This window comes from Arachis stenosperma, chromosome 9, assembly GCF_014773155.1.
Source record: "Arachis stenosperma cultivar V10309 chromosome 9, arast.V10309.gnm1.PFL2, whole genome shotgun sequence".
Lineage (NCBI taxonomy): Eukaryota > Viridiplantae > Streptophyta > Magnoliopsida > Fabales > Fabaceae > Arachis > Arachis stenosperma.
Window position 1 is genome coordinate 141074366 of NC_080385.1, and position 72089 is coordinate 141146454.

Below are 72089 nucleotides of genomic sequence, written 5' to 3' on the forward strand. Positions count from 1 at the left end.
TGTGCGCGACTGCGCAGCGTGTGTCGCGCATTAGGGTTATCCCTATTTTTGAATCGGCGCGCGCGTGTACCTTGCGCGTCCGCGTCCCTCGAGGAAACTTGGGATCTACGCGTGCGCGTACAGCGCGCTTAAGCGTGGATGAGCAAAATGGGAAGGGACGCGTGATGAGCGGATAATTTGTATACTTTTTGGCATTGTTTTTAGTAGGTTTTTAGTATCTTTTAGTTAGTTTTTAGTATATTTTTATTAGTTTTTAATTAAAATTCACTTTTCTGGACTTTACTATGAGTTTGTGTGTTTTTCTGTGATTTCAGGTATTTTCTGACTGAAATTGAAGGTTCTGAGCAAAAATCTGATTCAGAGACCAAAAAGGACTGCAGATGCTGTTGGATTCTGACCTCCCTGCACTCGAAGTGGATTTTCTGGAGCTACAGAAGCCCAATTGGCGCGCTCTCAACGGCATTGGAAAGTAGACATCCAGGGCTTTCCAGCAATATATAATAGTCCATACTTTGTCCAAGATTTGATGGCCCAAACCCGCGTTGCAATCCGGCCTCAGAAATTCCAGCGTTAAACGCCGGAACTGGATTAAAAGTTGGAGTTAAACGCCCAAACTGGCACCAAAGCTGGCGTTTAACTCCAGAAAAGGTCTCTACACGAATTTCCTTGATTGCTCAGCCCAAGCACACACCAAGTGGGCCCGGAAGTGGATTTTTCTGTCATTTACTCATTTCTGTAAACCTTAGGATACTAGTTTACTACTTATAGGACCTTTTGACTTTGTAATCAGTACCGAATACTACTCTAAGACATTGTACACGTTTCTTCCACAGTATGAGTCTCTAAACCCCATGGTTGGGGGTGAGGAGCTCTGCTGTGTCTTGATGGATTAATGCAATTACTACTGTTTCTTATTCAATCATGCTTGCTTCCATTCTAAGATAACACTTGTTCTTAATCCGGATGAATGTGATGATCCGTGACAATCATCATCATTCTCAACCATGAACACGTGCCTGACAAGCACCTCTGTTCTATCTTAGATTGAGTAGTTATCTCTTGGATTCTTCGGAGTCTTCGTGGTATAGGCAGGACCTGATGGCAGCATTCAAGAGAATCCGGAAGGTCTAAACCTTGTCTGTGGTATTCTGAGTAGGATTCAATGATTGAATGACTGTGACGTGCTTCAAACCTGTAATCTACTGGGCGTTAGTGACAGACGCAAAAGAGTGATTCTATTCCGGTAGAGGAGGGAACCAAACCGGTGATTGGCGGCACTGTGACAGAGTGCTCTGCATTAGCTTTCACTGCGCGGATGGGAGGTAGCTGCTGACAACAGTGAGACCCTACACGAGCTTGCCATGGAAGGAGACATGCGTGACTGATGAAGGAGACAGTGGGAAAGCAGAGATCCGGAAGATGGAGCATCTCCAAACCTCAACCCATTCTCCATTACTGCAGTACAAGTAACCATTACATGTTCTTTTGCTTCTTACAATCAATCCTGATAATTTCTGATATCCTGACTAAGATTTACAAGATAACCATAGCTTGATTCAAGCCGACAATCTCCGTGGGATCGACCCTTGCTCACGCAAGGTATTACTTGGACGACCCAGTGCACTTGCTGGTTAGTTGTGCGGGATTGCAAAAAGTGTTATTGCAATTTCGTGCACCAAGTTTTTGGCGCCGTTGCCGGGGATTGTTCGAGTTTGGACAACTAACGGTTTATTTTGTTGCTTAGATTAGGACTGTTTTCTTTTTGGTGGTTTAGAGTCTTTTAGTTGAGTCTAGTTCATATTCTAAGTTTGGTGTCAATTGCATGCTTTTTGTTTTTCTTTTAAATTTTCGAAATTTTCTTGTTCTTAGTCCCTTTTTGATTCTTAAAAGTTCTAAGTTTGGTGTCCTCTTTGTGTTTTTCTCTTTAAAATTTTCGAAAATATTAGTGTTTGATTTTCTAAAATTTTAAGTTTGGTGTCTTTTTGTGTTTTTCTCTTTCCTCTTTTTAAAAATCAAATCTTTTTCATAAAAATTTTTCAATCATATCTTCTTAATTGCTGTCTTCAAAATCTTTTTCTTTACTAATTGATTCAGTTCTCAACTTGCTCTGATCTTATTTTATTTTTTATTTTCGAAATTTTATTTTATTTCCCTTTTAATTTTCGAAATTTTTATTTTAAATTTCTTTTTATTTTAATTTTTTTCGGTTATTTCAAAATAAAAATAAAAATAAACAAAATTCATCTCTTTGCAATTATTCTCATTTCCCTTTTGTCTATTATGGACTCAAGTGGAATTAACCAGTCCAAAAGGACTCTGGGGTCCTATGCCAACCCCAGTACAGCTGCATATGGGAGTAGCATCTGTATACCTCCCATCAAAGCAAGCAGCTTTGAGCTAAACCCTCAACTCATTATCATAGTGCAGCAAAATTGCCAGTATTCCGGTCTTCCAGAGGAAGAACCTACTGAGTTTCTGGCACAGTTCTTACAAATTGCTGACACAATACATGATAAAGAGGTAGATCAGGATGTCTACAGACTGTTACTGTTTCCATTTGCTGTAAAAGATCAAGCAAAAAGGTGGTTAAATAACCAACCTACAGCAAGCATAAAGACATGGAAACAGTTATCAGAAAAATTCCTGAATCATTTTTACCCTCCAAAAAGGATGACACAGCTAAGGCTGGACATCCAAGGCTTTAAACAAGAGGATAATGAATCTCTTTATGATGCCTGGGAGAGGTATAGAGGTATGCTAAGAAAATGTCCCTCTGAAATGTTTTCAGAGTGGGTACAGTTAGACATTTTCTACTATGGGCTTACAGAAAAAGCTCAGATGTCTTTAGACCACTCAGCTGGTGGATCTATACACATGAGAAAGACAATTGAAGAAGCTCAAGAGCTTATAGACACTGTTGCTAGAAACCAATACTTGTATTCTAGCAATGAGTTCGTTCCAAAGGAGGAGGTCATGGCATTAGTCACTGATCCTAATCCTCAGGAACAGATGAATGAGCTCAATCAACAATTGCTCCTGATGACAGAACAGTTAGCAGAATTCAAAGAAATGCTCCATGATACTAAGGTTGCTAACAAGAGCATAGAACTGCAGTTGAATCAAGCAAAACAGCAAATATCTAAACAAATAACAGAAGAATGTCAAGCAGTTCAACTGAGGAGTGGGAAAACACTGAAAGCCACTGCTCAAAAGAGCAAGAAGTCAATTAAGGAACAGTTGACAGAGGATGACCAAGCCACTGTTCAAAATCCCTCTGAGGACATTGAGAGCCCAGAGAGGAATATTGGCGTTCAAACGCCAGAAAGGGAAGGGAACTTGGCGTTAAACGCCCATTCCTTGCCCAGTTCTGGCGTTCAAACGCCAGAAAAGGGGGAAAAGCTGGCGTTTAACGCCCAAATTCCTCCCAATCCTGGCGTTCAAACGCCCAAGGAGAATCAGGCACCTGAGGGTCCTGATGATTACTCCCCTAACAAGGCTTCTTCAACCATTTCTGTAAGGAATAAACCTGCAGCATCTAAGGTTGAAGAATATCAAGCCAAGATGCCTTATCCTCAGAAACTCCGCAAAGCGGAACAGGATAAGCAATTTGCCCGCTTTGCAGACTATTTAAGGACTCTTGAAATAAAGATTCCTTTTGCAGAGGCACTTGAGCAAATACCTTCTTATGCTAAGTTCATGAAAGAGATCTTAAGTCATAAGAAGGATTGGAGAGAAACTGAAAAAGTGTTTCTCACTGAAGAATGCAGTGCAGTCATTCTAAAAAGCTTACCAGAAAAGCTTCAAGATCCTGGAAGCTTTCTGATACCATGCACATTGGAAGGCACTTACACCAGGGTGGCCTTATGTGATCTTGGAGCAAGTATTAATTTAATACCTGCATCCACTATCAGAAAGCTTGGGTTGATTGGAGAAGTCAAACCAACCAGGATATGCCTCCAACTTGCTGATGGTTCCATTAAACACCCATCAGGCATAATAGAGGACATGATTGTCAAGGTTGGACCATTTGCCTTTCCAACTGACTTTGTGGTGCTGGAAATGGAGGAGCACAAGAGTGCAACTCTCATTCTAGGAAGACCTTTCCTAGCAACTGGACGAACTCTCATTGATGTACAAAAGGGAGAAGTAACCTTGAGAGTCAATGAGGATGAGTTCAAGTTGAATGCTGTAAAAGCAATGCAGCATCCAGACACACCAGAGGACTGCATGGGCGCTGACATTATTGACTCTCTGGTAGAAGAGATCAATATGGCTGAAAGCCTAGAATCAGAGCTTGAGGACATCTTTAAAGATGCTCAAACTGATCAGGAAGCGCCAGAGGAGGCAATGGAATTTTCGAAAATTCCTCAGGAGGAAGATAAGCCTCCTAAGCCTGAACTCAAACCATTACCATCATCCCTGAAATATGCATTTCTGGGAGAGGGTGACACTTTTCCAGTGATTATAAGCTCTGCCTTAAATCCACAGGAAGAGGAAGCACTAATTAAAGTGCTAAGGACACACAAGACAGCTCTTGGGTGGTCCATAAGTGATCTTAAGGGCATTAGCCCAGCCAGATGCATGCACAAGATCCTATTGGAGGATAATGCCAAACCAGTGGTTCAACCACAAAGGAGGCTAAATCCTGCCATGAAGGAGGTGGTGCAGAAAGAGGTCACTAAATTACTGGAGGCTGGGATTATTTATCCTATTTCTGATAGCCCCTGGGTGAGCCCTGTCCAAGTTGTTCCCAAAAAGGGAGGCATGACAGTGGTTCATAATGAAAAAAATGAACTGGTTCCTACAAGGACAGTCACAGGGTGGCGCATGTGTATTGACTACAGAAGACTCAATACAGCCACCAGAAAGGATCATTTTCCTTTACCATTCATAGACCAAATGCTAGAAAGACTAGCTGGTCATGATTACTACTGCTTTTTGGATGGCTATTCAGGCTACAACCAAATTGCAGTAGACCCTCAGGACCAAGAGAAAACAGCATTCACCTGCCCTTCAGGCGTGTTTGCCTACAGGAGAATGCCTTTTGGTCTGTGCAATGCACCTGCAACCTTTCAGAGGTGCATGCTCTCTATCTTCTCAGATATGGTAGAGAAATTTCTGGAAGTCTTCATGGATGACTTTTCAGTATATGGAGACTCATTTGGCTCCTGTCTTAACCACTTATCACTTGTCCTGAAAAGATGCCAAGAGACTAACCTGGTTTTAAACTGGGAGAAATGTCACTTTATGGTGACTGAAGGAATTGTCCTTGGGCACAAAATTTCAAGCAGGGGAATAGAGGTGGATAAGGCAAAGGTAGAGGTAATTGAAAAATTACCACCACCTGCCAATGTTAAGGCAATCAGAAGCTTTCTGGGGCATGCAGGATTCTACAGAAGGTTTATTAAGGATTTTTCGAAAATTGCTAAACCTCTGAGTAACCTGTTAGCTGCTGACACACCATTTGTGTTTGATACACAGTGTCTGCAGGCATTTGAGACCCTGAAAGCTAAGTTGGTCACAGCACCAGTAATCTCTGCACCAGATTGGGCATTACCATTTGAACTAATGTGTGATGCCAGTGATCATGCCATTGGTGCAGTGTTGGGGCAGAGGCATAATAAACTTCTGCATGTCATTTATTATGCTAGTCGTGTTTTAAATGATGCACAGAAGAATTACACAACCACAGAAAAAGAATTACTTGCAGTGGTTTATGCCATTGACAAGTTTAGATCCTACCTAGTAGGATCCAAAGTGATTGTGTACACTGACCATGCTGCTCTTAAATACTTACTCACAAAGCAGGATTCAAAACCCAGGCTTATCAGATGGGTGTTGCTTCTGCAGGAGTTTGATATAGAAATAAGAGACAGAAAAGGGACAGAGAATCAGGTAGCTGATCATCTGTCCAGAATAGAGCCAGTAGTTGGGGCGTCCCTCCCTTCTACTGAGATCTCTGAGACTTTCCCAGATGAGCAACTCTTTGCCATCCAGGAAGCTCCATGGTTTGCAGACATTGCAAATTATAAAGCTGTAAGGTTCATACCCAAGGAGTACAGTCATGTGCAGAGAAAGAAACTAATTTCAGACGCCAAGTACTACCTTTGGGATGAACCATATCTCTTTAAGAGATGTGCTGACGGAGTGATCCGCAGGTGTGTACCCAGAGAGGAAGCACGAAAGATCCTATGGCACTGCCATGGATCACAGTATGGAGGACACTTTGGAAGTGAGCGAACAGCCACTAAAGTTCTCCAGTGCGGCTTCTACTGGCCTACTCTCTATAAAGATTCCCGAGAGTTTGTGCGTAACTGTGACAGTTGCCAAAGAGCTGGTAACCTGCCTCACGGATATGCCATGCCTCAACAAGGGATATTAGAGATAGAGCTGTTTGATGTATGGGGAATTGACTTCCTGGGGCCATTCCCACCATCATACTCAAACACTTACATTCTGGTGGCAGTGGACTATGTGTCCAAGTGGGTAGAAGCAATTGCTACACCCACTAATGATACCAAGACTGTGCTGAAATTCCTCCAGAAAAACATTTTCAGCAGGTTTGGCGTCCCCAGAGTGCTAATCAGTGATGGAGGCACTCATTTCATCAATAAACAGCTATACTCTGCTATGGTTAGATATGGAATCAGCCATAAAGTGGCAACTCCGTATCATCCACAGACAAATGGGCAAGCTGAAGTCTCTAACAGAGAGCTAAAAAGAATCCTGGAACGGACTGTGATGTCCCGAAGAAAGGATTGGGCAAGGAGCTTGGATGATGCTCTGTGGGCATACAGAACAGCATTCAAGACTCCTATAGGCACCTCTCCATACCAATTGGTGTATGGGAAGGCCTGCCATTTGCCTGTGGAACTGGAACATAAAGCCTACTGGGCAACCAGATTCCTAAACATGGATGCACAGTTAGCTGGTGAGAAAAGACTGCTCCAGCTAAATGAGCTAGAGGAGTTCAGACTCAATGCCTTTGAAAATGCTAAAATCTATAAGGAAAAGGCAAAGAAATGGCATGACAAGAGATTGTCAAACAGAGTCTTTGAGCCAGGACAAAAAGTTCTGCTCTTCAACTCTAGGCTCAGACTGTTTCCAGGAAAACTCAAATCCCGTTGGAGGGGTCCATATGTGATTACAAAAGTGTCACCATATGGATATGTTGAGCTTCAGGATATTGATTCTGACAGTAAGTTCATTGTTAATGGACAGAGGATCAAGCACTATCTTGAAGGAAATTTTGAGCAGGAATGCTCAACACTGAGACTTGAGTGATTCTCAGTGAAAGTCCAGCTAAAGACAGTAAAGAAGCGCTTGCTGGGAGGCAACCCAGTCATTAGGAAGGTGTATGAATTGTTCTTACAGAGGCAAGTATCAAAAATGAAGGAATTCACAGAGTTACAGAAGGATTCAGCTCAAAAAGCAGAGAAAATGAGCTTACTGGCGAAAAAAACGCCAGTAAGGGGCATTTTGGGCGTTAAACGCCAGAATGGGCACCATTCTGGGCGTTTAACGCCAGGAATGGTACCTTTCTGGGCGTTAAACGCCAGAATGGGCACCATTCTGGGCGTTTAACGCCAGGTGTGCAGCATCACTGGGCGTTCAGAAAAACGCCCAGTGAGGAAGGTTTTCTGGCGTTTAACGCCAGCCAGGGTACCTGGCTGGGCGTTAAACGCCCAAAAAGGGTAACAATTGGGCGTTAAACGCCAGAATGGGTGCCATTCTGGGCGTTTAACGCCAGCTTGGTGGGGGGACCACTTTTTCGTTTTCAACTCAATTTTTTTCAAACTTTCCTTTTCTTACCCAATCTTTTCTACATAAATACACTTCAACCTTTCATCATTCACTTTCAAATCTTCACAAATCAAAACCATTCTTCAAATCTATTTCAAAATAATCTCAAATCTTCTTCAAAAACTCACCCTTTTTCTCAATTTTTTTTAAATCTTTTCAAATTTCCTTTCAAATCTCTCTTTTATTTTCGAAAATTCTCTCCCCCCACTCTATAAAGGAACGTCCCTCACCCTTCCTTCCTCACACCATTCGAATTTCCTCTCTCTCTCTCTTCTCTTCTTTCTTTTCTTTTTGCTTGAGGACAAGCAAAACCTCTAAGTTTGGTGTGCTTTTCCGTGATCACTAAGCCAAGATCATGGCTCCTAAGGGAAAACAAACCAACTCAAGAGGAAAGAAAGAGACTAATCCAAAGAATACTTGGAATGAAGAGAAGTTCTTAACCAAAGAACATGAAGACCATTATCACAAAATAATGGGTTTGAGATCAGTGATCCCGGAAGTTAAATTCGATCTGAAAGAAGATGAATATCCGGAGATCCAAGAGCAAATTCGAAACAGGGGTTGGGAAGTTCTGACCAATCCTGAGACAAAGGTTGGAAGGAACATGGTTCAGGAATTCTACTCAAATCTGTGGCTGACAGATAAGCAAAGAATGACTGGAACCGCTTACCATACCCACAAAACCATGGTCAGAGGGAAAGTTATGTACTTCCATCTGGACCAAATAAGAGAAATCTTCAAACTACCTCAACTACAAGATGATCCTGACTCCTTCAAAAGGAGGATGGTGAGAGTAGATAAAGGGCTGGATCAAATCCTAGAGGACATATGCCTCCCTGGGACTAAGTGGATAACCAATTCAAAGGGTGTCCCAAACCAACTCAAGAGGGGAGATCTCAAGCCAATTGCAAGAGGTTGGCTAGACTTTATTGGGCGTTCCATATTGCCCACTAGCAACCGTTCTGAGGTCACCATCAAGAGAGCAGTGATGATTCATTGCATCATGCTTGGAAAAGAAGTGGAGGTTCATCATGTGATTGCTTGTGAGATCTACACAATAGCAAATAAGAACTCCACTGAGGCCAAACTAGCTTACCCAAGCTTGATTTCCAAGCTCTGTAAAGAGGCTGGAGTGAAGATGGGGGTGGATGAGTTCATACCCATTGAACACCCAATCACCAAGAAGTCAATGGAAGGACAAGTGCAAGACAACTCCATCAAGAGGAGGGCGCAGGAATTCCTCCCTGAATTCCCAAGAATTGACTACTGGTCCAGCCTAGAAGCATCTATTAACAAGCTGCAAGAGACTATGGAGCAACTGAAGGAAGAACAGCAGAATCAGAACTGCATGCTCTGCAAATTGCTGAAGGAACAAGAGAAGCAGGGGCGTGAGATTCAAGAGATGAAACGCCAAAAGCTCTCCTCTCAAGCTGAGGGAGCATCCACTTCTCAAAATCAAGGTTGTTGAGTCCTAACTCTGTGAACACCTCTATCATTAGAAGCCTCTGTTTTTCGTTTTTCTTATTTTGTTTTCCATTCTTATTTTTATTTTATATCTATATTTGAGTCTTGTTCTTAGTTAATAATGAATAAAATTTGAGTTTATGCCTTAAAGTTATGAATGTCCTATGAATCCCTCACCTCTCTTAAAAGAAAAATGCTTTAATCACAAAAGAACAAGAAGTACAGGGTTTCAAAATTTATCTCTGAAACTAGTTGAATTAGTTTGATGTGGTGACAATACTTTTTGTTTTCTGAATGAATGCTTGAACAGTGCATATGTCTCTTGAATTTGTTGTTTTAAGAATGTTAAATTTGTTGGCTCTTGAAAGAATGAGGAGAAAGAGAACTGTTATTGAGGATCTGAAAAATCATCAATTTGATTCTTGAAGCAAGAATAAAGCAGAAAAAAAAAAAAAAATTTTTCGAAAAGAAAAGAAAAAAAAAAGAAAGAAAGAAAGAAAAAAAAAGGAATAAAGTGGTGATCCAAAGCAATAAGAGTGTGCTTAAGAACCCTGGACACCTCTAATTGGGGACTTTAGCAAAGCTGAGTCACAATCCAAAAAGGTTCACCCAATTATGTGTCTGTGGCATGTATGTATCCGGTGGTAATACTGGAAGACAGAGTGCTTTGGGCCACAGCCAAGACTCATACACTGGCTATGTTCAAGAATCAATATACCTAACTAGGAGAATCAATAACATTATCTGAGTTCTGAGTTCTTATAGATGCTAATCATTCTGAACTTCAAAGGATAGAGTGAGGTGCCAAAACTGTTCGGAGACAAAAAGCTACTAGTCCCGCTCATCTAATTGGAGCTATGTTTCTTTGATATTTTGGAGTCTATAGTATATTCTCTTCTTTTTATCCTATTTTGATTTTCAGTTGCTTGGGGACAAGCAACAATTTAAGTTTGGTGTTGTGATGAGCGGATAATTTGTATACTTTTTGGCATTGTTTTTAGTAGGTTTTTAGTATCTTTTAGTTAGTTTTTAGTATATTTTTATTAGTTTTTAATTAAAATTCACTTTTCTGGACTTTACTATGAGTTTGTGTGTTTTTCTGTGATTTCAGGTATTTTCTGACTGAAATTGAAGGTTCTGAGCAAAAATCTGATTCAGAGACCAAAAAGGACTGCAGATGCTGTTGGATTCTGACCTCCCTGCACTCGAAGTGGATTTTCTGGAGCTACAGAAGCCCAATTGGCGCGCTCTCAACGGCATTGGAAAGTAGACATCCAGGGCTTTCCAGCAATATATAATAGTCCATACTTTGTCCAAGATTTGATGGCCCAAACCCGCGTTGCAATCCGGCCTCAGAAATTCCAGCGTTAAACGCCGGAACTGGATTAAAAGTTGGAGTTAAACGCCCAAACTGGCACCAAAGCTGGCGTTTAACTCCAGAAAAGGTCTCTACACGAATTTCCTTGATTGCTCAGCCCAAGCACACACCAAGTGGGCCCGGAAGTGGATTTTTCTGTCATTTACTCATTTCTGTAAACCTTAGGATACTAGTTTACTACTTATAGGACCTTTTGACTTTGTAATCAGTACCGAATACTACTCTAAGACATTGTACACGTTTCTTCCACAGTATGAGTCTCTAAACCCCATGGTTGGGGGTGAGGAGCTCTGCTGTGTCTTGATGGATTAATGCAATTACTACTGTTTCTTATTCAATCATGCTTGCTTCCATTCTAAGATAACACTTGTTCTTAATCCGGATGAATGTGATGATCCGTGACAATCATCATCATTCTCAACCATGAACACGTGCCTGACAAGCACCTCTGTTCTATCTTAGATTGAGTAGTTATCTCTTGGATTCTTCGGAGTCTTCGTGGTATAGGCAGGACCTGATGGCAGCATTCAAGAGAATCCGGAAGGTCTAAACCTTGTCTGTGGTATTCTGAGTAGGATTCAATGATTGAATGACTGTGACGTGCTTCAAACCTGTAATCTACTGGGCGTTAGTGACAGACGCAAAAGAGTGATTCTATTCCGGTAGAGGAGGGAACCAAACCGGTGATTGGCGGCACTGTGACAGAGTGCTCTGCATTAGCTTTCACTGCGCGGATGGGAGGTAGCTGCTGACAACAGTGAGACCCTACACGAGCTTGCCATGGAAGGAGACATGCGTGACTGATGAAGGAGACAGTGGGAAAGCAGAGATCCGGAAGATGGAGCATCTCCAAACCTCAACCCATTCTCCATTACTGCAGTACAAGTAACCATTACATGTTCTTTTGCTTCTTACAATCAATCCTGATAATTTCTGATATCCTGACTAAGATTTACAAGATAACCATAGCTTGATTCAAGCCGACAATCTCCGTGGGATCGACCCTTGCTCACGCAAGGTATTACTTGGACGACCCAGTGCACTTGCTGGTTAGTTGTGCGGGATTGCAAAAAGTGTTATTGCAATTTCGTGCACCAACGCGTGCGCGGACAGGGCGCGCACGCGTACATGGGGTTGGGCTAGGGGTTTAGAGTTGGCCCAACTCAGGCCTAACTCTCTGGAGAATGGCCTGGGAGTCGCGCTATCAGATCGGCGCGCACGCGGCATGTACGCGTCCGCGCGCAGTGAGAATATTTGGAGATCCACGCGTGAGCGTGCAGTGCGCTCTAGCGTGGGATGGCAGAATAGGTAAGAGCGCGTGCGCGTACAGTGCGCGCACGCGTACAAGAGATTGGGCCTGAGGCTTAGAATGGGCTTGAGGCACGCCCAACTCTCGGGTCCGTGGCTTAGTTTGGTGGCAGCACGCAAGGGCGCGCGCGCGGCAAGTGCGCGTCCGCGTAAGTTGATGGTATATGACAAGATGGCACGTACGCGGCAAGTGCGCGTCCGCGCGAAGCAAGTTGGGCCAGGGACTTAAGGTTGGCCCAGAACTGGCTCAACTCTCTGTGGATTGGCTCAATCATTTGCAGCAGCGAATCGGCGCGGGCGCGGCAAGTGCGCGTCCGCGTGAACGTCCATGTGCTTAAAGACGGCGCGCACGCACGTTGTGCGCGTCCGCGTGGGTCGTGTTGAGCTCAGGGCATAATGTTTGCCCAAGGGAGGCCCAACTCTCGGCTGAGTGGCTCATGGTGCGCGTACATGGTGCACGCGCGTCCACCCCTTCTTTTCTCTCTCTTTTTTTTTTTTTCAGAAAACAAATTGCTGGGTGTTCCCCTCAGTGTTCACAACTCTTATTCACTCAATGGTGCGCGAAATTGTGAACAATACTTTTTCACAACTCAAATAATCCCCGGTAATGGCTCCAAGAACTTGGTGCGCCTAATACCATGGCATTACACAACTTCGCACAACTAACCAGCAAGTGTACTGGGTCGTCCAAGTAATAAAACCTTACGTGAGTAAGGGTCGATCCCACGGAGATTGTTAGTATTGAAGCAAGCTATGGTCATCTTGTAAATCTTAGTCAGGCAGACTCAAATGTATATGATGATGATAAACGAAAATAACAGAAAAGGTAAAGATAGAGATACTTATGTATATCATTGGTGTATGAGCTTCAGACAAGTGTATGAAGATGCCTTCCCTTCCGTCTCTCTGCTTTCCTACAGTCTTCATCCAATCCTTCTTACTCCTTTCCATGGCAAACTTGTGTAGGGTCTCACTGTTGTCAGCAGCTACCTCCCATCCGCGCAGTGAAAGCTAATGCAGAGCACTCTGTCACAGTGCCGCCAATCACCGGTTTGGTTCCCTCCCCTACCGGAATAGAATCACTCTTTTGCGTCTGTCACTAACGCCCAGTAGGTTACAGGTTTGAAGCACGTCACAGTCATTCAGTCATTGAATCCTACTCAGAACACCACAGACAAGGTTGGACCTTCCGGATTCTCTTGAATGCCGCCATCAGTTCTTGCCTATACCACGAAGACTCTGATCTCATGGAATGGCTGGCTCGTTTGTCAGACGAGCACTCGGTTGTCAGGCGATCAACCATGCGTCATGCAATCAGAAATCCAAGAGATATTCACTAAAGCCTTGAATGCTTGTAGAACAAGAATGGTTGTCAGTCATCTTGTTCATAGGTTGAAGAACAAGTGATATCTTAGATAAAGAACAAGCGGAGTTGAATGGAAGAACAATAGTAATTGCATTAATACTCGAGGTACAGCAGAGCTCCACACCCTTAATCTATGGTGTGTAGAAACTCCACCGTTGAAAATACATAAGAACAAAGGTTAGGCATGGCCGAATGGCCAGCCTCCCAAAGGTCTAAGATAGCATAAAACAAAGATAGCTACTCAGATGTCGTCTCCAGAAAATCCACTTCGAGTGCAGGGAGGTCAGAATCCAACAGCATCTGCAGTCCTTTTTGGTCTCTGAATCAGATTTTTGCTCAAGTCCCTCAATTTCAGCCAGAAAATACCTGAAATCACAGAAAAACACACAAACTCATAGTAAAGTCCAGAAAAGTGAATTTTAAATAAAAACTAATAAAAATATACTAAAATCTAACTAAAAGATATCAAAAACATACTAAAAACAATGCCAAAAAGTATACAAATTATCCGCTCATCACAACACCAAACTTAAATTGTTGCTTGTCCTCAAGCAACTGAAAATCAAATAAGATAAAAAGAAGAGAATATGCAATGAATTCCAAAAACATCTGTGAAGATCAGTATTAATTAGATGAGCGGGGCTTTTAGCTTTTTGCTTCTGAACAGTTTTGGCATCTCAATCTCTCCTTTGAAATCCAGAATGGTTGGCTTCTTTAGGAACTCAGAGTCCAGATAGTGTTAATGATTCTCCTAGTGAAGTATGATGATTCTTGAACATAGCTATTTATTGAGTCTTGGCTGTGGCCCAAAGCACTCTGTCTTCCAGTATTACCACCGGATACATACATGCCACAGACACATAATTGGGTGAACCTTTTCAGATTGTGACTCAGCTTTGCTAAAGTCCCCAATTAGAGGTGTCCAGGGTTCTTAAGCACACTCTTATTTACCTTGGATCACAACTCTTATTCTTTCTTTTTCTTTCTTTTTTTTTCGATTTTTTTTTTTTTTTTTCGAAATTTTTTTTTTTTTTGAATAGCTTTTTCTTGCTTCAAGAATCATTTTATTGATTTTTCAGATCCTCAGTAACATGTCTCCTTTTTCATCATTCTTTCAAGAGCCAACATTCATGAACCACAAATTCAAGATACATATGCACTGTTTACACATACATTCAGAGAACAAAAACATTGCCACCACATCAAAATAATTAAACTATTATAAAATTCAAAATTCATGCAATTCTTCCTTTTTCAATTAAGCACATTTTTATTCAAGAAAGGTGATGGATTCATAGGACATTCATAACTTTAAGGCATAGACACTAAGACACTAATGATCATAAGACACAAACATGGATAACATAAAGCATAGAATTCGAAAAACAGAGAGATAAAGAACAAGGAAATCAAGGAATGGGTCCACCTTAGTGATGGCGGCTCTTCCTTGCTTTTGAAGGTCCTATGGAGTGCTTGAGCTCCTCAATGTCTCTTCCTTGTCTTTGCTGTTCCTCCCTCATGATTCTTTGATCTTCTCTAATCTCATGAAGGATGATGGAGTGTTCTTGGTGCTCCACCCTTAGTTGTCCCATGTTGGAACTCAACTCTCCTAGGGAGGTGTTTAGTTGCTCCCAATAGTGGTGTGGAGGAAAGTGCATCCCTTGAGGTATCTCAGGGATCTCATGGTGAGAAGGCTCTCTTGTGTACTCCATCCTTTGTTTAGTGATGGGCTTGTCCTCATCAATGGGGGTGTCTCCCTCTATGTCAACTCCAACTGAATAACAGAGGTGACAAATGAGGTGAGAAAAGGCTAATCTTGCCAAAGTGGAGGTCTTGTCCGCCACCTTGTAGAGTTCTTGGGCTATAACCTCATGAACTTCTATTTCTTCTCCAATCATGATACTATGGATCATGATGGCCCGGTCTATGGTAACTTCGGACCGGTTGCTAGTGGGAATGATTGAGCGTTGTATGAACTCTAACCATCCTCTAGCCACGGGTTTGAGGTCATGCCTTCTCAATTGGACCGGCTTGCCTCTTGAGTCTTGCCTCCATTGTGCGCCCTCTTCACATATGACTGTGAGGACTTGGTCCAACCTTTGATCAAAGTTGACCCTTCAAGTGTAAGGATGCTCATCTCCTTGCATCATGGGCAAGTTGAACGCCATCCTCACACTTTCCGGACTGAAATCCAAGTATTTCCCCCGAACCATAGTAAGATAATTCTTTGGATTCGGGTTCACACTTTGGTCATGGTTCTTGGTGATCCATGCATTGGCATAGAACTCTTGAACCATCAAGATTCCGACTTGTTGAATGGGGTTGGTAAGTACTTCCCAACCTCTTCTTCGGATCTCATGGCGGATCTCCGGATATTCACCCTTTTTGAGTGAAAAAGGGACTTCGGGGATCACCTTCTTCAAGGCCACAACTTCATAGAAGTGGTCTTGATGCACCTTTGAGAGGAATCTATCCATCTCCCATGACTCGGAGGTGGAAGCCTTTGCCTTCCCTTTCCTCTTTTTAGAGGTTTCTCCGGCCTTTGGTGCCATAATGGTTATGGAAAAACGAAAAAGCAACGCTTTTACCACACCAAACTTAAAATGTTTGCTCGTCCTCGAGCAAAAGAAGAAAGAAGGGAGTAGAAGAAGAAGAAATGAGGAAGAGGGAGATGGAGGTGTATTCGGCCAAAGGGGGAAGAAGTGGTGTTTAGGTTGTGTGGAAATGAAGGGTGTAAAGAGGGGTTTATATAGGAGAGAGGGGGATGAAGGTTCGGTCATTTGAGGGTGGGTTTGGGAGGGAAAGTGGTTTGAATTTGAAGTGTGAGGTTGGTGGGGTTTTATGAAGGATGGATGTGAGTGGTGAAGAGAAAGATGGGATTTGATAGGTGAGGGGTTTTTGGGGAAGAGGTGTTGAGGTGATGGGGGAAGAAGAGAGAGTGATTGTAGGGTCCTGTGGGGTCCACAGATCCTGTAGTAGGGTCCTGTGGGGTCCACAGATCCTGTAGTGTCAAGGAAAAGGCATCCCTGCACCAATTGGCACCAAAATCCACGTTTTGGGCCAATCCTGGCGTTAAACGCCGGGCTGATGCCCATTCCTGGCGTTTAACGCCAGGTTTTATACCTTTACTGGCGTTTAACGCCAGTTTGGTGCCCCTTTCTGGCGTTAAACACCCAGAAAGGTGCCAGACTGGGCGTTAAACGCCCATCTGCTAGGCTGACTGGCGTTTGAACGCCAGCAGCATCTTCCTCCAGGGTGTGCTGTTTTTCTTCCTGTTTTTCATTCTGTTTTTGCTTTTTCATTATTTTATGACTTCTTATGATCATCAACCTACAAAAAAGATAAAATAACAAAAGAAAATAATTAATTATAAACCATTGGGTTGCCTCCCAACAAGCGCTTCTTTACTGTCACTAGCTTGACAGAGGTCTCTCATGGAGCCTCAGAAATGCTCAGAACCGTGTTGAAACCTCCCAACACCAAACTTAGAGTTTGAATGTGGGGTTTCAACACCAAACTTAGAGTTTGATTGTGGCCTCCCAACACCAAACTTAGAGTTTGACTGTGGGGGCTCTGTTTGGCTCTGTTTTGAGAGAAGCTCTTCATGCTTCTTCTCCATGATGATAGAGGGATATCCTTGGGCCTTAAACACCATGGATTCTTCATTCACTTGAATGATCAACTCTCCTCCATCAACATCAATCACAGCCTTTGCTGTGGCTAGGAATGGTCTGCCAAGGATGATGGATTCATCCATGCACTTCCCAGTCTCTAGGACTATGAAATCAGTAGGGATGTAATGGTCTTCAACCTTAACCAGAACATACTCTACAAGTCCATGGGCTTGTTTTCTTGAGTTGTCTGCCATCTCTAGTGAGATTTTTGCAGCTTGCACCTCAAAGATCCCTAATTTCTCCATTACAGAGAGGGGCATGAGGTTCACACTTGACCCTAAGTCACACAAGGCCTTCTTGAAGGTCATGGTGCCTATGATACAAGGTATAGAAAACTTCCCAGGATCCTGCCTCTTTTGAGGCAGTTTCTGCCTAGACAAGTTATCCAGTTCTTTGGTGAGCAAGGGAGGTTCATCTTCCCAAGTCTCATTTCCAAATAGCTTGTCATTTAGCTTCATGATTGCTCCAAGGTATTTAGCAACTTGCTCTTCAGTGACATACTCATCCTCTTCAGAGGAAGAATACTCATCAGAGCTCATGAAAGGCAGTAGTAAGTCCAAGGGAATCTCTATGGTCTCAGTTTGAGCCTCAGATTCCCAAGGTTCCTCATTGGGGAACTCACTGGAGGCCAGTGCACGCCCATTGAGGTCTTCCTTAGTGGCGTTCACTGCCTCTTCTTCCTCCCAGAATTCGGCCATATTGATGGCTTTGCACTCTCCTTTTGGATTTTCTTCAGTGTTACTTGGGAGAGTGCTTGGAGGAAGTTCAGTAATTTTCTTGCTCAGCTGACCCACTTGTCCTTCCAAGTTTCTAATGGAGGATCTTGTTTCATTCATGAAACTTTGAGTGGTCTTTATTAGATCAGAGACCATGGTTGCTAAGTCAGAATTATTCTGCTTAGAACTCTCTGTCTGTTGCTGAGAAGATGATGGAAAAGGCTTGCTATTGCTAAGCCTGTTTCTTCCACCATTATTATTGAAACCTTGTTGAGGTCTCTCTTGATTCTTCCATGAGAGGTTTGGGTGATTTCTCCATGAAGAATTATAGGTATTACCATAGGGTTCTCCTAGGTAATTCACCTCTTCCATGGAAGGGTTCTCAGGATCATAGGCTTCTTCCTCAGATGAAGCATCCTTAGTACTGTTTGGTGCATTTTGCATTCCAGACAGACTTTGAGAAATCAAATTGACTTGTTGAGTCAATATTTTGTTCTGAGCCAATATGGCATTCAGAGCATCAATCTCAAGAACTCCTTTCTTCTGACCAGTCCCATTGTTCACAGGATTCCTCTCAGAAGTGTACATGAATTGGTTATTTGCAACCATTTCAATCAGTTCTTGAGCTTCTGCAGGCGTCTTCTTCAAATGAAGAGATCCTCCTGCAGAGCTATCCAAAGACATCTTGGATAGTTCAGAGAGACCATCATAGAAAATACCTATGATGCTCCATTCAGAAAGCATGTCTGAAGGACATCTCCTGATTAATTGTTTGTATCTTTCCCAAGCTTCATAGAGGGATTCTCCATCCTTTTGTCTAAAGGTTTGGACTTCCACTCTAAGCTTACTCCATCTTTGTGGTGGGAAGAATTTTGCCAAGAAGGCATTGACTAGCTTTTCCCAAGAGTCCAGGCTTTCTTTAGGTTGAGAGTCCAACCATATTCTAGCTCTGTCTCTCACAGCAAAAGGGAATAGCATCAGTCTATAGACCTCAGGGTTAACCCCATTAGTCTTGACTGTGTCACAGATTTGCAAGAACTCAGCTAAAAACTGATGAGGATCTTCCATTGGAAGTCCATGAAACTTGCAATTCTGTTGCATTAGAGAAACTAATTGAGGCTTAAGCTCAAAGTTGTTTGCTCCAATGGCAGGGATTGAGATGCTTCTCCCATAGAAATCAGGAGTAGGTGCAGTAAAGTCACCAAGCACCTTCCTTGCATTGTTGGCATTGTTGTTGTTTTCGGCTGCCATGTCTTCTCCCTTGAAGAATTCGGTCAAGCCCTCTAAAGAGAGTTGTGCTTTGGCTTCTCTTAGCTTTCTCTTCAAGGTCCTTTCAGGTTCAGGATCAGTTTCAACAAGAATGCCTTTGTCTCTGCTTCTGCTCATAAGAAATAGAAAAAGAAGAAGAGAATGTGGAATCCTCTATGTCACAGTATAGAGATTCCTTGAAATGTCAGAGGAAAAGAGAAATAGTAAGAAGAAGGAGAAGGAGAATTCGAATTTTAATAGATAAAATTCGAATTGTGCATTTAGAAGGAGTAGTACTCCATAAATAGAAGGATGTGGGAAGGAGGGAAGAGAATTTTCGAAAATTCAATTAAAAAATTTGAAAACATTTTGAAAAATGTTAATTGATTTTCGAAAATCAAAGTGGAAAAGAGATAAAGTGATTTTTGAAAAAGATTTTGAAATTAGAAATTAAAAAGATTTGATTGAGAACTATTTTGAAAAAGATGTGGTTAAAAAGATTTAATTGAAAAGTTATGGGTTTAAAAAGATGTGATTGAGAAGATATGATTTGAAAACATTTTTAAAAGATATGATTTGAAAACAATTTGAAAAGATATGATTTTGAAAATTGATGACTTGCCTAACAAGAAAAGATATGATTGAAACATTTAAACCTCTCTCAGCAGAAAAGGCAACAATCTTGTGATGTTCAATCAAATCATTAATTGTTGGTAAGTATCTTTTTAAAAGGAAAGAAATTGAATTTGAAAACATTTGATTGAAAAGATTTGATTTGAAAAAGATTTGATTTGAAAAACTAAGAAAAATTGATTTTGAAAACAAAATCTTCCCCCTGGCACCATCCTGGCGTTAAACGCCCAGAATGGTATACATTCTGGCGTTTAACGCCCAAAATGCACCCCTTTTGGGCGTTAAACGCCCAACCAGGTGCCCTGGCTGGCGTTTAAACGCCAGTCTGTCTTCTTCACTGGGCATTTTTGAATGCTCAGCTTTTTCTGTATAATTCCTCTGCAGTTGGTTCTGAATCTTCAATTCCTTGTATCATTGACTTGAAAAGACTCAAATTAAAAATATTTTTGGATTTTTCTATTAATCAAAATGCAACAAGAATCAATTAACAATGCATGCAAGACACCAAACTTAGCAGTTTGTGCACTACTGACACTAACAATATGAGAATGCATATGAGACACACAAAATACTTCAAGTCAATAGAATTCAAAGATCAAAACAAGAAATATATGCATGAATTCGAAAATTATAACAAAAACATGCATTTGACACTAAACTTAAGATGAGACTCTAGACTCAAACAAGAAACATAAAATCTTTTTGGTCTTTTTATGGTTTTATAAAATTTTTTTTGTGTTTTTCGAAAATTAAGTGGAAAAAGGCATCAAAATTCTTAATGAGAATTCCAGGAATCAGTGCAATGCTAGTCTAAGACTCCGGTCCAGGAATTAGACATGGCTTCACAGCCAGCCAAGCTTCCAAGGAAAGCTTCGGTCCAAAACACTAGACATGACCAAAGGTCAGCCAAATCTTAGCAAATCACTGCTCCAAGAGCAAGATTGATACGAAATCAACAAGCTCTTGTGGTGATAAGTTGAAACCTCGGTCCAATCAGATTAGACATGGCTTCTCAGCCAGCCAGATTTCAACAAATCATCATGAAACTCTAGAATTCACCTTCAAGAATTTCGAAAAAAAAACACCTAATCTAAGCAACAAGATGAACCGTCAGTTGTCCAGCCTAAACAATCCCGGGCAATAACACCAAGAACTTGATGTTGTTGCCGGATCTTGGCATCTGATGTTACCACAAGCTTGCTCAAAACATGAACAATCCCCGGCAACGGCGCCAAAAACTTGGTGCGCGAAATTGTGAACAATACTTTTTCACAACTCAAATAATCCCCGGTAATGGCTCCAAGAACTTGGTGCGCCTAATACCATGGCATTACACAACTTCGCACAACTAACCAGCAAGTGTACTGGGTCGTCCAAGTAATAAAACCTTACGTGAGTAAGGGTCGATCCCACGGAGATTGTTAGTATTGAAGCAAGCTATGGTCATCTTGTAAATCTTAGTCAGGCAGACTCAAATGTATATGATGATGATAAACGAAAATAACAGAAAAGGTAAAGATAGAGATACTTATGTATATCATTGGTGTATGAGCTTCAGACAAGTGTATGAAGATGCCTTCCCTTCCGTCTCTCTGCTTTCCTACAGTCTTCATCCAATCCTTCTTACTCCTTTCCATGGCAAACTTGTGTAGGGTCTCACTGTTGTCAGCAGCTACCTCCCATCCGCGCAGTGAAAGCTAATGCAGAGCACTCTGTCACAGTGCCGCCAATCACCGGTTTGGTTCCCTCCCCTACCGGAATAGAATCACTCTTTTGCGTCTGTCACTAACGCCCAGTAGGTTACAGGTTTGAAGCACGTCACAGTCATTCAGTCATTGAATCCTACTCAGAACACCACAGACAAGGTTGGACCTTCCGGATTCTCTTGAATGCCGCCATCAGTTCTTGCCTATACCACGAAGACTCTGATCTCATGGAATGGCTGGCTCGTTTGTCAGACGAGCACTCGGTTGTCAGGCGATCAACCATGCGTCATGCAATCAGAAATCCAAGAGATATTCACTAAAGCCTTGAATGCTTGTAGAACAAGAATGGTTGTCAGTCATCTTGTTCATAGGTTGAAGAACAAGTGATATCTTAGATAAAGAACAAGCGGAGTTGAATGGAAGAACAATAGTAATTGCATTAATACTCGAGGTACAGCAGAGCTCCACACCCTTAATCTATGGTGTGTAGAAACTCCACCGTTGAAAATACATAAGAACAAAGGTTAGGCATGGCCGAATGGCCAGCCTCCCAAAGGTCTAAGATAGCATAAAACAAAGATAGCTACTCAGATGTCGTCTCCAGAAAATCCACTTCGAGTGCAGGGAGGTCAGAATCCAACAGCATCTGCAGTCCTTTTTGGTCTCTGAATCAGATTTTTGCTCAAGTCCCTCAATTTCAGCCAGAAAATACCTGAAATCACAGAAAAACACACAAACTCATAGTAAAGTCCAGAAAAGTGAATTTTAAATAAAAACTAATAAAAATATACTAAAATCTAACTAAAAGATATCAAAAACATACTAAAAACAATGCCAAAAAGTATACAAATTATCCGCTCATCACTCAACCATCATACAATTCACAAAAATACAATTTTTGATATTATTCATCTACTACTAAACACAACATGCATGTGACTAAGCTTAACAATTAAGTTGTACAAACAAATTTGTATGAAACATCTACCTACAATGGTAACTCAAATCACTTATTAAGTAAATTTAAAAGAGTGGAAAGAGTTTACCATGGTGGGGTGTCTCCCACCTAGCACTTTTAGTTTAAGTCCTTAAGTTGGACATTTTGAGAAGATCCTTGTCATGGTGGCTTATGCTTGTACTCATCCTTGAATCTCCAAGGATCTTTGCTTCTCAATTGGTTGACAGAATTTCCAACCATTTTTATTAAGTTTGGGCAGAGTTCTACCCAAAATATGAGTCCCCATATTTGGTCTTCACATAGCGAACCGGGATCCCATGTCTTGTCTTTACACCCATCCGTTAGTTGAGTTTCATGATTTTGTCGGATGAGCGGTTGGCATAAAGGTGATTGACACATAGAATTCTCTTTATTCCACCAATGCTTCCTTCTAGATCCATACAAAGTGATCCTTGTCCCAACATCGTCCCTGTACCTTGAGGCCTTGACCTTGACAAGCTTAACACCTACTTTCCAACCACTACACAACTCATTCTTACTTTTAATTCCACAAAGAGTTCTAAGTTGACCATCATTTTCAATCAAACCATATTCAAGTGAGAAACTAAAGCTTAGGGATAGAGATTTTACCCACTTAAATGTTGTATTGGATGGCAATTTGGGGCGAGAGGCTTCCCCACACTTAGACAATGCAAGGTCCACTTCCTTGTGCTCTTCTTTGATTGTTTCCACCTCTTCAAAATTTTCTTCAATTTCTACCTCATCCTCTTTGTTACGTGGCTTGGTGTTATCTTCAAGAACTTCATCTTGTCTAGTGAGAGGCGATTCAATTTTGGATAGAAATTCATTGATGAATGAGTTCATCTCTTGATCAACCTCTTCATATTCTTCAATTTCAATACACACCATGCCATTCTCGTTTTCCTTGGGAGGTTGCGCACACTCTTCTATAATTTCAACTCTACGTCCAACGGGTGAGGATTCCATTGTAGAGAGAAATTCCTCTATGATTGAATCCATCTCTTGATAAGCCTCTTCTAAGTCTCCAATGATGGTATGCCTTGGAGGTTGCGCACCCTTCTCAACATCAATATCAAGCTTCTTGGAAGAGTTCTTCATGATGCTACCTTCCCATGGACTTTCAACATCTCCTAAATCTTCAACCACCTCTTCCTTTTCTTCAATGATCATAGGCTCCTCCAATTGTTCCAACACAAAATTTGACTCCTCCTTTTCCACCGAATTCTCCAATTTCTCCTTCATGCTTTGCTCTTCTTTTGACCTTTCACATGTGGTCACGGAAGTACCTTGAGTATTCAAGCATTGGTAGGCTAAGGTAGACACTACCTTGGTCAAGTTGGTTACAAACTCAAGTGTATCTCGCTTCATGGCCTCTTGTCCTTGAAGTAACAAAGTGAGAGAATCGTCTATTGAGGCTTGTGGTGGGTAGAAAGGTTCATCATTTTGGAGAGAGGGTTCATAATAGGAAGGTGGTTCTTCTTGGTAAGGTTGTGGAGATTGTGTGTATTGAGGTGGTTCTTGGTAGTGATCTTGATAGGGTTGTGGTGGTTCTGAGGGTTCTTGCCCATAATGGTCATAAAAATATGGTATGGAGGTTTGGTCATATGATGGATATGGATCATAGGGCGGTGTTTGGTAATGAAAGGCTTGTGAGAATGGTTGAGGTTCATGTTGAGGATGATATTCATAGGCATATGATGGTGGTTGTTGAGTGTCACAAAAAGAATCATCATAGCCGTTAAATTGGCATGCATTAGGATGGAAATTATACCTATAAGTATCCGAAGGTTGTTGCCAATAGGAGTGATCAATTCCTTGAGGCTCCTCCCATCTTTATTGGTTCCATCCTTGGTACATGTTTTCATTGAAGTGCATATTTCCTACAACACAATTAGAACCAAACCCAAAGCCAAAGTGAGAATTCATAGTGAGAGAACAAAATAAAACTAACAAAAATTAAGAAACAAACAAAAGATAAACCTATTCACAATATTCACATATGTACAATAACCAATAACATAACACCATTGCAAATCCCCGGCAACGGCGCCATTTTGACGATTGGATTTTTGACGGTATAGAATTTCACTATTGAAGTCTCGTTGCAAGTATAGTTTCTAAACCAATCAAAAATCCTTTCATACAAAAGATTGTTTGTCACAAGTAACAAACCCCTAATTTTATAAACCGAAGTATTCAAACCTCGGGTCGTTCTCCCTAGGAATTGTAATGAAGTGTCTTGTTATTGGTTGTGAATTATATTTGGGGTTTTTAAGCTTTTGGACAAGAAATATAAATGACAAAGAAGGTAAACTAACAACTAACAAAGGCTCTTGGTAAGGTATGAGAACTAGAAGTTCTATCCTAGTTATCCTTCTCAATTGTGATGAGAATTGTTCATTGCTACCACTTAGTTAACCTCTAACCATGGAGGAAAGTCAAGTGGATGAATCAATTTGATTCCTCAAGTCCTAATCAACTCCTAAAGGAAAGACTAGCTTTAGAGGCATTCAAATCAATTAGCAACTTCTAATTATCAACCAACAAAAGAATTAGATAACTCAAGAGTCACTAATTACTCTACCTAGGCCAAGAGGAACAAAACCTACACTAAAATCCAACCAAGCATTTCATCAAACACTTGGAAGGCATAAAAGGAAAACATAGTAAATCAACAACAAGAATGAAATCTAACAACAATTATTGAAAGGAATTAACAACAACAATCAAAAGAAACACATTTATTATGAATTACTCTTATTGAATTGAAAGAGAGTAAAAGAAACAATACTAGATCTATAACAAAATACAAGAACAACATAAAGGAAATTGCAATAAAAGAATGGAAGAAGAATGAATGTAACAACAAGGAATTGAGAAGATAGAAATAGAAGAAGGTGAATCTAAATCTCAATCTAAGAACTAAACCTAATCCTAATCCTAATTCTAGAGAGAAGTGAGAGCTTCTCTCTCTAGAAACTAACTCTAACTAAAACTATCTATCTAATAATCTAGAATTAGTCTATGGATGTGAATGTGTGTTAATCCCCTTCAATCCTTGGCTCTTATATGCATTTTGGCGCCAAAGTTGGTTGTTGAAAACCTTCCAAAATCGCCAGGCACGTGTTGCCTTAATGAAGTCATGTGCGATCATCGACGCGTGCACGCACGGTACGCGTGCGCGTCCCTGGCCGATTTCGCAATGTGCGCGCGAGCGCCTTGTGCGCGTGCGCGTGCATGGCTGACTTTGCTTCTTTGACTTTTTATGCTTCTCTCCACTTGCATGCTTCCTTCCCTGCTTCCTTTGATCCATGCCTAGCCTATTTCATCCTGAGATTACTAACAAACACATCAAGGCATCTTATGGAATCAAAGAGGAACTAGAATTCATCAAAATAAGGCTTAAAAAGCATGTTTTTACACTTAGGCACAAATACGGGAGAGATAACAAAACCATGCTAATTTATAGGCTAAATGTGACAAAAGGTTATCAAAATACTCTAGATTCAATACAAGATAAACCCTCAAATTGGGGTTTGTCAGTGCCTCATTAAAAAACCTTTTAAAGGAAAAAGAGTGCACCTTTGTCCTAAGATCTCTTATCACCTTTTAACTATAGTACCTTCTTAGGTTGCAGGCGTGCCATGATCTCGGCAGCTCTCGCCCCTCGAGTTCGGGCACTTTGTAGTAGCCTTTTCTCAGTACCTCTGTGACTTGGTAGGGTCCTTTCTAGTTAGCTGCCAGCTGTCCCTCTCCGGGTCAACTTGTTCCGATATCATTTCGGATTAGGATGAGGTCATTGTTGTCAAAGCTTCGCTGTACTACCTTTCGATTGTACCTTGAGGCCATGCGGTGTTTTAATGCTTCCTCTCTGATCCGAGCTCTTTCTCAGACTTCTGGGAGCAGGTCAAGCTCTTCCCTTTGGAGTTGGGAGTTGGCCTCTTCACTATAGAGGATTGTTCTAGGGATTCCTCTTTGACTTCTACCGGTATCATTGCCTCCATTCCATAAGCCAAACGGAAGGGTGATTCCTTTGTGGTAGAGTGTGGAGTTATCCGATATGCCCACAGGACTTGTGGGAGCTCTTCAGCCCAGGCTCCCTTTGCGTCCTGTAGCATCTATTTTAACTCGGCTAGTATGACTTTATTGGCGGCTTCTGCTTGTCCATTAGCCTGCGGGTGTTCCACATATGTGAATTGGTGCTTTATCTTCAAGTCGGCTACCAATTTTCTAAAGCCTGTGTCGGTGAACTGAGTGCCATTATCTGTGGGGATGGAGTTAGGAACCCTGATGAGCGGATAATTTGTACGCTTTTTGGCATTGTTTTTAGTATGTTTTTAGTAGTTTGAGTTGAGTTTTTAGTATATTTTTATTAGTTTTTAGTTAAAATTCACTTTTCTGGACTTTACTATGAGTTTGTGTGTTTTTCTGTGATTTCAGGTATTTTCTGGCTGAAATTGAGGGACCTGAGCAAAAACCTGATTCAGAGACTGAAAAGGACTGCAGATGCTGTTGGATTCTGACCTCCCTGCACTCGAAGTGGATTTTCTGGAGCTACAGAAGCCCAATTGGCGCGCTCTCAACGGCGTTGGAAAGTAGACATCCTGGGCTTTCCAGAAATATATGATAGTCCATACTTTGCCCAAGATTTGATGGCCCAAATCGGCGTTCAAAGTCACCCTCAGAATTCCCAGCGTTAAACGTCGGAACTGGCACAAGAATGGGAGTTAAACGCCCAAACTGGCACCAAAGCTGGCGTTTAACTCCAAGAAGAGTCTCTACACGAAAAATGCTTCATTGCTCAGCCCAAGCACACACCAAGTGGGCCCGGAAGTGGATTTTTATGTCATTTACTCATCTTTGTAATCCTTAGGCTACTAGTTCCCTATAAGTAGGACCTTTTACTATTGTATTTTCATCTTTCAATCTTAGGAGCTTTTGATCATGTTTTTATGATTGAACCCTCTTTGGGAGGCTGGTCTCACGGCCATGCCTAGACCTTGTTCTTATGTATTTTCAACGGTGGAGTTTCTACACAACATAGATTAAGGTGTGGAGCTCTGCTGTACCTCGAGTATTAATGCAATTACTATTGTTCTTCTATTCAATCCCGCTTGTTCTTTGTCCAAGATATCACTTGTTCTTCAACTTGATGAATGTGATGATCCGTAACACTCATCATCATTCTCACCTATGAACGTGTGACTGACAACCACCTCCGTTCTACCTTAGATTGGGTGAATATCTCTTGGATTCCTGATACACGATGCATGGTTGATCGCCTGACAACCGAGCGCTCGCCTGACAAACGAGCCAGCCATTCCGTGAGATCAGAGTCTTCGTGGTATAGGCAAGAACTGATGGCGGCATTCAAGAGAATCCGGAAGGTCTAACCTTGTCTGTGGTATTCTGAGTAGGATTCAATGATTGAATGACTGTGACGTGCTTCAAACTCCTGAGGGCGGGGCGTTAGTGACAGACGCAAAAGAATCACTGGATTCTATTCCGGCCTGATCGAGAACCGACAGATGGATAGCCGTGCCGTGACAGGGTGCGTTGAACATTTCCACTGAGAGGATGGGAGGTAGCCACTGACAACGGTGAAACCCTTGCATAAGCTTGCCATGGAAAGGAGTAAGAAGGATTGGATGAAGACAGTAGGAAAGCAGAGAGACGGAAGGGACCAAGCATCTTCATACGCTTATCTGAAGCTCTCACCAATGATATACATAAGTATCTCTATTTTTATCTTTATGTTTTATTCATATATCATCTATACCCATTTGAGTCTGCCTGACTAAGATTTACAAGGTGACCATAGCTTGCTTCATACCAAGAATCTCAGTGGGATCGACCCTTACTCGCGTAAGGTTTATTACTTGGACGACCCAGTGCACTTGCTGGTTAGTTGTGCAAAGTTGTGTTTATGCCATGGTATTGAGCACCAAGTTTTTGGAGCCATTACTAGGGATTATTTGAGTTGTGAAAAGTAGTGATCACAATTTCGCACACCAAGTTTTTGGCGCCGTTGCCGGGGATTGTTTCGTGTATGGACAACTGACGGTTCATCTTGTTGCTTAGATTAGGTGTTTTTCAGAATTCTTAAGAATGAGTTCTAGAGTTTCATGATGATCTGTTGAAATCTGGCTGGCTGAGAAGCCATGTCTAATCTTATTGGACCGAGGTTTCAACTGATCATCACAAGAGCTTGTTGATCTCTATCAATCTTGCTATTGGAGCAATGATCTGCTAAGGCTTGGCTGGCCATTGGCCATGTCTAGTGTTTTGGACCGAAGCTTTCTTTGAAAGCTTGGCTGGCTGTGAAGCCATGTCTAATTCCTGGACCGAAGTCTTAGACTAGCATTGCAATGATTCCTGGAATCCAAATTGAGAATTCTGAAACCTTTATTTTCTATTTCCATATAATTTTTGAAAAATCCAAAAAAATTTCAAAATCATAAAAACCAAAAATATTTTATGTTTCTTGTTTGAGTCTAGTGTCTAATTTTAAGTTTGGTGTCTTGCATGCATTGTTTAATTGATCTTGGTTCTATTTTCAAGTCAATAGTACAGGGAACTGAAGATTCAGAACATGCAGCAGAGGAATTACACAAAAAAAGCTGGGCGTTCAAAACGCCCAGTGAAGAAGGACAGACTGGCGTTTAAACGCCAGCCAGGGTGCCTGGTTGGGCGTTTAACGCCCAAAAAGGTAGTGCATTGGGCGTTAAACGCCAGAATGTGCACCATTCTGGGCGTTTAACGCCAGGATGGCACAAGAGGGAGGATTTTGTTTTCAAATCAATTTTTTTTCAAGTTTTCAAAGTTTTTCAAAAGCAAATCTTTTTCAAATCATATCTTTTCAATCAAATCTTTTTCAAAATCAATTTCTTTCCTTTTTCAAAGATACTTGCTAACAATTAATGATTTGATTGAACATTTCAAGTATGTTGCCTTTTCTGTTGAGAGAGGTTTAATGTTTGAATCATATCTTTTCTTGTTAGGCAAGTCATTAATTTTTAAAATCAAATCTTTTTTTAAAAATTGTTTTCAAATCATATCTTTTCAATCATATCTTTTTAAAAGCATAGTTTTTTTTTATCATATCTTTTTAATCACATCTTTTTCAAAACAGTTTTTAATCATATCTTTTTGATTTCTAATTTCAAAATCTTTTTCAAAAATTACTTGATTTCTTTCCCACTCTTGGTTTTCGAAAATCAATTAAAGTTTTTCAAAATGTTTTCAAAATCTTTCACTTAATTTTCGAAAATTTCTTCCTCTCTTTTCACATCCTTCTATTTATGGAGTACCACTCTTTCTCAATGCACAATTCGAACTCTAACTGATTAAGTTCGAATTCTTCTCCTTCTTCCTTCTATTTTTCTTCTTCTCTGACACCTCAAGGAATCTCTATACTGTGACATAGAGGATTCCATATTTTCTTGTTCTCTTCTCTTTCATATGAGCAGGAACAAAGACAAAGGCATTCTTGTTGAAGCTGACCCTGAACCTGAAAGGACCTTGAAGCGAAAGCTAAGAGAAGCTAAGGCACAACTCTCTGTAGAGGACCTAACAGAAATCTTTAAAGAAGAAGAACCCATGGCAGCCGAAAATAACAACAATGCCAACAATGCAAGGAAGGTGTTGGGTGACTTTACTGCACCTACTCCCGACTTCTATGGGAGAAGCATCTCTATCCCTGCCATTGGAGCAAACAACTTTGAGCTTAAGCCTCAATTAGTTTCTCTAATGCAACAGAATTGCAAGTTCCATGGACTTCCATTGGAAGATCTTCATCAGTTTTTAGCTGAATTCTTGCAAATCTGTGACACTGTCAAGACTAATGGGGTTGACCCTGAGGTCTACAGACTTATGCTATTCCCTTTTGCTGTAAGAGACAGAGCTAGGACATGGTTGGACTCACAACCTAAAAAAAGCCTGGACTCATGGGAAAAGCTAGTCAATGCCTTCTTGGCAAAGTTCTTTCCACCTCAAAAATTGAGTAAGCTTAGAGTGGAAGTCCAAACCTTCAGACAGAAGGAAGGAGAATCCCTCTATGAAGCTTGGGAAAGATACAAACAATTGATCAGAAAATGTCCTTCTGACATGCTTTCTGAATGGATCATCATAGGTATTTTCTATGATGGTCTGTCTGAACTATCCAAGATGTCTTTGGATAGCTCTGCTGGAGGATCTCTTCATCTGAAGAAGACGCCTACAGAAGCTCAAGAGCTAATTGAAATGGTTGCAAATAACCAATTCATGTACACTTCTGAAAGGAATCCTGTGAACAATGGGACAAGTCAGAAGAAAGGAGTTCTTGAGATTGATACTCTGAATGCCATTCTGGCTCAGAACAAGATATTAACTCAACAAGTCAATTTGATTTCTCAAAGTCTGTCTGGAATGCAAAATGCACCAGGCAATACTAAGGATGCTTCATCTGAAGAAGAAGCTTATGATCCTGAGAACCCTTCAATGGAAGAGGTGAATTACCTAGGAGAACCCTATGGAAACACCTATAATTCTTCATGGAGAAATCATCCAAATTTCTCATGGAAGAATCAAGAGAGACCTCAACAAGGTTTCAATAACAATAATGGTGGAAGAAACAGGTTTAGCAATGGCAAGCCTTTTCCATCATCTTCTCAGCAACAGACAGAGAGTTCTAAGCAGAACACCTCTGACTTAGCAACCATGGTCTCTGATCTAATCAAAACCACTCAAAATTTCATGACTGAAACAAGATCCTCCATTAGGAATTTGGAGGCACAAGTGGGACAGCTGAGCAAGAAAGTTACTGAACTCCCTCCTAGTACTCTTCCAAGCAATACAGAAGAAAATCCAAAAGGAGAGTGCAAGGCCATCAACATGGCCGAATATGGAGAGGAGAAAAAGGAAGTAAACGCCACTGAGGAAGACCTCAATGGGCGTGCACTGACCTCCAATAAGTTCCCTAATGAGGAACCATGGGAATATGAGGCTCAAAATGAGACCATAGAGATTCCATTGGACTTACTTCTGCCTTTCATGAGCTCTGATGAGTATTCTTCCTCTGAAGAGGATGAGTATGTCACTGAAGAGCAAGTTGCTAAATACCTTGGAGCAATCATGAAGCTAAATGACAAGTTATTTGGTAATGAGACTTGGGAGGATGAACCCCCTTTGCTCACCAAAGAACTGGATGACTTGTCTAGGCAGAAATTACCTCAAAAGAGACAAGATCCTGGGAAGTTTTCCATACTTTGTACCATAGGCACCATGACCTTCAAGAAGGCTCTGTGTGACTTAGGGTCAAGTGTAAACCTCATGCCTCTCTCTGTAATGGAGAAGCTAGGGATCTTTGAGGAACAAGCTGCAAGAATCTCACTAGAGATGGCAGACAACTCAAGAAAACAAGCTTATGGACTTGTAGAGGATGTTCTGGTAAAAGTTGAAGACCATTACATCCCTACTGATTTCATAGTCCTAGAGACTGGGAAATACATGGATGAATCTATCATCCTTGGCAGACCCTTCCTAGCCACAGCAAAGGCTGTGATTGATGTTGATGGAGGTGAACTGATCATTCAAGTGAATGAGGAATCCTTTGTGTTTAAGGCTCAAGGATATCCCTCTGTCACCATGGAGAGGACGCATGAAGAGCTTCTCTCAAGACAGAGTCAAACAGAGCCCCCACAGTCAAACTCTAAGTTTGGTGTTGGGAGGCCACAACCAAACTCTAAGTTTGGTGTTGAACCCCCACATTCAAACTCTAAGTTTGGTGTTGGGAGGTTCCAACATTGCTCTGAGCATTTGTGAGGCTCCATGAGAGCCCACTGTCAAGCTACTGACATTAAAGAAGTGCTTGTTGGGAGGCAACCCAATGTTATATTTTATCTATTTTCTTTTGTTATTTTATGTTTTTTTTTGTAGGTTGATGATCATAAGAAGTCACAAAATCAATTGAAAAAGCAAAAACGGAATGAAAAACAGGAAGAAAAATAGCACACCCTGGAGGAAGAACTTACTGGCGTTTAAACGCCAGTAAGGCTAGCAGGTGGGCGTTTAACGCCCAGTCTGGCACCATTCTGGGCGTTTAACGCCAGAAAGGGGCACCAGACTGGCGTTAAACGCCAGGAAAGGGCAAGAACCTGGCGTTAAACGCCAGAAATGGGCACCAGCCCGGCGTTTAACGCCAGAATTGGCTCAAAACGTGTTTTTTCATGCCATTTGGTGCAGGGATGACTTTTCCTTGACACCTCAGGATCTGTGGACCCCACAAGATCCCCACCAACCCCACCACTCTCTCTCTTCTTCACCCATTCACCAATCACCTCAACACCTCTTCCCTAAAAACCCTTCACCTATCAAATTCCATCTTTCTCTTCACCACTCACATCCATCCTTCATAAAACCCCACCTACCTCACCCTTCAAATTCAAACCACTTTCCCTCCCAAAACCCACCCATACATGACCGACCCATGAGCCCCCCTCTCCTATATAAACCCTTCTTCACCCCTTCATTTTCACACAACCTAAACACCACTTCTCCCCCTCTTTGGCCGAACACAAAGCCATTCCCTTCTTCCTCATTTCTTCTTCTTCTACTCTCTTCTTTCTTCTTTTGCTCGAGGACGAGCAAACCTTTTAAGTTTGGTGTGGTAAAAGCATTGCTTTTTGTTTTTCCATAACCATTTATGGCACCCAAGGCCGGAGAAACCTCTAGAAAGAGGAAAGGGAAGGCAAAAGCTTTCACCTCCGAGTCATGAGAGATGGAGAGTTTCATCTCAAGGGTGTATCAAGACCACTTCTATGAAGATGTGGCCTTGAAGAAGGTGATCCCTGAGGTCCCTTTCAAACTCAAAAAGGGTCAACTTTGATCAAAGGGTGGACCAAGTCCTCATAGACATTTGTGAAGAGGGCGCTCAATGGAAGAGAGATTCAAGAGGGAAGCCGGTTCAACTGAGAAGGCATGACCTCAAGCCCATCACTAAGAAAAGGATGGAGCAAACAAGAGATCCCTCTCATCATGAGATCCCTGAGATGCCTCAAGGGATGCACTTTCCTCCACAAGATTATTGGGAGCAACTGAACACCTCCCTAGGAGAATTGAGTTCCAACATAGGACAACTAAGGGTGGAGCACCAAGAACACTCCATTCTCCTCCATGAAATTAGAGAAGATCAAAGAATCATGAGAGAGGAGCAACAAAGACAAGGAAGAGACATTGAGGAGCTCAAGCACTCCATAAGACCTTCAAGAGGAAGAACAAACCGCCATCACTAAGGTGGACCCGTTCTTTAATCTCCTTGTTCTTTATTTTCTTGTTTTTCGAAAATTTATGCTTTATGTTTGTCCATATTTGTGTCTTATGATCATTAGTGTCTTAGTGTCTATGCCTTAAAGTTATGAATGTCCTATGAATCCATCACCTTTCTTAAATTAACAATGTTCTTAATTGAAAAGGAGAAGAATTGCATGAATTTTGAATTTTATAACAGATTAATTATTTTGATGTGGTGGCAACACTTTTGTTTTCTGAATGTATGCTTAAACAGTGCATATGTCTTTTGAATTTGTGGTTCATGAATGTTGGCTCTTGAAAGAATGATGAAAAAGGAGACATGTTACTGAGGATCTGAAAAATCATAAAAATGGTTCTTGAAGCAAGAAAAAGCAGTGAATACAAAAAAAAACGAAAAAAAAGAAAAGAAAGAAATAAAGTTGTGATCCAAGGCAAAAAGAGTGTGCTTAAGAACCCTGGACACCTCTAATTGGGGACTCTAGCAAAGCTGAGTCACAATCTGAAAAGGTTCACCCAATTATGTGTCTGTGGCATGTATGTATCCGGTGGTAATACTGGAAGACAGAGTGCTTTGGGCCACGGCCAAGACTCATAAAGTAGCTGTGTTCAAGAATCATCATACTTAACTAGGAGAATCAATGACACTATCTGGATTCTGAGTTCCTAAAGAAGCCAATCATTCTGAATTTCAAAGGATAAAGTGAGATGCCAAAACTGTTCAGAGGCAAAAAGCTAAAAGCCCCGCTCATCTAATTAATACTGATCTTCATAGATATTTTTGGAGTTCATTGCATATTCTCTTCTTTTTATCTTATTTGATTTTCAGTTGCTTGAGGACAAGCAACAATTTAAGTTTGGTGTTGTGATGAGCGGATAATTTGTACGCTTTTTGGCATTGTTTTTAGTAGTTTGAGTTGAGTTTTTAGTATATTTTTATTAGTTTTTAGTTAAAATTCACTTTTCTGGACTTTATTATGAGTTTGTGTGTTTTTCTGTGATTTCAGGTATTTTCTGGCTGAAATTGAGGGACCTGAGCAAAAATCTGATTCAGAGACTGAAAAGGACTGCAGATGCTGTTGGATTCTGACCTCCCTGCACTCGAAGTGGATTTTCTGGAGCTACAGAAGCTCAATTGGCGCGCTCTCAACGGATTTGGAAAGTAGACATCCTGGGCTTTCCAGCAATATATGATAGTCCATACTTTTCCCAAGATTTGATGGCTCAAACCGGCGTTCAAAGTCACCCTTAGAATTCCCAGCGTTAAACGCCGGAACTGGCACAAGAATGGGAGTTAAACGCCCAAACTGGCACCAAAGCTGGCGTTTAACTCCAAGAAGAGTCTCTACACGAAAAATGCTTCATTGCTCAGCCCAAGCACACACCAAGTGGGCCCAGAAGTCGATTTTTATGTCATTTACTCATCTTTGTAATCCTTAGGCTACTAGTTCCCTATAAGTAGGACCTTTTACTATTGTATTTTCATCTTTCAATCTTAGGAGCTTTTGATCATGTTTTTATGATTGAACCCTCTTTGGGAGGCTGGTCTCACGGCCATGCCTAGACCTTGTTCTTATGTATTTTCAACGGTGGAGTTTCTACACAGCATAGATTAAGGTGTGGAGCTCTGCTGTACCTCGAGTATTAATGCAATTACTATTGTTCTTCTATTCAATCCCGCTTGTTCTTTGTCCAAGATATCACTTGTTCTTCAACTTGATGAATGTGATGATCCGTGACACTCATCATCATTCTCACCTATGAACGTGTGACTGACAACCACCTCCGTTCTACCTTAGATTGGGTGAATATCTCTTGGATTCCTGATACACGATGCATGGTTGATCGCCTGACAACCGAGCGCTCGCCTGACAAACGAGCCAGCCATTCCGTGAGATCAGAGTCTTCGTGGTATAGGCAAGAACTGATGGCGGCATTCAAGAGAATCCGGAAGGTCTAACCTTGTCTGTGGTATTCTGAGTAGGATTCAATGATTGAATGACTATGACGTGCTTCAAACTCCTGAGGGCGGGGCGTTAGTGACAGACGCAAAAGAATCACTGGATTCTATTCCGGCCTGATCGAGAACCGACAGATGGATAGCCGTGCCGTGACAGGGTGCGTTGAACATTTCCACTGAGAGGATGGGAGGTAGCCACTGACAACGGTGAAACCCTTGCATAAGCTTGCCATGGAAAGGAGTAAGAAGGATTGGATGAAGACAGTAGGAAAGCAGAGAGACGGAAGGGACCAAGCATCTTCATACGCTTATCTGAAGCTCTCACCAATGATATACATAAGTATCTCTATTTTTATCTTTATGTTTTATTCATATATCATCTATACCCATTTGAGTCTGCCTGACTAAGATTTACAAGGTGACCATAGCTTGCTTCATACCAAGAATCTCAGTGGGATCGACCCTTACTCGCGTAAGGTTTATTACTTGGACGACCCAGTGCACTTGCTGGTTAGTTGTGCAAAGTTGTGTTTATGCCATGGTATTGAGCACCAAGTTTTTGGAGCCATTACTAGGGATTATTTGAGTTGTGAAAAGTAGTGATCACAATTTCGCACACCAAACCCCGAATCTTGTGATAATGTTCCTATATAGGAATTTCCGACTTCTTTGGGCCGTAGCATTGGCTAGTGGCTCTGCCTCTATCCATTTTGTGAAATAATCTACCCCTACAATGAGGAACTTAACCTGTCCCGACCCTTGGAGGAAGGGCCCGAGAAGGTCGAGTCCCCACTTTGCAAATGGCCAAGGTGATGTTACACTGATGAGTTCCTCTGGTGGTACAACATGGAAGTTGGCATGTTTCTAACATGGTGGACACGTCTTAACATACTCGGTGGCTTCTTTTTGCAAAGTCAGCCAAAAGAATCCGGCTCGGAGTACTTTTTTTTATAAGGGCTCATGCTCCGAGATGGTTCCCACAGGTGCCACTGTGTATCTCTTCCAAGACCTCTTTTGTGTTAGAGGTCGGTACACATTTTAGTAGAGGTGTCGAAATTCTTCTCTTGTATAGAATGTCATTTATGATGGTGTAATACTGTGCCTCCCGCTTTAACCTCTTTGCCTCCTTCTTATCTGTAGGGAGTATCTCTTATTTAAGGTAGTTGATTATGGGAGTCATCCATCCTTGATCCTGGCCTGATATGGCTAGGATTTTTTCTTCTTTCGAGATTGACGGGTTTCGCAGTACTTCCTGGATGAGGCTCCTATTATTGCCCCCTGGTTTGGTGCTCGCTAATTTTGAGAGTGTGTCAGCTCGAGCATTCTGTTCCCGAGGTATATGTTGGATCTCATATTCTTGGAATTGCCCGAGTTGTTCCCTGGTTTTATCCAGGTATTTTTTTATAGCAGGATCTTTGTCTTGGTAGGTCCCTGCTATTTGTGAGGTGACAACCTGTGAATCGCTAAAGATGACAAGTTTTTGGGCTCCAACTTCTTTAGCCAGCTTCAAACCAGCCAATAGCGCCTCATACTCAGCCTGGTTATTGGAAGCAGGAAACTCGAACTTTAGTGAGAGTCCAATTTGGGTTCCCTGATTACTTTCTATTATCACACCCGCTCCACTTCCGGTTTTATTTGAGGAGCTGTCCACATAAAGATTCCAATTTGTAGGGGTTTCCGGGGTGTCAGTGTACTCTGCAATGAAGTCGGCCAGATACTGTGATTTAATTGCCGTCCGAGCTTCATATTGGAGGTCGAATTCAGAGAACTCGACTGCCCACTGTAGGATTCTCCCCGCTAAATCTGTTTTCTGTAGAATACCTTTTATGGGTTGGTTAGTCCGAATTTTAATGGTGTGAGCCTGGAAGTAGGGGCGAAGTCGTCGAGAGGTTAATATGAGAGCGTAGGCGAACTTCTCTATCTTTTGATAGTTCAGTTCGGACCCTTGTAGCGCTTTGCTGATGAAGTATATAGGTTGTTGTCCGCTTTCGTCCTCTCTGACTAGTGCTGAAGCTATTGCCCGGCTTTCTACTATGAGGTATAATATGAGTGTTTCTCCTTCCTGAGGTCGGGTAAGAATGGGTGGTTGTCCCAGGAATCTTTTGAAATGCTGGAAAGCTAGCTCGCACTCTGGTGTCCATTCGAAATTCTTTCCCTTCCTTAGCGTAGCGTAGAAGGGAAGAGATCTTATGACTGATCCGGCTAGAAATCTGGACAAGGCTGCCAGTCGCCCGTTGAGTTGTTGCACTTCTTTGACACAGGTCGGGCTTTTCATGTCAAGTATGGCCTGGCACTTGTCCGGGTTCGCTTCGATTCCTCTTTATGTAAGCATGAATCCCAAGAATTTGCCAGCTTCTACTGCAAAGGTGCATTTCGCAAGCTTAATTCGCATGCCATGCTTTCTTATGGTATTGAACACTTGGGCGAGGTCGGACAGTAATGATTCCTCGCTTTGTGTTTTTACTAACATATCGTCCACGTATACCTCCATTAGTTTTCTAATATGATCTGTGAAGACTTTATTCATTAACCTTTGGTAGGTAGCTCCTACATTTTTGAGCCCGAATGGCATGACGACGTAGCAGTAGTTTACCTTAGGTGTTAAGAATGAGGTTTTTTCTTGATCAGGTGGGTACATCGGGATTTAATTGTATCCTAAATAAGCGTCCATAAATGAAAGATACTTGTATTCGGAGAAGGCGTCCACTAGAGTGTCGATACTTGGGAGTGGATAAGGATCTTTTGGGCAAGCTTTGTTGAGGTCGGTGTAATCAGTGCACATCCGCCACTTTCCATTTGACTTTTTCACCAATACGACATTGGCTAGCCATAGTGGGTACTTGACTTCTCTGATGAATCCTGCCTCTAGTAGAGCTTGTACCTGTTCTTCCACAGCTTGGGATCTTTCTGGTCTGAGCTTCCTACGCCTCTGTTGTACTGGCCGAGATCCTGGATATACTGCCAGCTTGTGGCACATTAGCTTGGGGTCTATGCCCGGCATGTCTGCGGCCTTCCATGCGAAGAGGTCGGCATTATCTTTTAAGAACTGTATGAGGGACTTTTTTACTTCTCCCTTTAGAATTGCGCCAATATTGGTCGTTTTATCTGAGACATCTTCGATCTGGACTTTTTCTATCTCGCCTTTAAGTTGTGGACGGAGTTCTTCCAGACCTCGAATTCCCCTGAGTTCGATGGTGTGGATTTCTTCTCCTTTGTCCCTAAGGTTCATACTTTCATTGTAACAACGGCGTGCTATTTTCTGGTCTCCTTTTATCGTAGCGATCCCTTCTGTAGTTGGGAACTTCATGCTTAGATGTGGAGTCGAGACTACTGCCCCGAGTTGATTTAGCGTTGTCCAACCTATTAAGGCATTGTAGGCTGAGCTCACGTCGACCACAATGTAGTCTATGTTGAGTGTCCTTAACCGGTTTCCCTTTCCAAAGGTTGTGTGTAGCGAGATGTATCCAAGTGGTTGGATTGGAATGTCTCCTAATCCGAATAAGCTATTCGGATATGCTCTAAGCTCTTTTTCTTCCAGGCCGACTTTATCAAAGGCGGTTTTGAACAAGATATCAGCTGAACTTCCTTGGTCCACCAGTGTGCAGTGGAGGTTAGTGTTGGCCAATATGATAGTGATGACCATGGGATCGTCATGTCCCGAGATGACGCCGGCTGCATTCTCTTTAGTAAAAGTAATAGTTGGGAGGTCGGGTGCTTCTTCTCCTCCCTCGATGTGATATACTTCTTTGAGGTGTCTTTTGCGACATGATTTGGAGATTCCTCCTCCCGCAAATCCTCCATGTATCATGTGAACATGCCTCTCCGGGGTACGAGGTGGTCGTTCTGTTCGCCCGACCTCTTCGTCTCTTCTTCTCTTTCTGGGCTCATCTGTCTTATTGGCTAGGTACCGATCTAGTCTCCCTTCTCTTACCAATTTCTCTATGACATTCTTCAAGTCGAAGCACTCGTTGGTGGGATGTCCATAGATTCGATGGTATTTGCAGTATTCCGTCCGATTTCCTCCTCCCTTTTTGCTTTTAAGTGGGCGAGGTGGTGGGATCTTCTCAGTGTGGCATACTTCTCGGTATACTTCAACAAGAGACACCCGGAGAGGGGTGTAATTGTGGTATTTCTTAATCTTCTCTTCATGCTAATATTCTTTTTTCTTGGACTCTTTATCCTTATCTCGGGAGGAGTAAAAAGACCCAAATTTTGAGGTCTCTCCTAGTCGAGAGTTTTCCTCCATGTTAATGTACTTTTCTGCTCATTCTTGTACTTCATTCAGAGATGTGGGATGTTTCTTTGATATGGAAGGACTAAAAGGTCCCTCTTGTAGGCCATTGATGAGACCCATAATGACTGATTCAGTTGGCAGACTTTGTATGTCCAGACATGCTTTGTTGAATCTTTCCATGTAGTTGCGAAGACTTTCCCGATCTCCTTGCTTAATCCCTAACAAGCTTGGGACGTGCTTGGCTTTGTCCTTCTGGATGGAGAATCTAGCGAGGAATTTCTTGGCTAGATCGTCAAAACTTGCGATGGATCTGGGCGGCAAATTATCAAACCACTTGATTGCTATTTTTGTTAAGGTAGTTGGGAAGGCTTTGCATCGAATTGCATCTGAGGCATCGGTGAGATACATTCTGCTTCTGAAATTATAGAGATGGTGGCTTGGATTTGATGTGCCATCGTACAGGGTCATGTCGGGAGCTTTGAAGTCCTTTGGGACTTTGGCTTTCATAATCTCTTTGGTGAATGGGTCTTGGTCTTTGCGGGGGTTATCTTCATGGTTGGATCGAGTAGTCTTGGCTTTTAGATCTGCTTCAAGTTGTAATAGTTTGTCTTCAACCTCTTTACGTCACGTAGTTTCCCTTCTGAGGTCCTTCTCGGCTTCTCGTTGATGCTCGGCCTCTTTTTCGAGTTATTTGAGGTGTTCTTGTTGAGCCTGAAGTGCATCTAGGATTTTTGCGTTTGGTGGACTCTTATCTTTGTTTCGTTGAGGAGTATCCTTTGGTGTGTGGTGCACGAAATTATAATCCCAATATCAAAATCAAGATTTCTTATGATTTCGTACCACTAACCAGCAAGTGCACTGGGTCGTCCAAGTAATACCTTACGTGAGTAAGGGTCGATCCCACAGAGATTATTGGTTTGAAGCAAGCTATGTTTATTTTATTATTCTTAGTCAGGATATCAATTATAATTATCAGTTTGAATTATTAGAAAAATAAAAGAGCGTGAAATAATTACTTGTTATGCAATAATGGAGAATATGTTGGAGTTTTGGAGATGCTTTGTCCTTCTCATTTAAGCTTTCCTCTTGTATTCCTCTTCCCACACGCAAGGCTCCTTCCATGGCAAGCTATATGTAGGGTGTCACCGTTGTCAATGGCTACTTCCCATCCTCTCAGTGAAAATGGTCCAATTACTCTGTCACAGCACGGCTAATCAGCTGTTGGTTCTCGATCATGTCGGAATAGAATCCATTGATTCTTTTGCGTTTGTCATCACGCCCAACACTCGCAAGTTTGAAGCTCGTCACAATCATCCAATCCCAGAATCCTACTCGGAATACCACAGACAAGGTTTAGACTTTCCGGATTCTCATGAATGCCGCCATCAATTCCAGCTTATACCACGAAGATTCTGATTAAGGAATCTAAGAGATACTCATTCAATCTGATGTAGAACGGAGGTGGTTTGTCAGGAACACGTTCATGGATTGAGGAAGGTGATGAGTGTCACGGATCATCACCTTCTTCATAGTTAAGCGTGAATGAACATCTTAGATAAGAACAAGCGTGTTTGAATGGAAAACAGAAGAAATTGCATTAATTCATCGAAACGCTGCAGAGCTCCTCACCCCCAACAATGGAGTTTAGAGACTCATGCCGTCAAAGAGTATAAAATTCAGATCTAAAAATGTCATGAGATATAAAATAAGTCTCTAAAAGTTGTTTAAATACTAAACTAGTAACCTAGGTTTACAGAAAATGTGTAGACCAAGATAATTGGTGCAGAAATCCACTTCTGGGGCCCACTTAGTGTGTGCTGGGGCTAAGACTTAAGCTTCTCACGTGCCTGGGCAGTTTCTGGAGTTGAACTCCAGATTGTAACGTGTTTTTGGCGTTGAACTCCAACTTGTAACCTGTTTCTGGCGCTGGACGCCAGACTGCAACATGGAACTGGCGTTGAACGCCAGTTTATGTCATCTATCTTCACGCAAAGTATGGACTATTATATATTGCTGGAAAGCCATGGATGTCTACTTTCCAACCCAATTAAGAGCGCGCCAATTGAACTCCTGTAGCCCCAAAAAATCTATTTCGAGTGCAGGGAGGTTAGAATCCAACAGCATCAGCAGTCATTTTTCAGCCTAAATCAGATTTTTGCTCAGCTCCCTCAATTTCAGCCAGAAAATACATGAAATCACAGAAAAACACACAAATTCATAGTAAAGTCCAGAAATAAGATTTTTGCTTAAAAACTAATAAAATTATATTAAAAACTAATTAAAACATGCTAAAATCTACATGAAAATACCCCCAAAAAGTGTATAAAATATCCGCTCATTACAACACCAAACTTAAACTGTTGCTTGTCCTCAAGCAACTAGATAAATAAAACAGGATGAAAAGAAATTAAGAAGCAATAATATCTCAGAGTTTCAAGTGAAGCTCAGATTTTAGTTTGATGAGCGGGGCTGGTAGCTTTTTGCTTCTGAACAGTTTTGGCATCTCACTTGATCCTCTGAAATTCAGAATGATTGGAATCTATAGGAACTCAGAATTCAGATAGTATTTTTTATTCTCCTAGTGTAGTATGTTGATTCTTGAACACAGTTACTTTATGAGTCTTGGCCGTGGCCCTAAGCACTTTGTTTTCCAGTATTACCACCGGATACGTAAATGCCACAGACACATAACTGGGTGAACCTTTTCAGATTGTGACTTATCTTTGCTAAAGTCCCCAATTAGAGGTGTCCAGAGTTCTTAAGCACACTCTTTTTGCTTTGGATCACGACTTTAACCACTCAACCTCAAGCTTTTCACTTAGACCTGCATGCCACAAGCACATGGTTAGGGACAGCTTGGTTTAGCCGCTTAGGCCTGGATTTACTTCCTTGGGCCCTCCTATCCACTGATGCTCAAAGCCTTGGATCCTTTTTACCCTTGCCTTTTGGTTTTAAGGGCTATTGGCTTTTTTCTTTTTCTTGATCCAATTAAATATTGTAAATTTTTTTTTTACTACTTTTTCTTGCTTCAAGAATCAAATTCATGATTTTTCAGATCAGCAATAATATTTTTCGTGTTCCTCATTCTTTCAAGAGCCAATATTCATAAAATTCAAGATAAAAAAATATGCACTGTTCAAGCATTCATTCAGAGAACAAAAAGTATTGCCACCACATATAATTAATTATAATTTTTCTTATTAAGAACTCAAAAAATATAAATTACTTCTTTATTCTAAATATATACTATTTTATTCATGTTTGATGATGATGAGAAAAATAAATTATAACTTAATTGGAAATAAAACCAAAATAGATATGCTAATTACTACTACTCCTATATAACTTCTAAGGTAAATTTCTATAATAACACTATCACAGAGTTAAAGATAAAATTAAAACTCAACAACCTGTATTTTGGGAAGTGGATGTTCCTCTAGTCTATGGGGTGCTTGGTCCTTCAAGAATTAATTTTTGACGCTTCAGCTCCCTCAAGTCACGCCCTTGCTCCTCTTGTTCCCTAAGCAATTTGCAAAGCATGCTACTTTGATTATTCTGTTCTTCCTTTATTTGGTTCATAGCTTCTTGCAATTTGGAAACCGATGCCTCAAGATGCTCCTAATATTCGAATTGAGGGAGTTCTGGGAGGAATTCTTGTGCTCTCCTCTTGATTGGGTCATCCTGCAACTGTTGTCTTTCCATTGATATTTTAGTGATTGGCCGCTCAACTGAGATATACTCAGTTATTCCCATCCTCACTCCAGCATCTTTGCAGAGCATAGAAATTAAGCTTGGATAGGCTAATTTGGCATCTTTGGAGTTCTTGTTTGCTATTTTGTAGAGTTCACACGAGATTAGTTGATGAACTTCTACTTCTCTTCCCAACATGATGCAGTGAATCATCACTACTCTTTTAACAATGACTTCAGAATTGTTGCTAGTGAGCAATATAGAACGCCCAATGAAGTCCAGCCAGCCTCTGGCAACTGGTTTGAGATCTTCTCTCTTGAGTTGATTTGGGATGCCAGTGGTGCTGGTGGTCCACCTGGCTCCAGGGATGCATATATCCTCTAAAATCTTGTCCAGGCCTTTGTTTACCCTCATCATTCTCCTATAAAAGGAGTCTGGGTCATCTTTCAGTTGAGGAAGCTTAAAGATCTCCCTGATTTTGTCAGGGTGGATGTGAACAATCTTTCCTCTGACCAAGGTTCGATAGTCATAGAGGGCAGTTCCAGTTATTCTTTGCCTGTCTGTCTGCCACAGATTAGCATAGAACTCCTGAACCATATTCCTTCCCACTTTTGTTTCAGGATTAACTAGGATTTCCCAGTTCCTGTTTTGAATTTGCTCTTGGATCTCTAGATATTCATTTTCTTTCAGATCGAACTTGACTTCCGGGATCATTGATCTTAGGCCCATTATTTTGTAGTAATGGTCTGAATGTTCTTTGGTTAAGAACTTCCCTTGATTCCAAAGTGGTTTTGGAATACTCTCTTTCTTGCCTCTTGGAGTGGGTTGTTTTCCTTTAGGAGCCATGATCTTAGTGAGTATGCTTTTGTGATCACGGATAAACACACCAAACTTAGAGGTTTGCTTGTCCTCAAGCAAAAGAAAAGAAAGGAGAGGGATAGGAAGAGAGCAAGTGTTGAATGGTGGATGATGGGAGGGGCGCCGAATGTAGATATAAAAGGGGGGAAAGGTGGGTTTCGAAAATAAGAAAAAAAAGATAAGATAGAAGCTATGATTTATAAAAGATAAATATGATAAGAAAAAGATATAATTTAAAAATAAAAAGATGTTAATTATATTTGGAAAAGATAAATTTGAATTTTTATTTTGAAAGAAGATTTTAAAAGATAATTGAGTTTTGAAAAACTTAAAAAAAGAGTTGGATTGGATTGGAAAAAGATTTGTCTTTAAGGATTAAGATACATTTGATATTTTTGAAAAAGGGATTTTAGAAATTAGGATTAAAATTTTTGGAATTGAAGGATGATATTTTGAAACATGTTTATGCAAGAAATCATGAATTGAAACATAAAAATTAGAAAATTTGTGAAGAAAAATGAATTTTACCTCCTCCCCACCATTTTGGCGTTAAACACCCAAACGCTGCATATTTTGGGCGTTTAACGCCCAATTGCTACTTCTCCTGGGAGTTCAACGCCCAGCTGTTGCTTCTTTCTGGCGTTGAACGCCCGGAAGTCCTTTGTCACTGGGCGTTTTTCTGAACGCCCAGGATGTTGTAATTCTGGCGTTAAACGCCCAGAAGGAGCTTCTTTCTGGCGTTCAACGCCCAGATGGCTATCCTTACTGGCGTTAAATGCCCAGTGGATGCTTCTTTTGGGCGTTCAACGCCCAAAATATTTCTTACTGGCTTTTTCACGCCAGTGAGCTTCCAAATTCCCTTGTAACTCTGTGAATTCAAGCAATTGCTATTTTAACTTGAAGATACTTGATATATACCTGTAAAAATCAATTAATTAACAAATAAACTTTGTAAATGGCTGGGTTGCCTCCCAGCAAGCGCTTCTTTATTGTCTTTAGCTGGACTATTACTGAGCTTTAATCAAGTCTCAGTTTTGAGAATTCTTGCTCAAAATTGCTTTCAAGATAATGTTTAACTCTTTGTCCATTAACAATGAACTTTTTGTTAGAATCATTATCCTGAAGCTCTACGTATCCATATGGTGACACACTTGTAATCACATATGGACCTCTCCACCGGGATTTCAATTTTCTGGGGAATAATCTGAGCCTAGAATTAAATAGCAGAACTTTCTGCCCTGACTCAAAAACTCTGGACGACAGTTTCTTATCATTCCATCTTTTTGCTTTTTCTTTGTAAATTTTTGCATTCTCAAAAGCATTGAGTCTAAATTCCTCTAGCTCATTTAACTGGAGCAATCGTTTTTCTCCAGCTAACTTGGCATCAAGGTTTAGGAATCTGGTTGCCCAGTAGGCCTTATGTTCCAGTTCCACTGGCAAGTGACATGCCTTTCCATACACAAGCTGGTACGGAGAGGTCCCTATAGGGGTCTTGAATGCTGTTCTGTATGCCCACAGAGCATCATCCAGGCTTCTTGCCCAATCCCTTCTACGGTTAATTACAGTCCGCTCCAGGATTCTTTTAATTTCCCATTTGTCTGTGGATGATATGGAGTGGCTACCCTGTGGCTAACTCCATAACGAACCAAAGCAGAGTATAGCTGTTTATTGCAGAAATGAGTGCCCCCATCACTGATTAATACTCTAGGGGTACCAAATCTGCTGAAGATGTGTTTCTGGAGGAATTTTAACACTGTCTTAGTGTCGTTAGTGGGTGTTGCAATAGCTTCCACCCATTTGGATACATAATCCACTGCCACCAGAATATAAGTGTTTGAGTATGATGGTGGGAAAGGCCCCATGAAGTCAATACCCCATACATCAAACAACTCAATCTCCAAGATCCCTTGTTGAGGCATGGCATAACTGTGAGGCAAATTGCCAGATCTTTGGCAACTTTCACAATTAAGTACAAACACTCGGGAATCCTTATAAAGAGTAGGCCAGTAGAAGCCACATTGGAGAACTCTTGTGGTTGTTCGCTCACTTCCAAAATGTCCTCCATACTGTGATCCATGGCAGTGCCAGAGGATCTTCTGTGCTTCTTCTTTAGGCACACAGCTATGGATTACTCCGTCTGCACATCTCTTGAAGAGATATAGTTCATCCCAAAGATAGTACTTTGCATCCGTGATCAACTTCTTTGATTGCTGCCTACTGTACTCTTTGGGTATGAATCTCACTGCCTTGTAGTTTGTAATGTTTGTAAACCATGGAACTTCCTGGATGGTAAAGAGTTGCTCATCAGGAAAGGTCTCAGAGATCTCAGTAAGAGGGAGGGACGCCCCTTCTACTGGTTCTATTCGGGACAGGTGATCTGCTACTTGGTTCTCTGTCCCTTTTCTATCTCTTATTTCTATATCAAACTCTTGCAGAAACAACACCCATCTGATGAGTTTGGGTTTTGAATCCTGCTTTGTGAGTAGATATTTAAGAGCAGCATGATCAGTGTACACAATCACTTTTGATCCTACTAAATAGGATCTGAATTAGTCAATGGCGTAAACCACTGCGAGTAGCTCTTTTTCTGTGGTTGTGTAGTTCTTCTGTGTGTCATTTAAAACACGATTGACATAGTAAATGACGTGTAGAAGCTTGTCATGTCTCTGTCCCAACACTGCACCAATGGCATGGTCGCTGGCATCACACATCAGTTCAAATGGTAATGTCCAGTTTGGTGCAGAGATGATTGGTGTTGTGACCAATTTAGCTTTCAGAGTCTCAAATGCCTACAGACACTCCTGATCAAAGATAAATGGTGTGTCAGCAGCTAGCAGATTACTTAGAGGTTTGGCGATTTTTGAAAAATCCTTTATAAACCTCCTATAGAATCCTGCATGCCCCAGAAAGCTTCTGATTGCCTTAACATTGGCTGGTGGTGGTAATTTTTCAATTACCTCTACCTTAGCTTGATCCACTTCTATTCCCTTGTTCGAGATTTTGTGCCCAAGGACAATTCCTTCAGTCACCATAAAGTGACATTTCTCCCAGTTTAAAACTAGGTTAGTCTCTTGGAACCTCTTTAGAACAAGTGCTAGATGGTCAAGACAGGAGCTGAATGAGTCTCCAAATACTGAAAAGTCATCCATGAAGACTTTCATAAATTTTTCCATCATAATAGAGAAAATTGAGAGCATGCATCTTTGAAAGGTTGCAGGTGCATTGCACAGACCAAAAGGCATCCTTCTGTATGTAAATACTCCTGATGGACATGTGAATGCCATTTTCTCTTGATCCTGGGGATCCACTGCAATTTGATTATAACCTGAATATCCATCCAGGAAGCATTAGTATTCATGACCTGCCAGTCTTTCTAGCATCTGGTCTATGAATGGTAAAGGAAAATGATCCTTTCTGGTGGCTGTATTGAGCCTTCTGTAATCAATACACATACGCCACCCTGTAACTGTTCTTGTAGGAACCAATTCATTTTTTTCATTATGAACCACTGTCATGCCACCCTTCTTAGAAACGACTTGGACAGGGCTTACCCAGGGGCTATCAGAAATGGGATAAATAATCCCAGCCTCTAGTAATTTAGTGACCTCCTTCTGCACCACCTCCTTCATGGCTGGGTTCAGCTGCCTTTGTGGTTGAACTACTGGCTTAGCGTCACCCTCCAATAAAATCTTGTGCATGCATCTGGCTGGGCTAATGCCCTTAAGATCACTGATGAACCACCCAAGAGCTGTCTTGTGTGTTCTTAGCACTTGAATTAGTGCTTCCTCTTCCTGTGGCTCTAAGGTAGAGCTTATGATTAAAGAAAAGGTATCACCTTCTCCCAGAAATGCATATTTCAGGGATGGTGGTAATGGTTTGAGCTCAGGTTTAGGAGGTTTCTCCTCTTCCTGAGGGATTTTCAGAGGTTCTATCATTCTCTCTGATTCCTCCAGATCAGGTTGAACATGTTTAAAGATATCCTGTAGCTCTGATTCGAGACTCTCAGTCATATTGACCTCTTTTACCAGAGAGTCAATAATATCAACACTCATGCAGTCATTTGGGGTATCTGGATGCTGCATAGCTTTGACAACATTCAACTTGAACTCCTCCTCATTGACTCTCAGGGTTACTTCCCCTTTTTGGACATCAATAAAGGTTCGGCCAGTTACTAGGAAAGGTCTTCCTAGAATGAGAGTTGCAATCTTGTGCTCCTCCATTTTCAACACCACAAAGTCAGTAGGAAAGGAAAATGGCCCAACCTTGACAATTATGTCTTCAATCACGCCTGATGGGTATTTAATGGAGCCATCAGCAAGTTGAAGACATATCTAGGTTGGTTTGACTTCTTCAGTCAAACCAAGCTTTGTGATAATAAATGCAGGTATTAGATTGATACTTGCCCCAAGATCACATAGAGCTTGCTTGGTGCAAGTACCCTCTAATGTGCATGGTATCATAAAGCTTCCGGGATCCTTAAGCTTCTCAAGTATTCTTTTCAGGATAACTACACTGCATTCTTCAGTGAGGTAAACTTTTTCAGTTTCCTTCCAATCCTTCTTATGACTTAAGATCTCTTTCATGAACTTAGCATAAGAGGGTATTTGCTTAAGTGCCTCTGCAAACAGAATCTTTATTTCAAGAGTCCTGAGATAGTCTGCAAAGCGAGCAAATTGCTTATCCTGTTCCGCTTGGCGGAGTTTCTGAGGATAAGGCATTTTGGCTTTGTATTCCTCAACCTTAGTTGCTGCAGATTTATTGCCTATAGATGTGGGTTGAGAAGCCTTTTTAGATGGGTTATTATCAGCACTTGTATGTGTCTGATCTTCCATTGGTATTTGAATGCCAGGGGTGGAAGCTGGAGTGGCGTCAGACGCCAACTCCTTACTTGTTTCTGGCGTCTGAACGCTAGAACTGAGCTTCCTTTGGGCATTCAACGCCGATTCATTGCTTGTTTCTGGCGTTGAACACCAGACCTGAGCATGGTCTGGGCGTTTAGCGCCAGCTTTCCACCCATTTTCTGGCGTTTGAGTGCCAGAGTTATTCCTTTCTGGGCTCTGACTGTCCTCAGATAGATTTTGGGTGGTCTGCTCATTTCTTGGCTTCCTGCTACTGGTGTATGAAATTGTGATCATCAATGGCGCCATCAACATGGTACGCTCAATTGCAATCTCAACTCTTTATCACAACTTCGCACAACTAACCAGCAAGTGCACTGGGTCATCCAAGTAATAAACCTTACGCGAGTAAGGGTCGATCCCACGGAAATTGTTGGTATGAAGCAAGCTATGGTCATCTTGTAAATCTCAGTCAGGCAGATTCAAATGGTTATGGATGATTTATGAATAAAGCATAAAATAAAGATAGAGATACTTATGTAATTCATTGGTGAGAATTTCAGATAAGCATATGGAGATGCTTTGTCCCTTCCGTCTCTCTGCTTTCCTACTGTCTTCATCCAATCCTTCTTACTCCTTTCCATGGCAAGCTATATGTTGGGCATCACCGTTGTCAATGGCTACAGTCCCGTCCTCTCAGTGAAAATGTTCAACGTGCTCTGTCACAGCACGGCTATTCAGCTGTCGGTTCTCGATCATGTCGGAATAGAATCCAGTGATTCTTTTGCGTCTGTCACTAACACCCCACAATCGCGAGTTTGAAGCTCGTCACAGTCATTCAATCCTTGAATCCTACTCAGAATATCACAGATAAGGTTTAAACCTTTCGGATTCTCTTGAATGCCACCATCAATTCTAGCTTATACCACGAAGATTCCGATTAAGGGATCCAAGAGATATCCACTCAATCTAAGGTAGAACGGAGGTGGTTGTCAGGCACACGTTCATAGGTGAGAATGATGATGAGTGTCACGGATCATCACATTCATCAAGTTGAGGAACAAGTGATATCTTAGAACAAGAACAAGCCGAATTGAATAGAAGAACAATAGTAATTGCATTAATACTCGAGGTACAGCAGAGCTCCACACCTTAATCTATGGTGTGTAGAAACTCCACCGTTGAAAATACATAAGTGATAATGGTTATCATTGGCTTCGGCCCCAGAGAGGGAACCAGAAGAACCAAGATCTGATCTAAGACAGCATAGGACTGATCAAAGATGAAAATACAATAGCAAAAGGTCCTATTTGTAGAGAACTAGTAGCTTAGGGTTTACAAAGATGAGTAAATGACATAAAAATCCACTTCCGGGCCCACTTGGTGTGTGCTTGGGCTGAGCATTGAAGCTTTCATGTGCAGAGACTTTTTTTGGAGTTAAACACCAGCTTTTGTGCCAGTTTGGGTGTTTAACTCCCATTCTTGTGCCAGTTCCGGCGTTAAACGCCAGAATTCTTGAGCTGACTTGGAACGGCTGTTTGGGCCATCAAATCTCAAAAAAAGTATGGACTATTATATATTGCTGAAAAGCCCAGGATGTCTACTTTCCAACGCAATTGAGAGCGCACCAATTGGGCTTCTGTAGCTCCAGAAAATCTACTTCGAGTGCAGGGAGGTCAGAATCCAACAGCATCTACAGTCCTTTTTAGCCTCTGAATCAGATTTTTGCTCGGGTCCCTCAATTTCAGCCAGAAAATACCTGAAATCATAGAAAAACACACAAACTTATAGTAAAGTCCAGAAAAGTGAATTTTAACTAAAAACTAATAAAAATATAATAAAAACTAACTAAAACATACTAAAAACATACTAAAAATAATGCCAAAAAGTGTATAAATTATCCGCTCATCACAACACCAAACTTAAATTGTTGCTTGTCCCCAAGCAACTGAAAATCAAATAAGATAAAAAGAAGAGAATATGCAATGAACTCCAAAAACATCTATGAAGATCAGTATTAATTAGATGAGCGGGGCTTTTAGCTTTTTGCCTCTGAACAGTTTTGGCATCTCACTTTATCCTTTGAAATTCAGAATGATTGGCTTCTATAGAAACTCAGAATCCAGATAGTGTTATTGATTCTCCTAGTTAAGTATGATGATTCTTGAACACAGCTACTTTATGAGTCTTGGCCGTGGCCCAAAGCACTCTGTCTTCCAGTATTACCACCGGATACATACATGCCACAGACACATAACTGGGTGAACCTTTTCAGATTGTGACTCAGCTTTGCTAGAGTCCCCAATTAGAGGTGTCCAGGGTTCTTAAGCACACTCTTTTTGCCTTGGATCACGACTTTATTATTATTTTCTTTTTCTTTTTCTTTTTCCCCTTTCTCTCTCTTTTTTTTTCCACATAATCTTTCTTTTTTTTGTATTCACTGCTTTTTCTTGCTTCAAGAATCATTTTTATGATTTTTCAGATCCTCAGTAACATGTCTCCTTTTTCATCATTCTTTCAAGAGCCAACATTCATGAACAACAAATTCAAAAGACATATGCACTGTTCAAGCATACATTCAGAAGTCAAAGTATTGCCACCACATCAAAATAATTAATCTGTTATAAAATTCAAAATTTATGCAATTCTTCTCTTTTTCAATTAAGAACATTTTTCATTTAAGAAATGTGATGGATTCATAGGACATTCATAACTTTAAGGCATAGACACTAAGACATTAATGATCATAAGACACAAATATAGATAAACATAAGCATGAAAATTCGAAAAAGAGGAAAATAAAGAACAAGGAAATCAAAGAACGGGTCCACCTTAGTGATGGCGGCTTGTTCTTCCTCTTGAAGATCTTATGGAGTGTTTGAGCTCCTCAATGTCTCTTCCTTGCCTTTGTTGCTCCTCTCTCATGATTCTTTGATATTCTCTTATTTCATGGAAGAGAATAGAATGTTCTTGATGCTCCACCCTTAGTTGTCCCATGTTGGAACTCAATTCTCCAATGGAGGTGTTGATTTGATCCCAATAGTTTTGTGGAGGAAAGTGTATCCCTTGAGGCATCTCAGGGATTTCATGATGAGTGGGATCTCTTGTTTGCTCCATCCTTTTCTTAGTGATGGGCTTGTCCTCATCAATGAGGATGTCTCCCTCTATGTTAACTCCAACTGAATAACAAAGGTGACAAATGAGATGAGGGAAGGCTAACCTTGCCAAGGTAGAGGACTTGTCCGCCACCTTATAAAGTTCTTGGGATATAACCTCATGAACTTCTACTTCCTCTCCAATCATGATGCTATGAATCATGATAGCCCGGTCTATAGTAACTGTAGAACCTATGCACAATTACTCAAGAGGGGGGGTGAATTGAGTATTGCAACAACAATGAATCTTTTTGCGAAAGTTAAAGACAATATACAAAAGTGTTATTGTACTAGTATTTTTCCAAGAGCTTAACTCAATTGCTAAGCATTTATAAGGAGCTTTTACTTTCCAATAGACACCAACTCAAATAAATTGATCAAGCTTTTCACCAATCGGACTTAAGCTATTCCTTAAGTACTTACGAAGCTACTTTTCGATCACAATTTATTTGCTCAAAGGTAAAAGACAATAATATTGAAGAGATGAGTTTGGAGAGATGCAAACGCTATTTAGAGTGGTTCGGCACAATCCTTGTCCTACGTCTACTTTCTTTCTCAATCGCTATTGAGAAGTTCCACTATTGCCAAGCTTCAAGGTGCTCGCGCAAAACCTTTTACAATCCGAGTCCTTAGTTTCTAACACCTCACGGTATATGATCACCACTCGTATACTAACCCACTCCACTTAGAGATACCTTCTCTAAGATTTTCCTTGAGTACTTAGTATACCTCTTTGGTATCCTCACCGACTATAGTGTTTATAACTCTTGACTCAACCTTGGAGATCACACTCCAATTTACAAAGTGTACAAGAAAACAATTCTCAAAGAATTGTTGAGACGAAATGAGTACTCTCTAGAAGAGTGTATGATTACAAGTTTAGCACTATTGAACCAATTGATATTGCTCTCTCAAATTGTATATTATAACACCTTAAAAAAATGTGTAGAATGAAAGAATATGAACAAGATAGTTTGCAAATGCTCAAGTATATGAAATAAGGCTTCAATCCATCTATTTATAGACTCCCCAAACCTTAGAAACGTTGGGGAGTTAATGGGATGGAACCTTTTTGTCAAAACTAGCCGTTTTTTATGTTTTTGAATCATTTGCATCGATGCATAACACTTTGCATCGATGCAAATGTGTCTTTGAAGCTGAAATTTGAATTTTCAGCTAGGTTGCATCGATGCAAACATCTTTGCATCGATGCAACAAGTCGTCGTATGCTTTGCATCGATGCAAGATGAGTGTGCATCGATGCAAACCTTAAAGAATGGCTTAAAATCACTTCAAAATACTTAGGATTGATCTCAAACTTGTTGGAGTCAATTCCTATGCTTTTGTACCTTTGAAAACAAGTTTTAAACCATTTGGCTAGCATCGAATTGCAAGATGTGCATCAAAACATTTTGTGAGTGTGTGTTGAGAGATTTAGCAATTGGTTCTTAACAAGAAGTTATCTAAGTCCTAAGACACTATACTTGTCTTCAAATGTTGTGGACTTAAGTTTCTTGTTTGTTGTTGTGTTGCTTTCAACTCTTCATTCCTCAACGTTGAATGTTGGTTGATCTTTCAACATGCTTGTTCATTCAAGTTGTTTGTTAGTTTGTCTTTCATGTCGTTTGTTGGTTTGTCATTCATCAAAACCTACGAATACAAACTTCGCATACAAGCAACATGATTTACAATTTCCCCCTTTTTGATAATGACAAACCAATTTTGAGGATATGCATTTATAAATGATTTTGAAAGCAACAATAATGCACTTTGTTTTATAGAAAGCTTTGGAGAGGACTTCACAAAAAAAATTTTGCAGGAGTTCCCCCTAAATATGTGCATTTGTTCCCTTAAAGGGCGTTTATCAAAGAAAATGATTTAGATATCAAAGTTTTTGCTTAGCGGAAGTCTTTTTGAAATCATTGTTTCGCAAACTTATTTCTTCTTTTCAAATCCTCAAACTTCTTCTTTTTCAAAAAGTTCAAAATTTCAAATATCCTCAAACTTTTCTTCCCCCTTTTGACATTATCAAAAAGAAAGGAGTTTGAAATTTGTCATAGAAGCATGCATAAAACAATGAAATTTTTTTTTTAAGTTCAATATCTCTATTAATCTCAAGGATGAGATATTCCCCCTTTCAAAAAGAATTTGATGTCCTCTTTTTATATATAACAAGCATGCATAATTCCCCCTAAAGAAGTGAAATATATCAAGGCATGCACAGTAACTTAAAATAGGGGTACCAAGCCTATTTTGAGTTATTCATCAAATAAGCATACAAGCATTAATCATTAAACAAAATTATGAAGGAAATATCAAAGTATTTAACAATCCTTAGCTTACTAGGAGTTAGTTTAACAATTCATATAATCAAATAAACATAAAACAATAAAAAGTGACTTGATGAAGAGGAGACAATCAATCTTGGTCTTCATCATTTTGCCCAAAATCACCAAATTTTCATCCTTTGGTGGTTCTTTCTTCAATCCTTTGAGTTCCATCATGTATATACTCACTTAAACTATTATAAACTTCAATTTGTTGATCCTCCATTGTTTATAATCTTCAAATTCTTCAATCTACCTCAAGATTGATCACTCATTCATCAACTGCAAAACAATGGCTAATTGGATATCTCTAATGCTTAAGTTAGTAAGAGATACAAAAATAGCAATATAAATACAATGAATTCAAACAAATCATATTAGATTAGAATCCAAGATACCAAGTTCATTTCGGATGTTAAAAAAACTTTCTTTACATAAAGGTTTAGTGAAGATGTCCGCTAGTTGTTTACTAGTTTCGACAAATTCAATAACCACATCACCCTTTTCAACATGGTCTCTTATGAAGTGATGTCTAATCTCAATATGCTTGGTTCTTGAATGTTGAACCGGATTCTTGGTTAAATTTATTGCACTAGTATTATCACATTTGATAGGAATGTGATCTAGCATGAGTCCATAGTCCACAAGTTGTTGTTTCATCCATAAAATTTGGGCGCAACAACTACCGGCGGCTACATACTCGGCTTCGGCGGTAGACAAGGCTACACTTACTTGTTTCTTACTATGCCATGAAACAAGAGAGTTTCCTAGCAAGTGACAAGTGCCGCTAGTGCTTTTCCTATCCAATTTGCAACCGGCAAAATCGGAATCGGAATAACCAATCAAATCACAAGTGGATCCTTTCGGATACCACAATCCAACATTTAATGTTCCTATGAGATACTTCATAATCCTTTTTACCGCACTTAAGTGAGATTCCTTAGGATTAGCTTGGTATCTCGCACACATGCATACACTAAACATGATATCTGGCCTACTTGCCGTTAGATAAAGTAATGATCCTATCATGCCTCTATACTTCTTTACATCTATGCTTTTACCTTGTTCATCTTTGTCAAGGTAGCAAGTAGTGCTCATTGGTGTGTCCATTGCCTTAGCATTGTCCATTCCAAATCTTTTGAGCAATTCCTTGCAATATTTGATTTGGCTAACGAAAGTTCCTTCTTTTCCTTGTTTGATTTGAAGACCAAGGAAGAAGTTGAGTTCGCCCATCATGGACATTTCAAATTCACTTTGCATGAGGTTTGAGAAAAAACTTGCAAAGTGATTCGTTAGTTGAACCAAATATTATGTCATCGACGTAAACTTGTACCAGAAGGATATTTTTGTTTTCAATAAAGATAAATAAAGTTGTATCAACCTTCCCTCTTCTAAAACCCTTTTCTAATAAAAACTTGCTTAAACGTTCATACCAAGCTCTTGGAGCTTGTTTAAGACCATAAAGAGCTTTCTTGAGTTTAAAAACATGATTAGGATTTTCATAATCCTCAAAACCGGGAGGTTGTTCAACATATACTTCTTCTTGAATGAAACCATTAAGAAAGGCACTCTTAACATCCATTTGATAAAGTTTGAAGTTATAAGAGGATGCAAAAGCAAGTAACATCCTAATTGCTTCTAATCTAGCTACGGGAGCATAAGTTTCGTCATAATCAATGCCTTCCTCTTGATTATAACCTTTGGCTACTAATCTAGCTTTGTTTCTAACAATTGTACCATTTTCATCGAGTTTATTTCTAAAAACCCATTTTGTTCCTACAATTGTTTGATTACTTGGTTTAGGCACCAATTCCCAAACGTCATTTCGTTTGAATTGGTTAAGCTCCTCTTGCATTGCCATAGCCCAATGTTCATCATCAATTGCGGACTCAATGGTAGATGGTTCAATTTGAGAAACAAAAGCACTATATGCAAATAAATTTCTAAAAGTGGATCGAGTTGTTACCCCTTTCGAAACATCACCAATGACGTTGTCTAGAGGATGATCCTTTGAAGTACGCCAATCCTTTGGAAGTGCATCTATTTGTGCTTGTGATGGTTCAATTTCTTCAACTTGAACACTATCCTTTGTTGAGCTTGTAGAGGATTCATTTAAATCTTTTTCTTTGTCTTCACCATTCAAATTTAGTGAATCAAAGTTTTCTACATTTTTATCAAAATCTTTTCTAGTACAACAACGGTTAGTTTCATCAAAAGTGACATGAATACTTTCTTCCATAGTCATGATGTGTTTATTATATACTCTAAAAGCTTTGCTAGTTAAAGAGTAGCCTAAGAAGATTCCTTCATCAGCCTTAGCATCAAATTTGCCTAAGTTATCTTTTCCATTATTTAGAATAAAGCATTTACAACCAAAGACGTGAAGGTGGGAAATATTTGGCTTTCTTCCTTTGTACAATTCGTACGGTGTTTTCTTAAGAATAGGTCGAATGATAATCCTATTCATAACATAACACGCGGTACTAACCGCATCCGCCCAAAAGTACTTAGGAATATTAGCCTCATTGAGCATAGTTCTCGCCATTTCTTCTAAATGACGATTTTTCCTTTCAACCACACCATTTTGTTGTGGTGTTTTAGGAGAGGAAAAATTATGCTCAATGCCATTTTCTTCACAAAAAGTTTCAAAAGATTGTTTTCAAATTCTCCACCATGATCACTTCTAATAGATGATATATGCAAATTCTTTTCATTTTGAATAACTTTGGCTAATCTTTTGAATGCTCGAAATGCATCACTCTTGTTTGCTAGGAACAAGGTCCATGTAAATCGAGAGTAATCATCAACAATAACTAAAGCATAGTAATTGCCACCAAAGCTCATAGTCCTAGAAGGACCAAATAAATCCATGTGCAAAAGTTGTAATGGCCTTGTTGTTGAAACAATGTTTTTGGATTTAAAAGAGGCCTTTACTTGTTTTCCCTTTTGACATGCGTCGCAAAGGACGTCTTTTTCAAAACGTAGCTTTGGTAAGCCAATTACTAACTCTTTAGAGACCAATTTGCTAAGATGGTCCATGTTAGCATGAGCTACTCTACGATGCCATAACCAAGTTTCATCATTTTTACTAACAAGGCATTTCACATCATTTGAGGAAACTTCATTTAGATTAATCATGTATACATTGTCAACACAGTGCCCAATTAGCACAATTTCATTAGTGTCTTGCCTTTTTATCAAACAACATTTTGAATCAAAGGTGACTAAGTTTCCTTTGTCACAAAGTTGGCTAACACTAATGAGATTATGTTTGAGACCTTTGACAAGTATAACATTATCTATGGAGGTAGAAGAATTTTTACCAACTTTTCCAACGCCGATTACTTTGCCGGTGTTGTTGTCTCCATAGATCACGTTTCCTCCGTTTGTAGGCTCTATTGCGGTAAACTTTGATTCATCTCCGGTCATGTGTTTGGAGAATCCACTATCAACATACCAATTTGTATCCTTAGCTCCAACACGTACCTACAAAACAATTAAAATTGGGATTTAGGTACCCAAGTGAATTTGGGTCCTTGATGGTTAGTATGAGCATAATGTCCATAAGGTGCCCATCTCGTATCTTGACTACGAAAGTTTATATGTTTAATTCTAGTAAAGCATACGGGTGCTATATGACCTACTTTATTACAATAATGACATATGACATTTGGATTATGCATCCTATGCATGTTTCTAAATGGTTCCCTAGGTTGTTTCCTAAATGCAACATCTTTTGATCTATATGCATTGTGATTATAATTTCTAAATGAAGCATGTTGAGGAGGATATTTAAAGGCTTCATTCCTTTTAGGCATGCTTGCCTTTTGGGCTTGCGGTTGCCTAATAGGAGTTTTAGTATTTTTAAATTTTCCTTTTTCAAAACCTAAACCTTCCTTATTATGAACATGCTTTTGGTTTTTCAACATTTTATCTAAGTTCTTTGAAGATTCATTGAACTTAGCTAAAGTGTTCTTAAGATTTGTAATTTCATTTTCATGCATTTTACAAGATTTGTATGGATCACTACTTGTGCTACACTTATCTTTTCCAAGATTGATATTCTCGTTTTTCAACATCTCATTTTGTTTTAAAAGATCCATATTCTTTTTCTTTAGGAGAGAATAATCTTGGGTAAGTTTTGTGTACACCTCAAGTAAGGCATCATATTCATCTTGTAAATTAAAAGAAGTGGAGTTGTCATCACTAACCTTTTCTTCGCTTGCCATTAAGCAAAGATTTGTAACCTCGTCGTCATCGGAGTCGGATTCATCCTCGTTCTCCCATGATATGTATGCTTTCTCCTTCTTCTTAAATTTCTTGTTTTTGTCCTCCTTTTGAAGTTTTGGACAATTGGGTTTGATGTGTCCAACTTCTCCACACTCATAGCATTTTGGTACCTTTGTTTTGCTCTTGAAGTTTTTCTTCATTGCAAACTTATTGAATCTTTTTAATAAGAGTGCAAATTCTTCATCTCCTTCTTCTTCATTATCATCACTCTCTTCTTGTAGTGATGTTGTTTTAAGGGCGAGACTTTTCTTCTTGCTTTCTTCACCTTTTTGTCTATTTAGCATAGTCATTTCATAGGTGAGAAGATTACCTCGTAGTTGATCAAATGTAAGTTGATCATAGAGCCTTCCTTCCACAATGGCGTTCACTTTGGAGTTCCATTTTGGTGTAAGGCTTGTAAGCACCTTGGTCACAATTTGTTTATCATTGTATTTTGTGCCAAGCATGCTTAGATTGTTGAAGATCTTGGAGAGTCTTTCAAGAGCTTCTTCAATGCTCTCTTCATCTTTCATTTTAAAATTTTCCCATTCATGAACCAACATAAATACCTTTGATTCTTTAACGTGGTCGGTTCCTTCGTAAGTGATTTGGAGTTTATCCCAAATCTCTTTAGCGGTTTCACATGTATAGATCTTCATATAATCATGCTCGTTAAGTGCACAATGAATGAAGTTGATGGCTTTATCATTCATTGCCACTTTCTTCCAATCATCGTCACTATATTCATCTTCTCCTTTCGGTACTTGCTTTGAGACGGAGACTTCTCCTTCTTTAGCGCTTGTTGTCTTTGTTGGAATGTGATTTCCATTCTCAATCACTTTCCAAATTCTCACATCTTGAGAACGGATCCAAATTCTCATCTTATTTTTCCAATAAGAGTAATTTGTTCCGCTAAAAAGAGGAGGTCTAGCGGTTGAGTTACCTTCACTAGTGTTGTTGTTGTTAAAGCTTGTGCTTGCCATGATCTTTTCCCTTAAACGGTTAAGTCTTTCAAAGGGTTAAGCTCTGATACCACTTGTAGAACCTATGCACAATTACTCAAGAGGGGGGTGAATTGAGTATTGCAACAACAATGAATCTTTTTACGAAAGTTAAAAACAATATACAAAAGTGTTATTGTACTAGTATTTTTCCAAGAGCTTAACTCAATTGCTAAGCATTTATAAGGAGCTTTTACTTTCCAATAGACACCAACTCAAATAAATTGATCAAGCTTTTCACCAATCGGACTTAAGCTATTCCTTAAGTACTTACGAAGCTACTTTTCGATCACAATTTATTTGCTCAAAGGTAAAAGACAATAATATTGAAGAGATGAGTTTGGAGAGATGCAAACGCTATTTAGAGTGGTTCGGCACAATCCTTGTCCTACGTCCACTTTCTTTCTCAATCGCTATTGAGAAGTTCCACTATTGCCAAGCTTCAAGGTGCTCGCGCAAAACCTTTTACAATCCGAGTCCTTAGTTTCTAACACCTCACGGTATATGATCACCACTCGTATACTAACCCACTCCACTTAGAGATACCTTCTCTAAGATTTGCCTTGAGTACTTAGTATACCTCTTTGGTATCCTCACCGACTATAGTGTTTATAACTCTTGACTCAACCTTGGAGATCACACTCCAATTTACAAAGTGTACAAGAAAACAATTCTCAAAGAATTGTTGAGACGAAATGAGTACTCTCTAGAAGAGTGTATGATTACAAGTTTAGCACTATTGAACCAATTGATATTGCTCTCTCAAATTGTGTATTATAACACCTTAAAAAAATGTGTAGAATGAAAGAATATGAACAAGATAGTTTGCAAATGCTCAAGTATATGAAATAAGGCTTCAATCCATCTATTTATAGACTCCCCAAACCTTAGAAACGTTGGGGAGTTAATGGGATGGAACCTTTTTGTCAAAACTAGCCGTTTTTTATGTTTTTGAATCATTTGCATCGATGCATAACACTTTGCATCGATGCAAATGTGTCTTTGAAGCTGAAATTTGAATTTTCAGCTAGGTTGCATCGATGCAAATATCTTTGCATCGATGCAACAAGTCGTCGTATGCTTTGCATCGATGCAAGATGAGCGTGCATCGATGCAAACCTTAAAGAATGGCTTAAAATCACTTCAAAATACTTAGGATTGATCTCAAACTTGTTGGAGTCAATTCCTATGCTTTTGTACCTTTAAAAACAAGTTTTAAACCATTTGGCTAGCATCGAATTGCAAGTTGTGCATCAAAACATTTTGTGAGTGTGTGTTGAGAGATTTAACAATTGGTTCTTAACAAGAAGTTACCTAAGTCCTAAGACACTATACTTGTCTTCAAATGTTGTGGACTTGAGTTTCTTGTTTGTTGTTGTGTTGCTTTCAACTCTTCATTCCTCAACGTTGAATGTTGGTTGATCTTTCAACATGCTTGTTCATTCAAGTTGTTTGTTGGTTTGTCTTTCATGTCGTTTGTTGGTTTGTCATTCATCAAAACCTACGAATACAAACTTCGCATACAAGCAACATGATTTACAGTAACTTCGGACCGGTTGCTAGTGGAAATGATTGAGCGTTGGATAAACTCCAACCATCCCCTAGCCACAGGCTTGAGGTCATGCCTTCTCAGTTGAACTGGCTTCCCTTTTGAATCTCTCTTCCATTGAGCGCCCTCTTCACAAATGTCTATGAGGACTTGGTCCAACCTTTGATCAAAGTTGACCTTTCTAGTGTAAGGGTATTCATCTCCTTGCATCATGGGCAAGTTGAATGCCAACCCTACATTTTCCGGACTAAAATCTAAGCATTTCCCCCGAACCATTGTAAGCCAATTCTTTGGGTCCGGGTTCACACTTTGATCATGGTTCTTGGTGATCCATGCATTGGCATAGAACTCTTGAACCATTAAGATTCCGACTTGTTGAATGGGGTTGGTAAGAACTTCCCAACCTCTTCTTTGGATCTCATGTCGGATCTCCGGATATTCACTCTTTTTGAGTTTGAAAGGGACCTCGGGGATCACCTTCTTCATGGCCACAACTTCATGGAAGTGGTCTTGATGCACCCTTGAGATGAATCTCTCCATCTCCCATGACTCGGAGGTGGAAGCTTTTGCCTTCCCCTTCCTCTTTATAGAGGTTTCTCCGGCATTAGGTGCCATAAATGGTTATGGAAAAATAAAAAGCAATGCTTTTACCACACCAAACTTAGAAGGTTTGCTCATCCTCGAGCAAAAGAAGAAAAAAGAGAGTAGAAGAAGAAGAAATAGAGGAGATGGAGGTGGCTTTGTTTTTCGGCCAAGGGGGAGAAGTGGTATGTAGGTTGTGTGAAAATGAAAGAGTGAAGATGGGTTTATATAGGGGTGGAGAGAGGGGTAAGGTTCGGCCATTATGGGTGGGTTTGGGAGGGAAAGTTGTTTGAATTTGAATGGTGAGGTAGGTGGGGTTTTATGAAGGATGGATGTGAGGGGTAAAGAGAATGGTGGGATTTGATAGGTGAGGGGTTTTTGGGGAAGAGGTGTTGAGGTGATTGGTGAATGGATGAAGAAGAGAGAGAGTGGTGGGGTAGGTGGGGATCCTGTGGGATCCACAAATCCTGAGGTGTCAAGAATAATTCATTCCTGCACCAAGTGGCGAGCAAAAATGCTTCTTCTGCCAATCCTAGCGTTAAACACCGAGCTGGTGACCATTTCTGGCGTTTAACGCCAATCTGGTGCCCCTTTCTGGCGTTAAACGCCAGTCTGGTGCCCCTTTCTGGCGTTAAACGCCCAGAATGGTGCCAGACTGGGCGTTAAACGCCCATTTGCTGCCCTTACTGGCGTTTAAACGCCAGGAAGCTTTTCCTCCAGGGTGTGCTGTTTTTCTTTTTGTTTTTCATTCTGTTTTTACTTTTTCAATTGATTTTGTGACTTCCCATGATCATCAATCTATAAAAGACATAAAATAACAAAGGGAAATAGATAAATATAACATTGGGTTGCCTCCCAACAAACGCTTCTTTAATGTCAGTAGCTTGACAGTGGGCTCTCATGGAGCCTCACAGATGTTCAGAGCAATGTTGGAATCTTCCAACACCAAACTTAGAGTTTGAATGTGAGGGTTCAACACCAAACTTAGAATTTGGTTGTGACCTCCCAACACCAAACTTAGAGTTTGACTGTGGGGGCTCTGTTTGACTCTGTTTTGAGAGAAGCTCTTCATGCTTCCTCTCCATGGTTACAGAGGGATATCCTTGAGCCTTAAACACAAAGGATTCTTCATTCACTTGAATGATCAATTCCCCTCTGTCAACATCAATCATAGCCTTTGCTGTGGCTAGGAAAGGTCTGTCAAGGATGATGGATTCATCCATGCACTTTCCAGTCTCTAGGACTATGAAATCAACAGGGATGTAATGGTCTTCAACCTTTACCAGAACATCCTTTACAAGTCCATAAGCTTGTTTTCTTGAATTATCTGCCATCTCTAGTGAGATTCTTGCAGCTTGCACCTCAAAGATCCCTAACTTCTCCATTACAGAGAGAGGCGTGAGGTTTATGCTTGACCCTAGGTCACACAGAGCCTTCTCAAAGGTCATGGTGCCTATGGTACAAGGTATTGAGAACTTCCCAGGGTCCTGTCTCTTTTGGGATAATCTCTGCCTAGTCAAGTCATCCAGTTCTTTGGTGAGCAAAGGGGGTTCATCCTCCCAAGTCTCATTACCAAATAACTTGTCATTTAGCTTTATGATTGCTCCAAGGTACTTAACAACTTGCTCTTCAGTGACATCTTCATCCTCTTCAGAGGAAGAATACTCATCAGAGCTCATAAATGTCAGAAGTACATCCAATGGAATCTCTATGGTCTCAGTGTGAGCCTCAGATTCCCATGGTTCCTCATTAGGGAACTCATTGAAGGCCAATGGACGTCCATTGAGGTCTTCCTCAGTGGCAATCACTGCCTCTTTCTCCTCTCCAGATTCGGCCATGTTGATGGCCTTACACTCTTCTTTTGGATTCTCTTCTGTATTGCTTGGAAGAGTACTAGGAGGGAGTTCAGTAACTTTCTTACTCAGCTGACCCACTTGTGCCTCCAAGTTTCTAATGGAGGACCTTGTTTCAGTCATGAAACTTTGAGTGGTTTTGATTAGATCAGAGACCATGGTTGCTAAGTCAGAGTGGCTCTGCTTAGAATTCTCTGTCTGTTGCTAAGAAGATGATGGAAAAGGCTTGCCATTGCTAAACCTGTTTCTTCCACCATTATTGTTGTTGAAACCTTGTTGAGGTCTCTGTTGATCCTTCCATGAGAGATTTGGATGATTTCTCCATGAAGGATTATAGGTGTTTCCATAGGGTTCTCCCATGTAATTCACCTCTTCCATTGAAGGGTTCTCAGGATCATAAGCTTCTTCTTCAGATGAAGCGTCCTTAGTACTGCCTGGTGCAGCTTGCATTCCAGACAGACTTTGAGAAATCATATTGACTTGCTGAGTCAATATTTTGTTCTGGGCCAGTATGGCATTCAGAGTATCAATCTCAATAACTCCTTTCTTCTGATTCATCCCATTGTTCACAGGATTCCTTTCAGAAGTGTACATGAATTGGTTATTTGCAACCATTTCAATGAGTTCTTGAGCTTCTGCAGGCGTCTTCTTCAGATGAAGAGATCCTCCAGCAGAGCTGTCCAATGACATCTTGGACAGTTCAGACAGACCATCATAGAAGATACCTATGATGCTCCATTCAGAAAGCATGTCAGAGGGACACTTTCTGATCAATTGAGGCCTAAGCTCAAAGTTGTTTGCTCCAATGGCAGGGATAGAGATGCTTCTCCCATAGAAGTCGGGAGTAGGTGCAGTAAAGTCACCCAGCACCTTCCTTGCATTGTTGGCATTGTTGTTGTTTTCGGCTGCCATGTCTTCTTCTTGTTTGAAGATTTCTGTTAGGTCCTCTACAGAGAGTAGTGCTTTAGCTTCTCTTAGCTTTCGCTTCAAGGTCCTTTCAGGTTCAGGGTCAGCCTCAACAAGAATGCTTTTGTCTTTGCTCTTGCTCATATGAAAAAGAAGAGGACAAGAAAATATGGGATCCTCTATGTCACAGTATAGAGATTCCTTGAGGTGTCAGAGGAAAAGAAAAATAGAAGGATGAGGTAGAAGAATTCGAACTTATCAAGAAAGATAGAGTTCGAATTGTGCATTGAGGAGGAATGTTAGTCCATAAATAGAAGGATGTGAGAAGAGGGGAAGAAATTTTCGAAAATTAAAGTGAATTAATTAAAAGAAATTTTGAAAAAAGGTAATTGATTTTCGAAAACTAAGATTGGGAAAGAAATTAAGTGATTTTTGAAAAAGATTTTGAAATTAGAAATCAAAAAGATATGATTGAAAACTATTTTGAAAAAGATGTGATTGAAAATATATAATTTTAAAAAGATATGATTGAGAAGATATGATTTGAAAAATAATTTAAAAAGATTTGATTTTGAAAATTAATGACTTGGCTAACAAGAAATTTAAAAGATATGATTCAGACATTAAACCTTTCTCAACAGAAAAGGCAACATACTTGAAATGTTGAATCACATCATTAATTGTTAGCAAGTATTTTTGAAAAATGGAAAGAAATTGATTTTGAAAAGATATGATTGAAAAGATATGATTTGAAAAAGATTTGATTTTGAAAAATTATGAAAACTTGAAAAAAAATCTAAATTAAAAACAAAATCTTCCCTCTTGTGCCATCCTGGCGTTAAATGCCCAGAATGGTATCCATTCTGGCGTTTAACGCCCAAAATGCTACCCTTTTGGACGTTAAACGCCCAGCCAGGCACCCTGGCTGGCGTTTAAACACCAGTTTTCCTTCCTCACAAGGCGTTTTGAACGCCCAGCTTTTTTTGTGTAATTCCTCTGCTGTATGTTCTGAATCTTCAATTCTCTGTATTATTGACTTGAAAAAATACAAATAAAAAAAAATTTTGAACTTTTAATGATGAGGAATAATCAAAATGCAACTGAAATCAAATAAACAATGCATGCAAGATACCAAGCTTAAAAGTTTGTATACTATTGACACCAACAAATTGAGAATGCATATGAGAAACAACAAAACACTCAAGACAAGAGAATTTAAAGATCAGAGCAAGAAAATCATCAAGAACAACTTGAAGATCAATGAAGACACATGAATGAATTCAAAAAAAATGCAAGAAGAATAAAAACATGCAATTGACACCAAACTTAAAATGAGACACTAGACTCAACAAGAAACACAAAATATTTTTGGTTTTAAGATTTTATAATTTTTTTTATTTTTCAAAAATTATATGGAAAAGAAAATAAAGAGATTCAAAAATTTTAATAAGAATTCCAGGAATCATGCAGTGTTAGTCTAAAGCTTTAGTCTAAAGGAATTAGACATGGCTAGCCAAGCTTCAGCAGGACATTGCATTCAAGAGCTAAATTGATGAGAATCAATCAGCTTTGGTGATGATGAAAACATCACCTTGAAACTCTAGAATTCATTCTTAAAAATTCTGAAGAAAAATACCTAATCTAAGCAACAAGATGAACCGTCAGTTGTCCAAACTCAAACAATCCCCGGCAACGGCGTCAAAAACTTGGTGCACGAAATTGTGATCATCAATGGCGCCATCAACATGGTACGCTCAATTGCAATCTCAACTCTTTATCACAACTTCGCACAACTAACCAGCAAGTGCACTGGGTCGTCCAAGTAATAAACCTTACGCGAGTAAGGGTCGATCCCACGGAGATTGTTGGTATGAAGCAAGCTATGGTCATCTTGTAAATCTCAGTCAGGCAGATTCAAATGGTTATGGATGATTTATGAATAAAGCATAAAATAAAGATAGAGATACTTATGTAATTCATTGGTGAGAATTTCAGATAAGCGTATGGAGATGCTTTGTCCCTTCCGTCTCTCTGCTTTCCTACTGTCTTCATCCAATCCTTCTTACTCATTTCCATGGCAAGCTGTATGTTGGGCATCACCGTTGTCAATGGCTACAGTCCCGTCCTCTCAGTGAAAATGTTCAACATGCTCTGTCACAGCACGGCTATTCAGCTGTCGGTTCTCGATCATGTCGGAATAGAATCCAGTGATTCTTTTGCGTCTGTCACTAACACCCCACAATCGCGAGTTTGAAGCTCGTCACAGTCATTCAATCCTTGAATCCTACTCAGAATACCACAGACAAGGTTTAGACCTTCCGAATTCTCTTGAATGCCGCCATCAATTCTAGCTTATACCACGAAGATTCCGATTAAGGGATCCAAGAGATATCCACTCAATCTAAGGTAGAACGGAGGTGGTTGTCAGGCACACGTTCATAGGTGAGAATGATGATGAGTGTCACGGATCATCACATTCCTCAAGTTGAGGAACAAGTGATATCTTAGAACAAGAACAAGCCGAATTGAATAGAAGAACAATAGTAATTGCATTAATACTCGAGGTACAGCAGAGCTCCACACCTTAATCTATGGTGTGTAGAAACTCCACCGTTGAAAATACATAAGTGATAATGGTTATCATTGGCTTCGGCCCCAGAGAGGGAACCAGAAGAACCAAGATCTGATCTAAGACAGCATAGGACTGATCAAAGATGAAAATACAATAGCAAAAGGTCCTATTTGTAGAGAACTAGTAGCTTAGGGTTTACAAAGATGAGTAAATGACATAAAAAACCACTTCCGGGCCCACTTAGTGTGTGCTTGGGCTGAGCATTGAAGCTTTCATGTGTAGAGACTTTTCTTGGAGTTAAACGCCAGCTTTTGTGCCAGTTTGGGCGTTTAACTCCCATTCTTGTGCCAGTTCCGGCGTTAAACTCCAGAATTCTTGAGCTGACTTGGAACACCTGTTTGGGCCATCAAATCTCGGGCAAAGTATGGACTATTATATATTGCTGGAAAGACCAGGATGTCTACTTTTCAGCGCAATTGAGAGCGCGCCAATTGGGCTTCTATAGCTCTAGAAAATCCACTTCGAGTGCAGGAAGGTCAGAATCCAACAGCATCTGCAGTCCTTTTTAACCTCTAAATCAGATTTTTGCTCAGGTCCCTCAATTTCAGCCAGAAAATACCTGAAATCATAGAAAAACACACAAACTCATAGTAAAGTCCAGAAAAGTGAATTTTAACTAAAAACTAATAAAAATATAATAAAAACTAACTAAAACATACTAAAAATATACTAAAAACAATGCCAAAAAGCGTATAAATTATCCGCTCATCAGCTACCTTGAAGTGAGGTATTTAATGTTTTTCCACTTCTTAATTGAACTACTTGACATTCTTCTGTTATTTGTTTTGATAACTGCTGTTCTGTTTTCTTCAACTGTACTTCCATATTTTTATTAGCCATTCTTGTTTCGTGTAGTATCTCCTTGAATTCGGCTAACTGTTTTGTTAGAAAATCTAATTGCTGATTGAATTCAGCAGCTTGATCTGCAGGACTGAGTTCAGCAGTTGCTGTTTTAGCATCTTCCTTCTTGGAAAGTTCACTGCTTAGGTACAGGTGCTGATTCTTGGCAACTGTATCAATGAGCTCTTGAGCTACTTCAATTGTTTTTCTCATGTGTATAGATCCACCAGCTGAATGGTCTAGAAAAACCTGAGCTCTTTCTGTAAGCCCATATTAGAAGATGTTTAACTGCACCCACTCTGAAAATATTTCAGAGGGGCATTTCTTAGCATCTATCTGTATCTCTCCCAGGCATCATAAAGGGATTCATTATCTCCTTGTTTGAAGCCTTGGATGCTTAGCCTTAGCTGTGTCATCCTTTTGGGAGGAAAATAGTGATTCAGGAATTTTTCTGACAGCTGTTTCCATGTCTTTATGCTGTCCTTAGGTTGGTTATTTAACCACCTCTTAGCTTGGTCTTTTACAGCAAATGGGAACAGTAATAGCCTATAAACATCCTGATCTACCTCCTTATCATGTACTGTGTCAGCAATTTATAAAAACTGTGCCAGAAACTCTATAGGTTCTTCCTGTGGAAGACTGGAATACTGGCAACTTTGCTGCACCATGATAATGAGCTGAGGATTCAACTCAAAGCTACTGACTCCAATGGAGGGTATACAGATACTACTCCCATATGAAGCAGTAGTGGGGTTAGCATATGACCCCAGAGTCCTTCTGGACTGTTCATTTCCACTTAGTTTCATGATGGAGCAAGGGAGATGATATGGATGTTGATATTATTTATTTTATTAAATATAAAAATTTATTTTTGAAATAGTAAAATAAAATAAAATAAGATAAAATAAAAACGAAATAAAAAATAAAAAATAAAAATAAAAAAAATTGAAATATTTTGTGAAGATTTTCGAAAAAAAATTGAGGAGACAGAGAAAGTGGTTAGGATATTTTTGAAAAAGATAATAAAATAATTTTTTTTTTAAATCTTAGGAGGGTAAGATTTGAAAAATTTTGAAATTGAAATCTGAATATTAAAAAAATATTCGAAAAAGTAGCTTAAAAATAGTTAGAAAAGATATATATATTTTTTTATTTTGAATTTTATGATGAAAGAGAAAAACACACAAAAGACACAAGACTTAAAATTTTTAGATCTAATGCTCCTTATTTTCGAAAATTTTGGAGGGAAAACACCAAGGAACACCAACTTAAAAATTTTAAGATCAAAACACAAGAAAGACTTAAGAACACCTTGAAGATTCACAAGAACACAAGAACAAAAGAAAGAACACCAAACTTAAAATTTTTAGAAAACTTCAATAAAATTTTTGAAAATTATAAAAAGATTGACAAGAAAACACCAAACTTAAAGTTTGGCACAAGATTAAATCAAGAAAAATTATTTTTGAAAAAGATTTTAAAAAGAAGATACCCAATTACCAAGAACATAGACCAACGCTCTAGCCAATTGGGTAGTAAATGTAACACTTGTTTTGAATAGGTATATTCCTTTTGGAAGACTAATGCTTTGGAAAAACACAAGCGAAACAAGAAAAGACACAGAACAAGAAAAATTAAAGATCAACAAGAACAACTTGAAGATCAAAGAGCATAAATTCGAAAATTTAAAGGGAAAATATAAATGTGTAATTGACACCAAACTTAGAACAAAACACTAAACTCACGAAATATTAAAAATTTGAGAAAGAAAAATAATATTTTTGAAAAAATTTTTGAAAAGGGAATAAAGGACTCAAAAATTAATGACTCTATAGCAACAAAAATAAATTATTCCTAATCTAAGCAATAAAATAAACCTTTAGTTGTTCAAACTCGAACAATCTCCGACAACGGCGCCAAAAACTTGGTGCACGAAATTATAATCCCAATATCAAAATCAAGATTTCTTATGATTTCGTACCACTAACCAGCAAGTGCACTGGGTTGTCCAAGTAATACCTTACGTGAGTAAGGGTCGATCCCACGGAGATTATTGGTTTGAAGCAAGCTATGTTTATTTTATTATTCTTAGTCAGGATATCAATTATAATTATCAGTTTGAATGATTAGAAAAATAAAAGAGCGTGAAATAATTACTTGTTATGCAATAATGGAGAATATGTTGGAGTTTTGGAGATGCTTTGTCCTTCTCATTCAAGCTTTCCTCTTGTATTCCTCTTCCCACACGCAAGGCTCCTTCCATGGCAAGCTATATGTAGGGTGTCACCGTTGTCAATGGCTACTTCCCATCCTCTCAGTGGCTAATCAGCTGTTGGTTCTCGATCATGTCGGAATAGAATCTATTGATTCTTTTGCGTTTGTCATCACGCCCAACACTCGTGAGTTTGAAACTCGTCACAGTCATCCAATCCCAGAATCCTACTCAGAATACCACAGACAAGGTTTAGACTTTCCGGATTCTCATGAATGCCACCATCAATTCCAGCTTATACCACGAAGATTCTGATTAAGGAATCTAAGAGATACTCATTCAATCTGATGTAGAACGGAGGTGGTTTGTCAGGCACACGTTCATGGATTGAGAAAGGTGATGAGTGTCACGGATCATCACCTTCTTCATAGTTAAGCGCGAATGAACATCTTAGATAAGAACAAGCATGTTTGAATGGAAAACAGAAGTAATTGCATTAATTTATCGAGACGCTGCAAAGCTCCTCACCCCCAACAATGGAGTTTAGAGACTCGTGCCGTCAAAGAGTATAAAATTCAGATAAAAAAATGTCATGAGATACAAAATAAGTCTCTAAAAGTTGTTTAAATACTAAACTAGTAACCTAGGTTTACAGAAAATGAGTAGACTCAGATAATTGGTGCAGAAATCCACTTCTGGGGCCCACTTGGTGTGTGCTGGGGCTGAGACTTAAGCTTCCCACGTGCCTGGGCTGTTTCTGGAGTTGAACGCCAGGTTGTAACGTGTTTTTGGCATTGAACTCCAACTTGTAACCTGTTTCTGGCGCTGGACGTCAAACTGCAACATGGAACTGGCGTTAAACGCCAGTTTACGTCATTTATCTTCGCGCAAAGTATAGACTATTATATATTACTGGAAAGCCCCGGATGTCTACTTTCTAACCCAATTGAGAGCGCGCCAATTGAACTTCTATAGCTCCAAAAAATCTATTCCGAGTGCAGGGAGGTCAGAATCCAACAACATCAGCAGTCCTTTTTCAGCCTAAATCAGATTTTTGCTCAGCTCCCTCAATTTCAGCCAGAAAATACATGAAATCATAGAAAAATACACAAACTCATAGTAAAGTTCAGAAATAAGATTTTTGCTTAAAAACTAATAAAATTATATTAAAAACTAATTAAAACATGCTAAAATCTACATGAACATACCCCTAAAAAGCATATAAAATATCTGCTCATCAGTATGGCATCCGTGTTCTTGTGCGACGTCCTGTTCTCTAGATCAGAGTCATGGTCGTTGTCAAGGTTGTCCGTCATAATGATGGGATGACTTTCAGGTCCCCGGCAACAGCGCCAATGTTACGAGGGTTAACTGAAACTGTAGGTCAATCTCGGATGAGATCTTCTGTACGGGTCGGAGCTGTTGTGTCTGACTTGATGATGGAGGCCAAAGCCGCCGCGTCCGACTTGTTGGACACAGGGGTGGTGCTGATCCTTTGTCACTGGAGGGTGGGGTACTTGCAAGGGACTCCGATGCTTAAGTTAGCAAGGGTATTAAACAGGTTTTTAGTAGAATCAAAGTATGAGTTATACCTGGGTGCTCCAGTGTATTTATAATGTTGT

General features: G+C 40.1%; 2 non-coding genes across 2 annotated transcripts; one reads left to right on the top strand and one right to left on the bottom strand.

The window, feature by feature from the left end:
• The first annotated feature begins 18447 nt into the window (after window positions 1-18447).
• On the top strand, window positions 18448-18555 carry LOC130953574 (small nucleolar RNA R71). Its single transcript, XR_009075743.1, has one exon. It is a non-coding gene; the product is annotated as a small nucleolar RNA R71 (small nucleolar RNA).
• Window positions 18556-30279: 11724 nt separating this feature from the next.
• Window positions 30280-30387, bottom strand: LOC130952623 (small nucleolar RNA R71). Its single transcript, XR_009074800.1, has one exon. It is a non-coding gene; the product is annotated as a small nucleolar RNA R71 (small nucleolar RNA).
• Window positions 30388-72089: the final 41702 nt, after the last annotated feature.